Raw genomic sequence first — 72,089 nt, 5'->3', positions numbered from 1 at the left:
TTTCTCCAAGTTTTCTAGCTCTTTTTCTCATCTCGTTTCCTTCTTTCTCCTTGTCCACTACTTTTTTTATGGCATTCGTTACCTTTTTGTTACTCACTTGGACCTCATACTTCTCTTCCTCGCCCAAACGCACAAATCCAACACCCGCAGCAATCTTCAATACATGTACTAAGTACCTCTCATTTAGAAACTGCTCCACGTGATCATAGGCACACCAGCACTAATCCCTTCAATGGTTGAATTCCAACCACAATGTGTTAAGAATCCCCCAATAGCAGGGTGTGACAGAATTAGTACTTGTGGTGCCCAGCCACGGATTAAAAGCCCTCTTTCTTTTGTTCTTTCTTCAAATCCATTTTTGGATATCCAGTCCTCTATTGGTGCTTGTCCTTCTCCTGCTTTTATGACTAAAATGAATGGATAACCTGATGCTTCTAGGCCTAAAGCCAGAGCTCCACAAATTGTACAACCGGAGTACGACCAAGGCTCCCAAGACATGCGTACACAACAGACTCAGGCTGCCAAGAATCAAGCCATTTCATCAAATTACATTCTTCGGCCTTATTCCCTCTCTGAGATTTATCTATATTGTCATTGTTACAAAGAGACAAAGGCCCAATGCACCATACTCTACCATCTTTTAGTTTTCGGAATTTGTCAACGTACCTTTGTTCCAACTCCTCGAAAGTATTGATGACAACTCCATAGGCTCTTTCTTCAGCTGCTCTTATTTTGTCCCGAATATCTTGTATGGAAATGGCTCCTGGATTGAAATGCGCAGGCAGCTGAGATTTAGTTACTTCAATCCTATCTGGCAAATCAGGTATGACAAAAGGCCCTGATTCAGGAATTTGTTTTTGATCCCTCATGATGTACAAGCTATGCATGCATATTTGAGTGAAGCAACTCATTCCATCAAAAACGATTCTCGGAATTTGAAACTTATCAGCTGTCTCTGCTGTCCAAGCAACATATGCATCAGAAACAATGCAACTTGGCTTAGGCTTCATATGTTCAAGTAATTTTTCAGCTTGTTCTTGTAGCATATCGATTGCAGCAAATAACTGTCTTCGAAATTTTAGACCGGGCACAGCATTCTGGTTTTCGCACCCCTCTGGCAGTCCAGCTTCCTTAGCTCGAAACTGGAGCTCTACTACCCGAATGAGGAGTCCAGAACGAATGGCACGGCCAATTGCTGCAGTGAATCGGGCGGCATTAAGAGGTGAGTAACGTGACTGTCACGCCTTGTTGTGCTAACAATTTGGCCATGTCCGCCAGGGGTATGAGGTGACTTGTTGAAAGTAAAGGTATCACAACAAAGTTTAGCTCTGCTAATGGTGGCACTGTAGCCATCTTTAATTAGTATGAACTGAAAGCTATTGTATGTTGCAACTAGAGGCTATTAGGTATTTATATATTAGTAGAAGAGTGTGCGTATTCTGATGTAAGAGCTTAGAGAAAATGATAAAAAATGGCCCTTCATGTTTGGGGTGGCCGGTGGGTTTAATAGTCCCTGCAGTTTTGGTCTTTTATGTTTGTCAAACTGTGAGCACTTTATTATAATACATCGTTTCATTATTTATCGTATTGTATTGTATTATATTGTACTGTATCGTTTGGTGAATACAATGTTTGGATAGATTGTGTCGTTTGTTGTTGTTTATGATATCACGCACCAGCAATATGAAAATCAACTTGCAATATTATAAAGAAAAATTATGACACGGGGTAACTATATTATATAAAAAGGTAGGGTAAATGATAAAATAAAATTATTTAATAATAACGAAGGGTGAGATGAGAGGAAAAAGACAAGAAAACGACTCAACCATACAAAATCGGTCGTTACATAAAGTGGCACATTTCGTCGTTACGTAACGGCGGATTTAACAATAGGATACAATAAAAATTTAAGTAACTGTAACGACCCGACTGGTCATTTTGAGCATTTGCACTTCGCTCGGTTCCGTATGATGTATTATGACTTGTGTGAATCGTAGATTTTAGTTTTCAAGTTATTCGGAATTTATTTGGAAGAATGATTCTCAACTAGGAAGCTTTAAATTGGAAGAGTTGACTAAGTTTGACTTTTTAGTATTGGACCTCGGATTGGAGTTTTGACGGTTCCGTTAGCTCCGTTGGGTGATTTTGGACTTAGGAGTGTGTCCGGATTGTGATTTGGAGGTCCATAGTTGAATTTGGCTTGAAATAGCGAAAGTTGGATTTTTGGAAAGTTTGACCGGGAGTAGACTTTTTGATGTCGGATTCGGATTGTGGTCCCGGGAATTGGAATAGCTTCGTTATGTCATCTGGGATTGTGTGCAAAATTGGGTTTATTCCGGGTTGATTTGATATGTTTCGGCACAAGTATGGGAGTTGAAAAGTTCAAAGTTCAGTAAGTTCAATTTGGGGTGCGATTCGTTGTTTCGATGCTGTTATGCATGATTTGAGGCCTCGAGTAGGTCCGTGTTGTGTTATTGGACTTGTTGGCATGTTCATACGTGGTCCCGAGGGGTTCGGGCGTGTTTCAGATTGATTTCGGGCTATTTTTCTTCATGTTTTCATTGCTGGTGTGTTCTGGTGTCTGGTGTCACATTTCTTCATCACGATCGCGGGAAGAGGAATGCGATCGCGTAAGGGAAAAATCTGAGCATGAGCGTTTCTTCTTCACATTCGCGAATATTGGTCCGTGTTCGCATAGGTTACTGCAGATTGTGCATCGCGTTCGCACATGCATTCACGCGTTCGCGTAGGGTTGAGCTGGAAGCTGGAGCTGGAGCTGGAGGCCTTTCTTTATGGCATTCGCGTCGTTAGAAATGCGTTCGCATAGTTATGTCTCCTGTGTGTATCACGATCGCGATGCTTGTGCCGCGAACGCGTATAGTATTTTGGTGGCATTATGTTTTTTGGTCATCGCGAACGCGATGGTTTTCTCGCATTCGCGTAAGAGGATGCCTGGGTAAAAGTATAAAGTACTCTATTTCGAGGGTTTCGGCCATTTTTACATTTTTGGAGCTATGGAGCTCGGATTGAGGAGATTCTTGGAGCAATTTTTACCATATAGACTGGGGTACGTGTACTCTATTCTGTTTTTATTTTATATCACGAATCTATCTTCATTTTTCAGCATTTGATTGAGTTCCAAAAGAGAAATTGGGGTTTTTGTCTAAGGTTTCATAATGTGAATTTTCGAGTTAGAACATCGATTTAGAGTCGGATTTGAGTTAAACTAGTATGGTTGGACTCGTAATTGAATGGGTTGTCGGATTATGTGAGTTTTGTCGGGTTTCGAGGCGTGGACCCGGGTTGGACTTTTGGTCGATCTTTGGGCTTTGATTAAAGATTTGACTTTTATCGATTGGATTTAACTCCGTTGGCATTATTTGATGTATTTGAGTTGCTTCTGGCTAGTTTTGAGCCATTCAGAGCTCGGTACGCGTGAGATGGCATTTTTGAGCATCGCTTGGCTTGCTCGGTATTGGAATTGGCTAGTTCGAGGTAAGTAACACTTCTAAGCTTGGTGTTGAGGGTATGAAACCCCGAATTACGTGTTATGTGATTAGTGTTGAGGTGACGCACATGCTAGGTGACGGGCATGTGGGCGTGCACTATGTGAATTGTGACTCGGTTGTTTCTGTGGTACTGTATAGTTACCTGATCTTACCTGTAAACATGAAATTTCTACGTACTTGAGCTATTGAGTTGTGATCCATGTTAGAAACCATGACTAGGCAACGTGTTTATCCTGTTGGGACCCACTGAGGTCATTTTTGCCGGTGATCTATCTGCTTTCATTGCATTACATACTCAGTCATATACATATCGTATCTCAGTCTCTGTTACCATTTATTGATACATCACATCATTATTTTTGGGCTGATTTTTCATGATATTGAGAGCCCGAGAGAATGGAGAGATTGATGACTGAGCGAGGCCGAGGGCCTGATGGTGAGGATGTTTATGATGGGAGTGGGTTGCACGCTGCAGCATGTTTTATTGACTTATGCCATGATTGACTTGTTATAGTGCTTGGGCTGAAGGAGCCCTTCCGAAGTCTATACACACCCCTAGTGAGCACAGGTACCTACTGAGTGCCGATTGCCGAGTGATTGGTAGGATTGAGTGAATGTGAGGACTGAGTGACTGAGAGGACTAAGTGACTGTGAGGACTGAGTGGTTGTCAGGACTGAGTGACTATGAGGACTGAGTGAATTGATACTCTGAGGGTATGCACATCGCATTGGCATGCACAGTTGACATACATGCATAGAGACGCATTTTTCCTCATGTTGTACGGTATCATGTCATTCATGACTTCTCACACATATTGACATATGGGTATAGAGATGAATTTTATACTTGCTATCTGGAAAGAAAATGAGACATCTTATTTACTGTTGAAAGAATTTTTGGGAAAAATTATAGTTTTCAAACTTACTCACATTTTGGCAAATTTTCGGTAAAAGACTTGGGTTTTCACTGATATATTTGAAAAGTAGAGCTATTTTCAGAAACTATGAATAAGCTAAGCATTTTATCTCTAAGTTACTTCTCTTATTACTTGCTTTACGTTGTTATGAACTGTTGTTGGCTACTGGTGTTGGACCCGACCTTTGTTCCATCTCGTCGCTACTTTCAACCTAAGGTTAGGTTTGTTACTTATTGAGTACATGGGGTCGGTTGTACTCATACTACACTTCTGCACCTTGCGTGCAGATGTTGGCTGCTGAAGTTGCTATGATCGATTAGAGCTGGAATTGAAGACGTACCTGCATTCCGGTTGTAGCTGCCTCTTGTTCATGGTAGCTCTAGACTTATGAAAAATCTATTTGTGTACCTTTCGGACAGATGGTGTATTTATTTCATACCAGCTTTGTAAATTATAATCTTAGAAGCTCATGATTTATTTTACCAGTCCTTGGGAAATGTATAAGATTAAGATTTTTTTCTTTCCTTTATTGTTTCGTTAAATTCTATTGAAATTGGATATAGGTTAAGTGGCTTACCTAGTGGGTTGGGTTAGGCGCCATCATGACTAGTTGAATTTTGGGTTGTGACAGATTGGTATCAGAGATCTAGGTTCATAGGTTCTACAAGTCATAAGCAAGTGTCTAGTAGAGTCTTGCGGATTGGTATGATGACGCCCATACCTATCTTCGAGAGGCTACAGGACATTTAGGATATACTTCCCATCTTTCTTTCCTTATCTGCGTCTTTGATTTAGCTTGAAGAATAACTCTTTGAATTCCTTCCACGCATCCGTATGCGCATGTGAGCGCTCGGTATCAGCTCTACAGCGACGGCTTATTCTATAGATGAGGTGAGAGATGTGATTTCTGTGTACTGATGATTGGCCATCTAGAGGACTTGAGGCCGGATTGTGACCGTAGCTTGAGCACTAGGATTTCGGTGGTGTGAACACGCGCTTTTGGACTTATAAGTCCGATAGTGTCCCTATTAATGGAATTGGTGACTAGATGAGTGGTTGGATGGCTATATGATGAGTATGATGTGGCTGCGAGATGTGTTCAGATAGATTGAATGTGACGAGAAGAGTTTGCTTATGATGTACAAAGGATTATTGGGTGCTTGATTTCTGTCTTGATGTGACGTATAGTCTTGAGTTATGGGTGTGTTGGAGGATCTTTCATGTTGCTTAATGGTGGGACGAATTCGATTCTCATGTCTTATGGATGAGTTCAGACTCAGGAAGATTAAGTGGTTGCGTAGTAATTGTGGCTTTGGAAGGGTATAAGGAGATGTCAGTTTGAGGCTAAGCATGTGGGTTATAACCTACGAGGTAATCTACAGATGTGTGATTCTTTATGATGTTGTGTGAAGGCTTTCTTTCTACCAGTGAGTTATATTTGTGCACTTTAAGTTTGGTCGATTGAAATAGTGGACCTGACTGCTACAAGGGTGAATGCGAGATTTGCAGATAATTTGGGGTATTAGATGGTTTGTGTTATATGAGCTTATGAAGAATTTAGTTGAATCTCACTGCGGTATTATGGCAGTAATGGGTATGGTTATTGTAAGTTATCAGATGTTTTATTCCATGGCCTTGAACCAAGTGGGGGAGTCTGCTATCAACAGGTTATTTGCACAGTTATGTGTTGTATTGATTTCTGTTTAAGGTATACTTGTGAATCACTTATGACTTGCAGAGGTTGAGATCGAGGATGACTTGAGTAAAGAAATTTCTGGATACGGTTGTGTCACACCTTATGGGCATATGAAATCGTAGAATGATTGGGTGGTTATTCGTGAAGGATGTAGTGTGCATGGAGTAGGAATTTGTTTGGTTGCATTAAGGTGGGGTTACTTCCTTGGGTATTGGTGTGCTAATGGGGCACAGGTCGTTCGATCCGCCTGGTCGGTTTAATTGAGATTTGAGCAGAGTGGAAGGCTGTCGAGAATGGTTCTAATGGATGCAAGATTCAAATGTAGCAATTGGTAACTTTCAGGATTTGTATATGGCTAGAAACTGAGATTTTCATTAGAGGGTGTCGAGACTCACGGTATTTCTATATCATTATAGATTCTGCATTTCAATGTCAGGAAGGGGAATGAAGCGACTTTAGATTCGCGGAAGGTCTCCTCAGAGTGGGTATCTCGATTGTGGTACTTTTGGGGTGCTTAAGAGGGAATTCAGCGGCTTATGAGCCTTAGGGCGATGTGGTTCTATGCTAAAGTTAGTGAGGTGAGTTTTGGTTAAGAATTGTAGTGTTCTAGCAAGGGGAAGTATCAATTTGAAGGAAATTCGAGAGGAACTCAGAGAATTAGGACAGTTTGGTAGTATGGTGGATCAACACCGTAATGAATATGATAGGTTCTTTGGGTACTTACGATGTGGTGAGTTTCTACAGGTGTTTCATGGCAATACTCTTGGGTTTTGGCGACCTGCGTGGCTTGGTTAAGTTAGAGGGATTCGGTTCTGATAGCTTGGTCATGTGCAAATGGATTCCAAAGAGTTCTCGATGATTTCTATCACGGTTCGAGGTGTATATTTCCTGCTGGCATACAGAACATGTGGTGTATAGTGATTTTCTCCTAGATGAGATCAAATGGAAGGTTCTTGGCTAATTGAGTATGTAGTTGCTTGTGACTCGGAGTGGATTATGAGGTTCTCATATTTTTCATATGATAGCATGGTATATGCGGTGTATTGTGTGGGATTGAGATTTGAATGAGCAAGGTCACGGTTCAGTTTTGAAGGGAATGACATAAAATTCTTAGGCAGCATGGACGGTTTCAGATGACTAGGTGAATTATATTACTATTTGGTGTTTCTTGATGAGAGTGTACATTTCAGAAGGCGCACTGTGTTTTTATTTATGGATACTTCATTGGTATTGCGACACTCTCCGGGTTGATCAAGTGACGATTTTCAGATATCGCTATGCGGCACAGAAGAATTAGAGAAGTATTCTTCGTTGGATGATCGTAGTGAGATATGTGTTAGACATTCAGGCGGTGGAGTTGGATCAGATATGGTGATTCGTGTGTTCTTTGGAATTGGAGACTTGGAGTTCTCAGGAGCAGATTGTTTCGTGGTTGTGGATTGTGAAAATGTGGCCAAGGTTAGTCAGAGGATGCTATGTGTTATAGTTAGGTCATTGTGGACCTTCGGAGGGTTATTTATCTATCTGTGGATGACCAGAGTTGATTTAGGGCCCATTTGTAGGCCCAATTAGGATGTGTATTCTACACAGGGTCGGATTGGTGGACTCCGTACTGCTACTATTGAGGGATGTGCCATTCGGTTGGAATTGAGCTTATTTGTGTTATGATATGCTCTATGAGTTACCCTTCTATGCTGTGAGGAGTTTTGATTCGTTGGTTATATGCACACATGGAGCGGTTCTATTGGAGCCTTACGGCGGAATTTGAGCGAGATGGGCATTTGGATATTGCATGATTGATTGCGTATTGGTCATGTTATTTCGGGTTTGTGTGGCATTGTGTCATTTGTTTCTCCGTGGTTATGGTAATGCACTTTGGGTACTTGATGTTGAATTGTGCGTGATTATTGATTTTGAGAAGGGTGGCTTGAGGTATATAATATGGACCAATGAGTCGCATCGCATTGGCATGCACACTTGACATACAGGCATAGAGACGCATTTTTCCTCATGATGTACGGTATCATGCCATTCATGACTTCTCACACATATTGACATATGGGTATACAGATATATTTTACACTTGCTATCTGGAAAGAAAATGAGACATCTTATTTACTGTTGAAAGGATTTTTGGAAAAAATTAGAGTTTTCAAACTTACTCACATTTTGGCAAATTTTTGGTAAAAGACTTGAGTTTTCAATGATATATTTGAAAAGCGGAGCTATTTTCGGGAACTATGAATAAGCTGAACATTTTATCTCTGAGTTACTTCTCTTATTACTTGCTTTACGTTGTTATGAACTGTTGTTGGCTACTGGTGTGGGACCCGACCTTTGTTCCAGCTCGTCACTAGTTTCAACCTAAGGTTAGGTTTGTTACTTATTGAGTACATGGGGTCGGTTGTTCTCATACTACACTTCTCCACCTTGCGTGCAGATGTTGGTTGCTGATGTTGCTGTGATCGATTAGAGCTGGAATTGAAGACGTACCTGCGTTCCGGTTGTAGTTGCCTCTTGTTCATGGTAGCTCTAGACTTATGAAAAATCTATCTATGTACCTTTCGAACAGATGATGTATTTATTTCATACCGGCTTTGTAAATTCTAATCTTAGAAGCTCATAATTTGTACTACCAATCTTTGGGAAATGTATAAGATTAAGATATTTTCTTTCCTTTATTGTTTCACTAAATTCTATTGAAATTGGATGGAGGTTAATTGGCTTACCTAGCGTGTTGGGTTAGGTGCCATCACGACTAATCGGATTTTGGATCGTGTTAGTAACAATCAAAACAAATATTGTATTTAAAGTAACAATACAATACAATACAATAGGTAACAACCATCCAAACAAGTTAGATTTTCTTCAAATATTTAACAAATTCTATGGTTAATTTTAAGGGGAGTTTTTTATTTTTAAAAAAAAAAAAAAAAAGATTTCATCCAAAGACCAAGAAAGTTTCCTCTAATCCTAGAAACCACAAATGGTTAAACTGCAAAAGACACTTGAAGAATCAAATCTGGAAGTATTGCATTAGTAGGAATTTATAGACAAAGTTACGGAAAGATGGGTTGGGAAAAAGAAGAAAAAGATAGGACACGATAACTGCAAAAATAATAGACAAAATGGTGATACAAATCTCAAAATGGAAATTTGAGTGACATGCGTAGTGGAGTGGTTCATTATGGCAGAGAAGTGAGAAATCCAATAATTGTGACCATGACATTTCATCTTATAAGTTGGCTTGCTATATCAGAGTTTTTCTTTTCTTTTCATGTAGTATATGATAGCCACGTTTTAGTGTAGGGATGATATACAGTTGGAGTAGGTAAACAAAATGAAGCAATCAAAACAGGAACGATAGAAGTCTAATTGAATATTTTTGTCAATTACGAGAAAAAATGAGGAAACTGTTCAACATAACTCTTTACAATTTAAATGTACCAAAATGAATTTGCAAAGATTCCTTGTATTTTATTTTTAGATCTCATACGTGTAAAAATAAACATCTTTTGGGAATTTGACATAAAACTAAAAAAATTACGATGACCACAAAATCAACTGAACTGTTTTAAATATTTTTCCAACATGTTATCTGTCAACAATTTGGTGACTTTCCTGAAGGAGCGTCCTTTCACTAAGCAACAAAACTAGTATTAATAATTCTAGACAATTTTCTGAAGGAAGAAGCTGACAACCCCTAATTCTATTTGTCGCCAATAAAGGCTTTCAAGTGAATTAAACCTAACTTGTCTCTATTGAAAGTTGATAGTAGGCTATATAGTTAATATTTACACCTTAATTGCTCATGCTTTGTTGTTGTTTTATAAGGTAAATTGCCAACAAAAGGCTTTAAGTAGTGTTATTTGGTTTCGCAGGGAATATTATATGTAAGGAAGCAACATGAAGTGTTTGGAGGCAATAATGTGAAGAAAACACCCACTCAAGAAGTACGCGAACACAAAGGAGCAAAAGAAAATGACTGGACAAAAGTCCACCGCGACCGCGGTGGACCGCGGAGCAGAGCGCGGAAACCAAACACAAAAAAATAGACTGGGCAGTGTTCACCGCGGTCCACGCCGCGGCCGCGGTGAACTGTTCACGAACCTGAAAATTTGGGGACCAAAGTGTCAACTCGGAAAAACTTTTGTAAAACCCTTATAAGCTGTATAAGCTCGCCCAAGAGAAAAGAGGCTTGTTTGGAGATTACTTTTGGAGGAGGAACAAGTGTGAGAGATCACCCAAAAACATCATAGTTCTTTATCTCTTCTAGCTTTTCTTGCAATTCTTCCATTATGAATAATTTAGTTGTTTTCTCTTACTTTGTTATGAGTAGCTAAATCTTTTAATCTATGGTTTTGGTGAAACCCATTGGGGATGATTTGATTGTTATATTAATATAGTTTTGAATTGGTTGTTTATCTCTATTTGTTCAACTACGTTTTGATTTTGGTTAATTGAAAGGATCCTCAATTAGCCGTTCCTATTTATTATGTATCTGCTTGAGAGAGAGAGTGCATATTTAGGTAGTTGTTTGAACAACATCACTCCCGGAGTATAGGCGAGAGTCATAACCGAGGGTTCAGAGGTTGGATTAGAGATAACGATACCTCGGGTGCGATCTAAGTGAACTGTAATGCGAATCTAGCTAGCGTAGCTTGAGAGAGTGCGTCTAGTAAATTATCATAATTGCTTGAGAGAGATTTATGATAGCTGGAGAGTTCATGATTGATAGAGACAACTAAGTCAAAGCTATAAGAAACATACAACTAATGAAATCAACAACGGGGGAAACCATTACCTTAGACCTTTATTCCAATTGTTTACAATTCAAGCATAGTTAGTTTTCAGCTGTTTATTTATTTTCAGTTTTAGTCGCAATCTTTATAATTTAGAAAGTTGTTCAATCTTGTCTTCTTGGTGATATTAAACAGATACAACTAAGCCTTAGTTCTCTGTGGGACTCGACTCCGTACTTTTAGACCGGATTATATTTGCAGCGACCGCTTATCCTTTTTAGGACTAGAGTTGGGCGTGATCAAATTTTGACGCCGTTGCCGGGGAACTAACGGTGTAGTTGTAGCTGTATATATTGCTAGGTTACGAGTTTGAACTTTTATTTTGTTTTCTTTTGTTTTGTTATTTTTTTTGTATTTTTTTATATAACTATCGATTTAAGAAACATGGCATCTTGGAATTATGGGAATTTAGGTGTAGATAATTCTACTATTGATCTCCATACATATTGTGAAGGAAACCACCCGTGGCAAAATTTTCAAAACATTCCTAATAGCGAGTTATGTGCACCAACTCAATCTTATTTGTGGAATGTTCGTGATGTGTGTGGTGGTAAAAATGGTCACCTTCATGGTTGTGCTTATATTTCTTATTTTTCCCCAACCCCTTACTATGATGGTTCTACCTTTTCTTGTGAAGTTAATAGGAACAAAGAACCTGGGAATGCGGACTTGAAGGAGATCAAGGATATGCTAAAGTGCCTTATGGAACAAAACAATGAAAAAAAATTGCACATAGAAAGGCAAGAGGCAACTATTCGCAAGTTGGAGGCTCAATTGAGTCAAGTGGTTGGAGCTTTTAATGCTCAACAATCCAATATTGATGATAGTAGCCAAGAAGAGCATGAATTTGAGGTATTAATTGGGGAGGTCAAAGTAGAACATCAACAACCTAGCCAACTAGAATTTGAGGATGCCGATGTTCAAGAAGTAACACTAGAGTCAGCCAAGGACATTGAAGATACAAATTTAGTGGACTCTAGTGTGATTGGTGTTAAGGAGGTCAAAAATCATGACGTTCATGTATTTGAGCGCGTTGGACCTCATTCCAAACACTTCTCTACATTATGTTCGGATGGTGAAAAGGGAATGGATCCTTACGAGCATAAAAAGGAGTCCAAGGAAGAGGTAGATGAGCCTTATATTTTGAAATTCTCAAGGCCGTCTAGGCAAGGTGACACTCCTCGGTCGAGAGCCAAAAAGTGCATAAGACTTTATCTAATTTTTGGCTCGCAAGAATTTGTACCGCCCCAAGAGCATAATCATAAGCTTGAATCAAAACTTGGGGTTCAATTCATAAGCTCGAGGTGGAGGCAAAAAGTGATTTACGTCGTGCCGCGACGTTAAATCAAATGCTTGTTGGGAGGCAACCCAACTTTACTGCTTTATTTTATTTTTTTTATTATTCTTTTTTTCTTTTTTATTTATTGTATTATTTTTGTAGTGCATTTTTTTATTTTCTAGGAGCACGGAAAGCAAAGGTATTGGAAGGATGCAACAGCAAACCAAATGGTTGGAACTAAGTGTGAGGTACCCGCACGAAGGACCAAGCTTGGGAGAAGTCTGAGTGCCCCATGAGTTGTTAGTGCTTCGGCCTTTGGCCTACCAGGGAGTTTCTTTTACCCTCTTATTAGTTATGGTGTGCATTGGGACAATGCACAATTTTAAGTGTGGGGTGAGGAGATTGTCTAGGTGACTTTCTATGCTATTTTAGTTGTGTTAGTTTAATTAAACAATTTTTTTTTAGCAAAGATTGGACTTTTCCCGACGATGGATCTATTAGACAATTTTCTTGAGGGAAGTAAGTCTAAAGAAAATACCAAAAAGATTTTTTATTTTTAATTTTAGGTAGTGTAGTAACTCCCCCTTGGTTTTTCTTTGGGCCACGGTTCTTTTCCAAGGGTTTGACTTGAACCGGGTATAGGTAGCTTTTGTTTTTGTTCTTTTTATTTTTAGATTAGGATTAATGGGCTACGAGTTAAAATCGAAGGAAAAACCCTTAGCGTTTCTACACCTGAACGCTTAGCTTCAAGGGTTGAATCTTGTTTAAGTGCCTTAAAATTGTATGTTTGTATCTAACTTGAACACTCAAAAGAGAATGTCTTGATAAACTAACCCGGAGTGAGTCATGTGCCATGTGTGAGTGAGTTTTACTGTATTCCATGCTTCACATTTGATGCCTAGAACTTGCCCTGTGTGTTTGCAAAGCGAAATAGTAGTTTCACTCAGTTTTAGAAGTGATATAGGTGTTTCTTTGTTGAGCCAGACATATAAAGTAACCACCTGAATGCATTACATCTTAGTTAACCCCGTTGAGCCTATAAGCCTGTTTCTTTGGCAACCACATTGCGAACTTTACCCAATTGTTTGAATAGCCTGCTGTTTGAACCCTTTTACTTCCCACTAAGCACTAGAATGGTAGTGGAAATATGCGAAAGCAAAAGTGTGGGGTGGTGGTTTGGTTTTTTTTGAGTGGAACCATTGAAATAGAGAAAAGGTGCAGAATGTTGAAGCATAAAAGACGAAACACCACGGAAAAAAAAGTGTTATAAATAAAGATAGTGGTTGGTGAGCGATGGTTTGCTATAATTGCACCTACTGGATGGGGCTGTTGTGAATAAAAGAAGAAGTGGTGGAATGTTTGGTTGACAGAATATGGTCTTGAATGTTAAGGTAATTGTATTAAAAGTGCTTAGGGAGGTTAGTCACTATATCTAAATATATCCTACCCGTCCCTTAGCCTACATTACAACCAAGTAAAGTCCTATTGATCTTAGACTGAGTGGGGTTCGATTAGTAGAGTACTACACCACGGGCAAGCCTATGGTGCATCTTTGTGGCATGTGAATGTTCTTTCTGAGAGTGAGTGAAATTTTGTCTATCTAGTTCCTACTTGTTCTAATGATCATTATATGTGGAACTACTCTCTTGTGTGATGTGAGGGCATGTGATTCACAAAGGAAAGGTAAGTCTTGACTCTTGTATGGAGTAGTTTGAGTAAGTGCAAGTGCGGCATGGTACAAAAGGTTTGACTCTTGAGGTAAAGGTTGTTCATTACTAGGTGCAACTATTGTAAAATGTTCATGGTGTTAGTCGTTGAGGGAAAAGCTTAGGGAAGGAATTTTGATGCAGTGTGGTGAATTGCTCGAGGACTAGCAATAATTTAAGTGTGGGGTGTTGATAGTAGGCTATATAGTTGATATTTACACCTTAATTGCTCATGCTTTGTTGTTGTTTTATAAGGTAAATTGCCAACAAAATGCTTTAAATAGTGTTATTTGGTTTCGCAGGGAATATTATATGTGAGGAAGCAACATGAAGTGTTTGGAGGCAATAATGTGAAGAAAACACCCACTCAAGAAGTACCCGAACACAAAGGAGCAAAAGAAAATGACTGGACAAAAGTCCACCGCGACCGCGGTGGACCGCGGAGCAGAGCGCGGAGACAAAACACAAAAATATAGACTGGGTAGTGTTCACCGTGGTCGACCGCGGTCCACGCCGCGGCCGCGGTGAACTGTTCACGAACCTAAAAATTTGGGGACCAAAGTGTCAATTCGGGGAAATTTTTGTAAAACCCTTATAAGTTGTATAAGATCGCCCAAGAGAAAAGAGGCTTGTTTGGAGATTACTTTTGGAGAAGGAACAAGTGTGAGAGATCACCCAAAAATATCATAGTTCTTTATCTCTTCTAGTTTTTCTTGCAATTCTTCCATTATGAATAATTTAGTTGTTTTTTCTTACTTTGTTATGAGTAGCTAAATCTTTTAATCTATGGTTTTGGTGAAACCCGTTGAGGATGATTTGGTTGTTATATTAATATAGTTTTGAATTGGTTGTTTATCTCTATTTGTTCAACTACGTTTTGATTTTGGTTAATTGAAAGGATCCTCAATTAGCCGTTCCTATTTATTATGTATCTGCTTGAGAGAGAGTGCATATTTAGGTAGTTGTTTGAACAACATCACTCCCGGAGTATATGTGAGAGTCATAACCGAGGGTTTAGAGGTTGGATTAGAGATAACGATACCTCGGGTGCGATCTAAGTGAACTGTAATGCGAATCTAGCTAGCGTAGCTTGAGAGAGTGCGTCTAGTAAATTATCATAATTGCTTGAGAGAGATTTATGATAGCTGGAGAGTTCATGATTGATAGAGGCAACTAAGTCAAAGCTATAAGAAACATACAACTAATGAAATCAACAACGGGGGAAACCATTACCTTAGACCTTTATTCCAATTGTTTACAATTCAAGCATAGTTAGTTTTCAGCTGTTTATTTATTTTCAGTTTTAGTCGCAATCTTTATAATTTAGAAAATTGTTCAATCTTGTCTTCTTGGTGATATTAAACAGATACAACTAAGCCTTAGTTCTCTGTGGGATTCGACTCCGGACTTTTAGACCGGATTATATTTGCAGCGACCGCTTATCCTTTTTAGGACTAGAGTTGGGCGTGATCAAAAGTCCCATATATGTGCTCTGGTCCATGATTGCTGCTGTTCAACTAATCAGATCTACTTTACCATCCCAATTTATGTGACACTTTTGCTTTTCGACTAGATCCACTTAATATCTTAAAATTAAAATTTACATATTCAAAAGCTAAACGATATGTACTATAAGTTATAATTCTTCTTATGTCAATATGATAAAAAGGTAAATTTTAAAATGGTAGGGAAAGTTCAAATATCTAGTTTGAATCTCAAGAAGCGAAAAATATCACTTAAATTGAGAAGGAAGAAATGCATATCTTGCCCATGGGAGTTATGCCCATGATGAAACTACACTATCTTTTCCGTACTGCAGATTGGTCCTTCGTTACATGATCAACATGGCCTTTGACAATTAAGATGGCCTCTATCATTCTTATGTTGAACTTCTCTACACTTTTTATATTTTGAGGGTCTCCCTTACTACCAGTCTATATAGTAAACAGAATGTTTGGTAACAGCAAGGCGCGTGTGTAGTCATTACTTTTGTTTCGAACTATATATGAATGCATATACACACGCACATAGTTGAAATAGTTTTATAGAGCATATATTTAAGCTAAGTTCTCATTGTACACAAAGGAGTAGATAGTAGTAATAATGGTATTCTATACTTACTGACATAAAAACATGAGTCCGTGACACCTTTGGTGTAACGATCCGATTGGTCGTTTTGTAATTTCGCCCCGTTACCCCCTTTTATTGCTTCCCACTTGTGTGTTTATAATTTTATAACTTGCGGGATCGGTTAGTTTCATTCCGGGAAGCTTTCGGGTTGATTTGGACCCTTGATTCTTGATTTAGAAGTTTAAATTAAAAAATATTGACCAAACTTTGACTTTTGTGAGAACGACCCCGAACTGTATTGTATGGCTCCGATAGCTTCGTCTCATGATTTCGGACTTGGGCATATGCCTGGAATTAATTTTGAAAGTCCGTAGGTTGATTTGTCGAAATTTTACAATTTAAAGTTGAAAAGTTTGACTGTAGGTTGACTTTTAGCTATGGAGCTCGGAATTTAATTTTGGGACTTGGAATAGGCCCGTTATGGTATTTAGAACATGTCTGCAAAATTTGGTGTCGTTTGGAGTTGATTTGATATGATTCAGACGTTTAGTTGTAATTGTAGAAGTTCTTGAAAATTTCTTTGAGTTTCATGCATTTTAAAGTTCAATTCGTGGTTTTATGATTTTATTTTTGTGTTTTGACCGCGCGAGCGAGTTCGTATGATGTTTTTATACTTGTGTGGATGTTTGGTTTGGAGCCTCGAGGGCTCGAATGAGTTTCGGACATGTTCCAGAGAGTTTTGGAATAAAAATTGCAGAAAATCTGGGTCTGATGCTCTGGTGTTGCAATTGCAAACACCAGGCTCGCAAATGTGAAGGCGACAGTAGGGGGCTAATGTCGCAAATGCGACCTCCCCTTCGCATTTGCGAAGGAAGCAGAATCTGGGCAGAGTTCGCAATTGCGAACATTTTGTTCGCATCTGCGATAATTCCAGTTTCACAATTGCGATGAAGTAATAAGCTGTCAGGGTTCGCAAATGCGAGCCCTGGTCCGCAATTACGAAGAGTTCGCAAATGTGAACCTTGTGTCGCAAATACGACATCTGTAACTGGTTAAAGGGTTGAGGTAAGTGTCTTGCCTAACTTCGTGTAGGGGAACTACCCCTAAGGATTGGTATTGTTGATACAATTGTGCTAAGTGAAATTCGTGTACGCAAGGTGACGAGTGGGTACACGGGTTGTACGTGGTATTTGACCGATTTAGGCTACTTAGACTATTTTCATGCTTTAATTGAAATGCTATATCATGTTCTAAATTCTCGTAGTCAATTTATCCTTAATTGTATTAGACTATCCTTACATGCTTAAATGACATGTCTAATACTTGTTCTATATCCTACATGCTAAATTGCTCTCATGCTTTAGTTGAACTTGTTGCCTCTTTATTGTTACATGCTATCTCTTCATTGTTAATTATTTTTATTTGAAGTCATTGTTCGTGTAATCTCTTTCCTTATTGATCTTCGTTGCTTGAAGTAATTGTTCATGTTATCCTTTTACTTGTTAATTTTCACTATTTGAGACTCATTGTTAAATGTTATCTCTTTTATTATGAGTTAGTCTTAATATCGTGGTTATATATTATTTCTCCCATTGTTGAGTTATTTGGTGTTGAAGTTGTGAAAGTCGTTAATACGTTGACGCGATGTTGGTTATTGTTGAAGCATCTATCTATTGAGCATTTTTCATTCATTATTGTTGTTGATATTCTTGTATACGTTGTGGTGAAGCCATAGGCTATTGTTGTGAAAATATTGATATTGTTGTTGTAGGCAAGTTGCGATATATGGGCACTTGTGGTGCGAATTATTATTGTGATATGCTATTGACGCGCATGCGTCAGTACAAGGCTTTGGGTCAATGTGTATGCGGCTATATAAGGTGGGACTTATGTGCGTGTTGCTTGTAGGGGAACTACGTAAAGTCACGCGGCATCATAAGGTGGGCTAAGGTGCGTGTAGCTATTTCGGGAAAACTGTTTTCAAAACTTATTCGAAATGTAAGGTTCACGCGGCAGTTGAGGAAAGATTGTGATTGAAATTGAGAAATGTGAATACGATGTGGTACCTCGGTTGTGAATCTTGATTATACGAGGTGGTACCTCGTTTTTTTTTTTACTAAAAACTATCTCCATTGATCATTGATGTGCAAAAAGTTACAATTGAGTTTGGCAATCCAAACTGTGTACATGATCATTGAGCTGAGAGTAGTTATGTTTGTCATAACAATAGTTAATGAGCTGTGCTCGAGTAATTTAGGGGGGGGGGGGGGTCATATACAATATGCACAGCTTTTGGATGTCTAACTCTAAAGGTTGGAAAGCTCCACCTATCCATGTTTACTATGCCTCTCACTTGTCTAGGAAGCTCAAAGAAGGAGTTGAAGGTATAGATTCCATTAACACCATGGCACCTCGGTTTGATTTCTTTATATACGAGGCGGTACCTCGTTGTGATTCTTGCTGTTAATTTCATGTTGCAGAGTTTTTGGTGGAAATATTTCTTGTTGTTTCATTCTTACTTGTTCTAGCAGTTGTTGTCCATATATGACCACTTGGGTTTTCTTTAGTTGTTTCTTTTACGTGTTCCCATTTTAGATTCCGGTATCTGTTCAGGTTATTATCTTGTTCGTATCAGTTATTTCTTGCTTTCCATTATTTATCCTTATTGCATTTTCATACTGTTTATTTATATCCTAGTAGGTGTCTTGACCTGGCCTCGTCACTACTCTACTGAGGTTAGGCTTGATACTTACTAGGTATCGTTGTGATATACTCATACTACGCTTCTGTATATTTTTTGTGCAGATCTAGGTACGTCTGCTCATGCCGGTCATTAGAGATTATCTGTAGCTGCTGCTTGGGAGACTTCAAGGTATACCTGCTCCACGTCTGCAGGCCTCGGGATCATGACATTTGGTGATTTGGAACATATTAAAAAAAAATTATGGGGCGGGGAACCCTGTGGGGTTAGTTTGAGAATATGCAATATGGGGTTAAAGTGTTATAGAAGTGCTGAAGGTGCGTTCATAGACGCGAGTTTTAGTATGATATGAGTAGAAAAGATGGTGTTCTATGCAATAAGAGCTACTACATACGTACATGTAGCAACCTTAGCATTAATTAATTGTGGGATTGTCTATTCTAATGCTATAGATCAGAACATGAATTTGCTTTCTCATTTTGGAAAATGAATTTCATAAGATAAATCAACCTCCCTAAGTTGTTCATCTTCTTTGTTTTATCTTCCTTTCGTTTTGCTTTGTTTTGAAATAGCATGGAAGAGAATAACAAATGGATTGTATCAATTTAGACTTTCGTTAATCAACTGTCTGATAAATTAAGTGTCTGTTCTTCTTAATCGTCAAAGGTCATCTTGATCATGTAACAAAGGACCAATGTGCATAAATAGCTAGTACTACATTAGTCCTTTGATCAACATGGCCTTTGACGATTAAGCAGAATCCATGATTATTAAATCGAAGATTAACTACTGTTCACTTTTAAGTGGCTACCAGTCTAAAATGATCAGATGTTGACATTTGGTTTGGCAGAAGGGCATCCGTTTTTGGTTCGAATTATACACTATTAGCTTATAAAATAAGACTTCAAATTTATATATTTTACTCCTATTCTGCCATGTACCTTTATATTCTTCATACTGAGCTAGAAAAAAAAAGATGTAGATTTTATTCATCAATACAATACGATACAACGGGGAACAACCATTTAAACAAGCTGTAAGTCTACGACTACAATTGTTTCCTATTTTATTTGAGATAAAAAGCCAAACAGTAAAAAGGTAATGCTCCTGGCATTTTCAAAAGTACATTCCATACTTGTGCATTTTTCATTTTAAGATTTGTTGAGTTGGAAGTCTTGTATTTCTTTGATCAGAAGTAGGGGTGGCAAAATAGTTCAAAGAAAACAGTTAACCAACCATATTATCCACTAAAAATGGGTTGGATAATGAACTTTTTAAAAACGGGTCAAATATGAATAAGAACCATATTATCCATTTAGAAAATGGATAACCAATGAGTAACCAATGGGTCTAACTTTTACATTTGTAAAGCCTCATATTGGGGGTTCCTCAAGTTAGGGAGACTAAGAATTCTCCCAAAAGTGATCATATACAAGAAGTCATGGATAATATGGGTAACCCATATTATCCGCATGGGTAACCCATATTATCCGCCGGTTAACCTGTTTTTTATCCGTATTAAATATGGGTCGAGTCGGATAATTGATCCGTTTTTTCATTACCCGTTTTCGACCGAACCATATCCGACCCGATCCGCCCGTTTGCCGCTCCTAATCAGAAGTGTTAAAGTGAGATGAGAAGATCCATCAATTTCTACTGCTTTTTCTGCAATTTGACCAAGTTCTTTGGCTCTTTTTCTCCTATCATTTATTTCTTTCTCTTTGCCCATCATCACTTTTTTGATGGCTTTAGTCACTTCTTCTTTGTTTACTTGGACTTCAGGCTTCTTTTCCTCACCCAAATGCATAACTCCTTGAGATCCAACACTCACACCCATCTTCAAGACATGTACTAAGTATCTCTCATTCAGAAACTGCTCGGAAAATAAAGGCCAAGTGATCACTGGTACACCAGCAGCAATCCCCTCAAGGGTTGAATTCCAATCACAATGAGTCAAGAACCCGCCAATTGCAGGGTGTGATAGGATCAATACTTTTGGTGCCCAACCTCGGATCAAAAGCCCTCTTTCTTTTGTTCTTTTTTCAAATCCATTTTTGGATATCCAGTCCTCTATTGGTGCTTGTCCTTCTCCTGCTTTTATGACTAAAATGAATGGATAACCTGAGTCTTCCAGGCCTAAAGCTAGCTCTACAAATTGTACAACTGCAATACAACCAAGGCTTCCAAGACATGCATACACAACAGACTCAGGCTGCCAAGAATCAAGCCATTTTATCAAACTGTCCTCTTTGTGAAATGAGGCCTTGTTCCCTCTCTGAGATTTGTCTAGATTGTCATTATTACAAATAGACAAAGGTCCAATACACCAAACTCTACCATCTTTAAGCTTTCGGAATTTATCAACATACCTTTGTTCCAACTCCTCAAAAGTATTGATCACAATTCACAACCCCATAAGCTCTTTCCTCAGCTGCTCGTATCTTGTCACGAATATCTTGTATGCAAAGTGTTCCTGGATTGAATGCTCCAGGCAGCTGAGCTTTAGTTACTTCAATTCTATCTGGCAAATCAGGTATGACAAAAATCCCTGATTCAGGAATTTTGTTTTGATCCTTCATGATGTACAAATTATGCATACATAATTGAGTGAAGCAACTCATTCCATCAAAAATGATTCTTGGAATCTGAAACTTATCAGCTGTCTCAGCTATCCAAGCAATATGCGTATCGCAAATAATGCAACTTGGCTTAGGCTTCATTTCTTCAAGCAAATTTTCAGCTTGGTCTTGTAGCATATCAACTGCAGCAAAGAAATTTCTTCGAAAGGCTAGAGCAGGCAGAACATCCGCGCTTTCACATCCCTCTGGCAATCCCGCTTCCTTGGCTGGAAACTGGAGTTCAAGTACCCGAATAAGGAGTCCAGAACCAATGACACGATCAATCACTGCAGTGAATCGGATAGCATTAAGAGGTGTCATGACTAAAGTAACTGTCACGCCTCTCTGCGCTAACAATTTGGCCATGTCCACCATGGGTATGATGTGACTTGCAGCAAGTAAAGGTATCAAAACAAAGTTTAACTCTTCCGATACTGGCCCTGAAACCATCTTTAGTATGAACTGAAGGTTTTAGTGTTAAATGGCTCAGTTGCAACTGAAGAAAGAATAAAGGTGCTTTATATAAATATATATAAGTAGTGTTAGTATTTGTTAAGGTAATGATGTAAGGGCTTACATCTGCACTAAAGTAATCTGCACTAAATTAATATGCATAGTCTTCAACTACAATTTGAATGTTTTAGCAGTCCATTACGGCACTTTGAGCAACTATTAAAAAAAATGCAGCCCGGAGCGCTAAGTTCTCGCTATGCGCGAGGTCCGAGGAAGGGCCGGACCACAAAGGTCTGTCGTACGCAGCCTTACCCTGCATTTCTGCAAGAGGCTTCTTCCACTCCTCGAACTTGTGACCTCCTGGTCACGTGGCAGCAACTTTACCAGTTACTCCAAGGCTCCCCTTCAAAAATTCTGACCACATGCAACTCGACATTTCATGTGATAATAAGTCAGCTAGCTATGTCATAGTCTTTCTTTTATGTGTACATGATAGCTAATCGATTGTCTATATTATGCTCCAAAGTCCAAAACTAATAGGTCATTCAATCGCCCAATAAAGGCCTATTTATGTTTAAATCAAACCTAACATTGTCTCTACATTAAAGACCCATACTTTGATCTATGAGTACTACTAGTCAAATTCCCTGCGCTTCGCGTGGTCGTTAAAGAAAATAGTAAATAATATGATCGTGTTATAAATTTAAATCAAGATAGAAGATATACGATTTTCATGAATTATATACAAATATAATATTTTCTCTTGTTAAGTACAAAACTCACAATTTATCAAATAAATAAATAAAATTGTATATGAATAAAAAGTAAGTATATATATAGTCAAAACCGGTAAAATTCAAAAATGGTGTATATTAGTTATGAATATTGTAGCATTCTTGTGGTTATGGATTGATTCCATGTAAAATTTTAGAAAGAAATATTGTTTGCAAAAGAATATACGAACACTCGTACAATTTAAAGTGTAGAAAAAACAAAAAGAAGAGTTGCACTATATCCGGAAACAAATTTGTACCAGAAGAACATAGAGGACTCTATATGAAATGCAAAAGAACACTAGGAGTGAGATTTAAGAAGTTGGATGAAGAATTAAATACACGCCAACTACAGCTTATTCTCACAAGACAGACTTCGGTTTTCAAGGTGCACAAAGGGAAAAACAATACTCATTTTCCAGCAGCATAAATCTTTCCTATATTCCTCTTGGTTTGCTTCCATTTCATCCCTAAACCTTCTATATGATGTTAGCCATTGGTAATAGCTGTCACAAAGTGGGGTCAATATTTAACAGGTAGACATTTCATTGTAAAAACTAACCAGAAAGGCCTTAAAATTCCTACTTGAGCAAAAGTTGCACACAGGAGCACAATTGAAATAGGTGACTAAACTCATGCAGTATGACTTTGAAATTGAATACTATAAGAAAGGCAAGGAGAATAAAGCTGCAGATGTTCTGTCCAGGATTCCTGCAGTGGAAATTGCTGCTCTCTCAGTATCCACTGTGAGATCTGACCTACTATAAGCCATCATGAATAGCTGGAGTACAGATCCAGAGTTACAAAAGTTAATGCATCGACCGGATAATCTCAAAGAAGAACTTAAGGGGTATTCTTTCATTAATCAGCAATTGCGAAAGAATGGGAGACTAGTAGTAAGGTCTGATGCAATGCTTAGGAAGGATATACTTCAACTTTGGCATGACTCAGCTACTGATGGTCATTCTGGAATTGACCATACTTGCAGGAAGGTTGGTGCTCTATTTTACTGGAAGGGGATGAAGGAAGATGTGGAGAACTATGTTAAAAAATGCGATGTGTGCCAAAAAAGCAAGTATGACCACTCTGCATCTCCAGGCTTGTTGCAGCCACTACAAATCCTAGCACTGGCATGGAGTAGCATTAGCAGGGATGTCGTTCGAGGGGTTGCCTAAGTCTAATGGGAAAGAAGCCATTTGGGTGGTGGTGGACAGATTGACAAAGTATGCTCATTTTATAGCAGTTAAACATCCTTATTCTGCAATAGACATTGCCAAGCTATTCATGGAAAATATCTTTAAGCTTCATGGAATGCCTGAAGATATTGTGAGTGATAGGGACCCAATCTTCACGAGCAAATTGTGGCAGGAACTGTTTGCTACCCAAGGAGTGACCTTAAACACCTCTACTGCTTATCACCCACAGTCCGATGGTCAAACTGAGGTTATCAATAGGTGTTTGGAGACTTATTTGCGATACTATTGCTCTGACTCACCTGCAAATTGGGGACATTATTTGATCTTTGCAGAATGTTGGTATAACACCACCTTTCACACATCCACTCAGACCACACCATATGAAGCCGTGTATGGTCAGCCTCCACTTTTACACTTGCCTTATATGCAAGGAGATTCAGGAAGTGGATAGAAACTTGACAACAAGGGAGCTCAAGTTGCAGCTACTTAAGTTCCATCTGTCCAGGTCTCAACAGAGGCTGGTCGACCAAGCTAACAAGAAAATATCAGACAGACAGTTTAATTTTGGAGAGTGGGTATATCTTAAGATTGAACCCTAATGCAGATGACTTTATCTAGTAGACACTTCACCAACAAGTATTACGGCCCATACCAAATCCTTCAGAAGGTAGGCAATGTTGCCTACAAACTGTGATGTTGCACCCCACCTTCCATGTATCCTTACTTACGAGGTCCCTGAGAAAGTATCTCACCCTCTAGTTTTGGACTTGTCCAGCCCCTATTGTCATTGTCCTGCTAAAGTATTGGATAGAAGGACAAAGGGAATAAGGCAATAGTTCAGCTTCTAATTCGATGGGATCAACTTCCAGAAGATCATGCAACTTGGGAAGATGCTTGTATTTTGCGTGTCAGGTTGAGTAGTAGTACGAGAATAAGAATTAATTAAGTCAGTTATATAGTATAGTTTAGTCCCTAGAGTATTTTCACTTTGGCCCAGTTAGTTATATATATATTTTACTTTAGTCCCCGTCTCAGTCACCATATATGTACTGCACTATCTTCCTTGCAAGTTAACAGATAATATCATAATTGTAATTCTCCTGTTGTTGCCTTTGACGTTATCCATTGCAGTTCAATGGTGATGATGAATGTTTGTATGCCCTCAAATTTAAGCATTATTTTGTTGACCCGTAGGTTCATCACTAATTATGGATCTTTCCATGGAAGAGAGATTAATGTTTGGAATTGCCACCATTGATGAAGGAAGAAATGGTTTGACAGAAACTGATGGGCTACCATTATCAAAGAAAGAAGTAGAAACGGTTTGTCAAACATTAATCGGTAGCTTTTCTACAAGTCTTTTTGGTTAACTAATGACGTAAATGGAAAAAATATAGGAGAAACCCCCAAAAATTAGAGAAAAAAAAAAAAAATCCACTTCCTAGTCAGTGAGGCATGCGATGTCACCGGACTAATGTCCCTAGATTATATAATTATATAGATTGTTCAAAATACAAAAAAGTAAACACACACCAATAGCTTTTGAGTTGTGTCAAGCAGATTCAACATTTACTGTATTATATATGCATAAAAAATAATTTTGACTTTTTATATACATTTAATTTTTCAGCAAAGAGGATTCAGACGAATCACTGTGCCGTCCTATCTCTGCCCCTAAATTGGAATTTCATTGACTTTATTGTATTATTATTGCACACTATTTATCCCCATTGGTCCTTCAATTCGTTACATGATCAACAGGGCCTTTGGAAGTTAAGCTGGTCTTTGTAACTCTTTAATCAAACATCACTACACTTGTTTTCAAATAAGGGTTTGCATTTACTTTTAATTGAATGCCAATATAAAGTCTACAGGGGTATATTTGGCACTCGACAGGATGTGCAGGGCTAGTCATTGTTTCTGGATTTTTCAAGTAGTAATTTTCATATCTCACAATTAAAAAAAAACTCACAATATAGATGTTTCAATGCATCAAATGTCTATCAATTTGTTTGATTATTACTAAACATAGATTATAGCATATGGAGATGGAGAGTTCTCTCTCTATCTCTATAAATTTGAATTTAGTGTGACTAAATAAAAATCAAACCAAAAAATAAATTTTACTTATTTTTATATTTTTAGCAAACCAACCAGTTCTAAGTAAAAATTTAACCAATTCTAACCAAAAATTTAATCAATTCTAACTGTAAACACCCCTAACATTGGGATTTGCCTTGGAATTGGGACATTTGACCCTTTTCTTTGTCTTTACGGTGGATCTAGGCCCAAATAAATAGTTCACACTACTACCATCGTAAAAGTTGAAGGGATCTTTACACAAATAGCCGATCGATTTTAGTGTTAACTTTTCCTAACCGATATACATAGATTATACATTATTTATACATGGTTATACACATATTATAAATACATTATACATATATTATACATTCTCCGACTAGTTTTAATTTAAGTAATTGAGTGAACTGCTATTTAGGCTAATTGTTCAAAGCTTAATGGGGCAGCCTATTTGGATGCTCCTATTTAACCTATCGCGAGTATTTCCAAAAAATGTAATTGGAAGCCAGTATATGTAACTTCAGACATAACTGCTTGAATTTTAAATTTTTTATATTTTTTGAATTTTTATAAAATAAGTGATTCTTGAATTTTGAATATGAAAATAAATCAAGTGAGTGTTGTCGAAAAAATGGTAGTTTAAACTTAAGAAAACCCGATAATGAAGGCCAATATTCGGGTGTGATTATCAGACGTTTGGCCGTGGCATACAAACTTCATGTGCATATGTTTGAAGTTGGGTTAAAATTTATGCGCATATGCCAGAAATTTACTTGCACAAGTAATATGTCAAACATCATGTAAAACTCCGAATGCACATGTCAGAAGTTTTTTTCGAAGTGACTAAACTTGTAAAGATTAATAAATCTCGGCTAAATAGCCCTAAAAATGGATGGTCTTAAATTATTGTATACGCTAGCCTCATGGGTAGAATTTTAAGTTCAACAAGTATTACCCCTCGCTTGCCTCGTAGAAAACACTTTTAACTTTTTACATTGAGATTCTGCCTATGGAGTAAGCGGGGGTAAAAATTTGAAGGACACCCTAAAAAGTGTCATATTTATGTAATTTTTTGTTAAATGATAAATCGGATATTTATGCACTTATCCTAGTAGCATCCAACATTTAAACTAGAAGAATTAACCTAAATAGCCTTCGACCCAACTGATTAAACTAAAAATAGTAGGAGGATGTATAATATATGTATAATATGTCTATAATCCTGTATAATCAATGTACAATTTATATATACTGTTAGAAAAGTAAATTGTGAATCCAGCCGGCTATTTGTGTAAAGATCCTTTTTGAACTGACCACTATCCAGTAGTAATTGGGCCCAGAGATGTCAATTCCAGTTTCAGCCCAATGAAACACAACCCGTCCAAAACACTAGGGTTTTTTGAAGGTTTCGCCCTTTGTATAAAGTGCCGGAGTATCACTATCTTCAAAGCTAGCAGCTGGTAGCGAAGCTCCACTCGATCTGCTCGGTGTCCTTGTCGTCGTTGTCGCGGTAAGTCTCAAGCCCTATGTTTAGACCTAAACCCTAAAACCTGTATCGGTATCAATCATTTGCTAACTTAGGTTCTGCGATATTATGCTTTTGCATATGCAATTTTTGAATGATCTCTAATTTTCTCTTTAAGATATACATTTTGATGTAAATGGTTGACTGATTTTTCGTATTCTCTCTAAGATTTTTCTGTGCTTTTAAATACGCACGTTTATATACCTTGTGTTGGGCAATGTAGTTTAAATCATGAAGCATAACAATGTTATTCCGAATGGACACTTCAAGAAGCACTGGCAGAACTATGTGAAGACCTGGTTCAATCAGCCAGCACGCAAGACCAGGAGAAGAATTGGTACATATTTGATTAATTATACTCTACTACTATTGTTGTAACTCAAATAGTTTGCTGACCATCATCCAATTGCAGCAAGGCAAAAGAAGGCTGTGAAGATTTTCCCCAGACCAACTGCTGGAACTCTTCGCCCTATTGTCCATGGTCAGACACTCAAATACAACATGAAAGTTAGGTCTGGTAGAGGATTCTCCCTTGAGGAGCTCAAGGTTTGTTAATCGACTTATTATGGCTTCGTCTTCCTTAAAATTAACTGTGAGATGAGCCTATTATTGTGCACGTTCTGAGTACTGATTACTCATTACTATCTGACTGCAGCATCTTAAAGCGAAACATCTACAATTGATGCAAATCCAATTGCATCAGTGTCAGTTGTTCCATTAATAGCTTTAATCATGTTCTAATAAGAAAGCAATTTGCCTGGGATGGAATCTATATATTTTGGGTTTGGAGGGGGGATCAATTTATGTCCAGCCACTATTAAATTAGAATTTTTATTTACACTTAAGTTTAAGAGGGGTATGTCAATCACTTCCTATTAATTAGAATTTTAGCAGTCGATACACCCCTTTGGTGGTGTCAGGATTGTAGGATTTTCATACTTTCTTCTTTGTGAGCTCACTTACAGTGTGTTTTAAAAAGCAAATGAAAACTTAATTGTTGGTGATGCAGCTGGCAAGTTTTTTCAGTGCTGGTTATTATTGTCATTCTAATGTTATATGGGGGGTTACACTGACAATTGAGAACGTAATGCAGAATGATTTAACTTTGATGAGTAATTCAATCCATGTTTGTCTGATTGTTATATGAATTGCTTCCAGGCTGCAGGTATCCCCAAGAAACTGGCTCCAACAATTGGTATTGCGGTTGATCATCGTCGCAGGAATCGGTCACTTGAGGGGCTTCAAACTAATGTTCAAAGGTTGAAGACCTACAAGGCCAAATTAGTTGTCTTCCCAAGACGTGCTCGCAAGGTCAAGGTAAGATCTGTAGTTTCTGCTGAGTGGAAACATAAATGTGTGTATGGCTTCTTCTGAGAGGTGCTTTTTCTCTGTTTGTTTCCTAATTGCTGCAACTCCCTTCAGGCTGGTGATTCTGCCCCCGAGGAATTGGCTACTGCAACTCAAGTCCATGGTGATTACATGCCTATTGCACGTGAGAAGCCATCAGTTGATCTAGTCAAGGTTACTGAAGAGATGAAGTCGTTCAATGCCTATGGCAAGCTACGTGTGGAGCGGACGAACGAGCGTCACATTGGTGCTAGGATGAAGAGGGCTGCAGAGGCTGAGAAGGAGGAAAAGAAGTAGTGAGGTTTATCTTGGTTGATTTACTTGTCCCGTCTTTTTGAGTCCTATTTAGTTAATTACAGAATTTGCTTTGAACTTTTTAGCTATAGCATTCAATGTCAGCTGAGTGTATGAATTTCAACACTTGTTACTTTGTTGATGAGATTTTAAGAATGTTTAAAATTATTTTCTTGGTGCTGACAATTTGGAGTGCAAGGAAGAGTTACCCCTGCCCCCACTGGGTTTATTTAATGGTGAGTGGGAGGAGTGGCGGTAGGTGGTTTGTGTTGATGGCTATATTCTGCTGAATAATGTACTCGGGCTTGAAAGTGAGGTTATCATTTGTAATTTGACGTGATTAATTCGTGAAAGATATGTGATTATTCTGTTAATGTGTAAAGACCGATTACTAGTAGAATGAAGAAAGACGGTAAGGTACAAGAGACGATGTTCAAGAGTCGAGACCATTACACTAACTTTTAAAAGTGCCAAGCTAGTAATAAAAATGGTAAAATCTTGATTGATGGTCACTTGTGGAATTTAGAAAGGCGATAGTTGTGGTGCGATGTTTAGCTAGCGTCCATCTATGTTTGGTTAAAACTTAAAACAAATGAATTTTTGAAGTTCTGAAAAATAATTTTTGGAAGTTGAAGTTGTCTTTGGACATGTATTTTACTTGGAAAAAAATTTGAAGTTTTGTGAGTGAAGGAAAAGATTTTCACCCAAAGGTTGGTCCAAATCAGTTTTAGAAACTTGAAAATTTCTTGGGAAAATAATACTGTATGACACTCGCTCTCGAAATAATAGTCGAAAAATATATATATTTTGTATGTTTTTTATTTGTGTATATATATATATATATATATATATATATATATATATATATATATATATATATATATATATATATGTTATTATAAAACCACGAATAATTTATGTTAAATGTTGCACGACTAAAATATTCCCGAAATATTGATCGACTTTTATAGCCTTAATTATTAATATAATTTAAGGATATAATTGTAAATCACCTAAGGTTGGAATTCTTTTCCGATTTAAACTACACGTACGCTAAGCCTACAAAATTGCTTTTGGATCAAATTCTTTAAGACTTTATAGATGCTACGTATAGTAGCCTTCTTCTTTTTGGATAACAATATGTTCCTACCTAATCTTGAACTCCTATAGTCATAAAAATTTTACACGGACAAAGAAGAATACCTACATAAAGGAACATTGGACACGTTACATTGTTGCCTCATTGCTTTGCTGCTCGCACGAAATATCATTCTTTCATACGTTAATATTATTTTATTTATTACAAGAATTGTCTCTCTAAGATTAATTCAATATATCTATCTCAAAGGAGAGTAAGTTATGCCAGCATGCCGTCTTGCTTTTGTTGTATACTTTCCTTCTTGCTATTTTTAGTTTTTTATTGCTATGCGCATAATAATTAATAATGGTTGTATTTGGGTTATGAGGGCTAGGGCTTTGTTGGGGTTTTGGGTGTTTTTCCTTATTTCATAGAATTGAAACATATATATTCCCTGGATCAGAAAAATATATATTATTCTCATCGGTCTAACCTATATTATTATTATTATTATTATTATTATTATTATTATTACTACTACTACTACTACTTTACGAATTGCTTGTTGTGCTTTGTACATATTCCTCAATAATAATCATTTTATGAAACTGGATGTTACGTGTTTTATAGTTTGTAACGCAAGACATATTCGTGCAAAGCACGAACATAGAGACTAGTATATATATATATATATATATATATATTTGTATGTTATAAACAAAAGATATATAAATTTTATACGCGTTTGCGGCTACTGAATATAAATAGTTCAAAGTGATCTCTCAAAAACGTGTTCTAACTTTTTTTAAAGCAAAAAAAATTTATATCCAAACGGAAACTTAATTTGCTGTTATTTCGTTCTGCCAGGACATAAATTGTTTTTAGAGCCGTAGATTTTGATCCAATATGAACCCGACAATATGGACTTGGTTACAGAGTTAGCCATAATGCATTTGTACACTTGCAGTCGGTGGCGTTTGTAGAGATAAACCTAGGGTTCATCCGAACCAATATTTAAATTCAAATCTTGTATGTGTTCACTAAACAAGTGAAAAAAAAAAAAAAAATTAAGTCATTTTCTGATGTATTGTAAAACACTTGCGTTCTTAGAGAAAACCAACCAAACAGGAAATTTTAGAAAACTTCCTCCATACTGAACACAGAACACACACTCTCAGTGTGAAGAGTTTCATTCATGATAATATGCTATTCAATCAAGCAATTCTTATTCTCCTGTTAATACTGTTTTAATAAGAAAAGAATAATATTTGGAATTGTTTAGTCCTATTATCTCTAATTACCCAAAATAAGAAAAAGTTCTATTTTGTCTCTAAATATATGAGTATTAGCTTATTTGGCGTGTATACAGTTCTTTTCCTTTTTCTTATATGGCGTGTAAAAAATTCAATTCTGTGGAACACGTATCTTTTCGCTCTTTATCAAGTATCTCAAGTGCAAGTTGATTTTGGGCATCGAAATTGCAATTTCTTTTTGTTGTTCGAAAAAATCCTTAAAGCACAATGGGAAAAAGCGTATACTATTATATATTTGTGTTATAATTAATACTCCCTCCGTTCACTTTTACACGACACGTTTTGACTTTTCACGCTCTTTAATAAATAATAAATGAAGTATATAATTTATCATGATATCTATATTAATTGATGTATATTTTAGACAAAATTACACAATAATGTACTTCATAAGTAGACCTTGCACTATTTTAGCCCAGTTACAAGTTTGCAAATGTGTAGCCAAATATCAATAAGACCTTTTCTTTTACCATTCCCTATAACTATAACAACCTCATCTTTTTTTTCCATCACCTACCTACCGTATTGTAGCTCTCTCCTCACTTTTCACTCATAAATATTTAATTTAATTAATTAAAAAGTATCATATGCAAACAAAAAATGAAAACGAAAATCAGTTCCCTATTTTTAGTGTAACCATTGATCGAGACACTCAGTCAACACTCATTCATGCCTTCTCCCATAATCAATATTTTTCCGAATTATTCTTTTTCATTTTCTTATTTTGTGTATCTTTAGGCGTGAAATATCCGTGAGTTTTTATTCTCTTTTTTCCTCAATTTTATACATACCTATCACAACTACAAAACGCAAAATCAGACGTGAGAAACCTAAAATCTCATCTCGTTCAATGCTGATCTTCTTAAATTTCGATTATGATTTTGTGAGAAATTTGGAGTGGGTATTGTTTGAACTTATTAGAAATAGTCTAAGTAGGTTGTATACAAAGTTTGAAGTTATTTGCTGGAGATTTGGACTAGTTTTATACTAGAATTGCAAGTGAAAATCATAGAAAAAGTTCATCATAGATGCTTATACACTTTTATACAGTGTTATACACTTTTATACAAATAGCTACATTATGTATATAGTTGTATAAAAGTGTATAAAGATGTATAATCACAGTAGTAAAAATATTCGTGATACACTATGTATATAGGTGTATAAGAAGAAGAAGAAGAAAATGTGAGAAATTCACCAAATACCTGTAAATAATGTATCAACCTTGTATAAAATAGTGTATAAGAGGTGTTTATACACTTTATATACTATTTATACAATATTATACATTATTATACAAATGAATCCTATCAATGGAGCTTCACAGGTTCTTCTTCTTCCTTGGGCATCCTCTGGAATTTAACTCAAATCCAGAATCTACTCTAAATCACTTGAAATTTAAGTTTTGAACTCCTGTTGATAATTCCAATCATTTGGGACAACACCCATTCCAAACAATTAACAAATCGAAAAACTCAATTTTCTGAAATCGAATCTTTGAACCATAAGTGATAAAATTATAGAATAATGCACTTCATAAGAGATTACCATCTTTGAATCTGGAAGAAGAATTGAAGGAGAATAACAATGGGAGAAAAATTTTCAGGTTATGTACAACCTTGGCTACACTGGGTAAGGGCTCCAAACGTGATTTTCTGATGGGTTGTTGAGCCAAATGACAAGGGGTGTAATTCTCCCTATATTTTATTGGATTTGACAAAATAATTTGAAATGAGTAATAAATACAGTGAATATAATATAAAAAAAAAATTTATCTTCTTATGATCAAGTGATAAGTAAAAATGAAAAATCTAGTAAAAGCGAAAGAGGGAGTAGAAATAAATAACATGTTGACGCAGCTCTTTGTGAAAGCAAACAACCTTCTTATGATTGAATTATTCTGCCTGACGGTTCTTTTTTTTCTATTTTTTGATTTTTGGTTCGCAACTGACGGTTGGTCTTGTTTTTTTTTTTTTTTTTTCTTTTTCTCCAACTGAGGGATTTATAAGAATGTTTCACTATTATCATGACCAACGGTTGCTCTTCTTTTTATAACTTTTAAGAGTTTCAATCTCATACAAGATCATTCTCTCTTCTATCTATCTATATACTTCAGAAAAAAGAATCATGCGAATTTTCCATCAAATTTTGCTGCTTTTATGAAAATTGATCCGAAATTCAGCAATTATACGGGTGAAAATGGCGGGGGCCAATGTGGATCAAAACTTTAATGAAACGAGCAAAGCGAGATTGCTGCACAATGGTTCAGAGTATGGATTGGATGCTTCATTTTACATTGAAAATGAAGGATTTTGGCGTCGATTACGCAATCGAATTAATGAATTTTGCAGTAATGTTAAACAAGGTTCATTCAAGGCAATTGAGATGGGTCGTAAGGATCCAAGGAAAGTCATTTTCGCTGCTAAGATGGGTTCAGCACTTTCCCTCGTTTCGGTTCTCATTTTCTTTAAAGAACCTCTATCCTATATTGGTACATACTCCATTTGGGCCATCCTCACCGTTGTCGTTGTATTCGAGTTCAGCATAGGTATGTTAAAATTTTGTGAATATTCAAACTATTTGAATGTTCATTGTTCTTTTACATTTATCCATTTTGACAAGTAACAGTTATCCATTTCTTTTGGTGGATATTCCTGCTTGATATCCACAATCTAATTGATATATACAAATGCTAGGTGCGACACTTAACAAAGGATTCAACAGGGCTTTGGGGACATTGTCTGCTGCAGGGCTAGCTTTGGGCATTGCCGAATTATCTGTTATGGCTGGAAAATGGCAGGAGGTTGTGATTGTCATCAGCATTTTTATTGCAGGTCTGGTTTGAATTCTAGTATTTTACATCAAGAATATCCTTCAATTCATGATGTACACATTGGGTACAGTTTCATTTGTGAATGAGCATGAACTTCTTTCATCCCATTTTATCTGCTTCCCCTTACTAGCAAGACTAGTTTAAGGAATAACTTAGCAGTTGAAATGTCAAACTATTCAATAGCAATTTAAGAGAATAGGTCACGGGTTAGAGCCGTAGAAACAACGTCTTGCAGAAATGCATGGTAAGGTTGCATACAATAGACCCTTCTGGTCCGACCCTTCCCCGGACCCCGCGCATAGCGTGCACCGGGCTGCCCTTTTTAGATGTCAAAATTTACTGATAGCTATCTTGTATTTGGGTTAGACGAAAAGATGAGCTCCGACTCCTTTTTCCTTTGTAACCCCCATGGCTTTGATCAATTCTGTAGTTCCGAGTAAATGATTACTTAATTCACACTCTCTCTTAATAGTGGTTTTGACTTCAATAAAGCCCCTCAACATCCAATGATTAGGCTGGTAGATGGAGTCACCAAGGGGGCAAAAATTGGGGAAAACCATTTTTCCCCTGGGAGGAGGGAGGGGTTGAGGGATAGGGTATAGAAAAATTAACGAATCCCCTAAAATGGAAAAAAGAGGAAGAAGAAAGGGAAACAGCGGCTTTTTGTGAAACTCTTCCTTTAAAATTTAGTATTGTACAAATTTGAAAAGGCTTTGTTTAGATTCTTATTACAGGGCTTTTCTCCTGAAAGTGTAAAATAGTACTTAGGCTAGAAGGATTGTGGAAATGTTGGTTATTAGGAGGAAAAAACAGCACGAGTAGAAGTCAATAGCGGGACTTCTTGCTGCTGAGAGTCGAAACGTTGAGAGTAGACTAGAAAGGAAAAGGAAGTAGAGAAGTCTAAGATTCAGATACAATCTTCTATAACCTCTTTTATTAAGACTACATAACGTACCAGAAGCACCAACAAGAATTACCATCTATATCTTTTCTAATGCATAAGCATTATATGGACAATACTAATCAAAGCAGAAAAGAAGCAGCAGCATAAAATGTAAAATTGAAGGAAGGGTTTTACCTGGTTGCTACATGGACAAAATCAAGTAAGAGAATTACTGCATAAGTCTGAGACTAATGCCTATCTGATATTATATTCTTTTACCTTTCACTTCCTCTGTAAAGTAACATCTCTTTTCTCCTGTTATCCTTGGTGAAATATGCATGGCTGTGCATCTGACTTGTGTGCAGCTCTAATCTTATTACTTTTATCTTTTGATTCAGGATTTTGTGCAACTTATTTGAAATTGTATCCTGCAATGAAGCAATATGAATATGGATTTCGAGTGTTCTTGTTGACATATTGTATTGTGCTGGTATCGGGAACTTCACATTTTTTTCAAGCAGCTGTTTCCCGATTGTTGCTAATTGGGGTTGGTGCTGGCGTCTGTTTACTTATAAACGTTGGCCTCTTCCCCATTTGGGCTGGTGAAGATTTGCACAAATTGGTGGTAAAGAATTTTAAGGGTGTTGCTACTTCTTTGGAAGGTGAGGATTTCCTCTATTCTTATCTTCAATTTGTCTTGGAACATGCTCTTTCCAGGCTATGCTGAACTAACACCAGCGACACGTCTTGTTAGGTTGTGTCAATGGCTATCTGCAATGTCTTGAATATGATAGGATACCGTCAAAAATTCTTCTTTACCAGGCCTCTGATGATCCTGTGTATAGTGGATACAGGGCCGCTATGGAGTCCACAAGCCAAGAGGATTCTCTGGTACACTATTCTTCATAGATACTTTATGGTGAATACAGAACTCAGAATGGTTCTTTTGAATTATTTTAGGATGGTTTTGGGGGTTGAAGTGGATTTTCATTTGGGACATAGGGATATTGCGCAATTTTCTCTTATTACTAACTTTTAAATTCCTGGTGCAGCTAGGTTTTGCTGTATGGGAACCCCCTCATGGCCGTTACAGGATGTTCAATTATCCGTGGGCTGAATATGTTAAAGTCAGTGGTGCATTGAGGCATTGCGCTTTCATGGTCATGGCTATGCATAGCTGTATTCTTTCGGAAATACAGGTAAAGCTTCAATGTTCAAACTCCTGCATCAAACTCTCTTCCTATTATATTGCAGATGCTTTTAAAATCATAGACTTGTTGGATTTGGTGATTCCTTATAACTGTTGTCTTACCTTCTCCAAAAAATGAAGTAAAGATCTTATTGAAGTAATTGGATATGATTTACCGAATTGGATATAAACTACAACCTGCATTTTGATATGCATCCCTTCAGCTATGAAGCAGCTTAGGAATTATGAATAGAGAATTTTAGATACTGTGCCAAGTACTCTCCATATCGGGCTTTTGCAACTCATCTTTGGGCCAAAAATGAAATGGGCAGAGAGAAATGTTTATAGATCTTCTGCAGATTATGAAATTCTCATATGTTAACTAACTTATTTTGGGGTGAGAAGTCACCCTTGGAACCTGAATTTGGTTGTGCATTTCTAAAGTATCCAGTGTTTTCAGATTTAAATTTTTATAGAGTCATAGATCGACCGTACATTTTTGTGCTATAGTGTTGTCCTTTTTACTGCCAATTGGATCTGCACTGTCCAGTTTTTACTTGACTTACCTGTGTTTGGTGGAGGTAGTTAGTTAGTATAAATCATTCATATATGTAAATAACTTATTATTAGTTCAACCAACCAATTTCAAAAATTGTCCATCAAAATCTTTGCATGTGGGCAATAACTGTGCCATTTTCCAATGTTTATTTGATTCTTCTTTTTGGAAACAAGTTATCCTAAAGATGTTGAGATGATTTAATCTGTTGCATTTTTAGACTGCATTTGTTTTTGTGGGGGTTTCTAAAGAAGTATTATAAACAAAAACTCCATATGACGGCTTCAGTACAAGTACTTTTGGTACTTAAAAAATGCTACTGTCATGATATGTCATAAGGAAGCTTCCAAGTTTTGCATTGTTAGACAACCACAAATGATTTATTGGCCAAAGATATGAAAGCAAGTATACATTGAGATTGGATTCATGTATTTTCAACTGGATAGAGCATATGTCTTATATTTTTATCTATTTCAATATATATTATTCTGAATAAAGTAAATGGAAAAAAAGGCCAGCTTTCTTATGTTCATCAAAGTAGCTGGATATCAAATATGATGGTACAGCTGATTTTTAGTTGTTTGCACTTCCTCTGTTCCTACTCTTTGAGGCCCATGATTAAGACTTTAAGCTTCATGGTTCCATATTAATTTCCGCAAATTGTCCTTATTGCAGGCAGCGTCTGAATTGAGGCAGGTCTTTTGCAAGGAGATCCAGAGAGTTGGGATTGAAGGAGCTAAAGTGATACGACATCTCGGAGACAAAGTAGAAAAGATGGAGAAACTTAGCCCCGGGGACCTTCTTGAAGAAGTTCATGAGGCTGCTGAGGATCTACAACTGTTGATTGACCAAAAATCTTATCTTTTGGTTCATGTGGAGAACTGGGAAAATGCAAATCGACCTAAGCAGTTTGAAGATCCTGAACATCTTCAGGAACTGAAGGACAACGAACCTAAACGCTTGGCGGTTAACTCCCTTAGTGAAGCAACTCTCAATTTAAGGTCTGCTCATACATTGAAATACCTGGATACTCAGAATCCAAATGCAAGTATGAATATTTCTGCTTCACAATTATGTTCCTCCGGGAATGTGTTCAATCAGATGGTGTGGCCTTCACGGCTTTCAATTCTTGGAGATGTGATTATAAATGAACGTGAAGTACGTACATATGAAAGTGCAAGTGCATTGTCGTTGTCGACTTTTACTTCCTTGTTAATTGAGTTTGTTGCAAGGCTTCAAAATCTTGTAAATGCATTTCAACAACTTAGTGAGAAGGCAAAATTTAAGGAACCTGTAGATGCAGAGGAGGCAACTAATTTCTAGAGCTGGCTGCTCAATTTCTCATGCTTCAAGGATTAAGTCAATTTTTTTCCTAACGCTAGTCATGAAGATGCTATCAGGCAACAACTCACTTAGGTAAATATATACTCGGAATGAAAATTTCCTACGAAGCTGAAGGTACGTTTTACCTAAGAGATGATAACAAAGTAGTAAGATATATATCTATGAGATGTCAAGAAAATGGATTTTAGTTGTGCAGCAAGGTGAGGAATTGCAGCGTTTGAGATTACAGAAAGCTGACTTGCTCAGCTGAAAAAAGTGAATTTGGGTTGATATGATTATAGTTGTAATTCTGTATTTGTAACCTCTTTTTCCAGATGGCAAGGGGAAGAGTTGTTTCACAAATATTTTATGTCCAGTTGGGATAATTTTTTGTATCTGGTTAAAGCTGATGGATTTTGGCGAACATTATCTGGAAAATGAAGCGTTGTTATACATGAAATGTAGATATAGTTATTTGTCTTGTAATGGTTTCACATTGAATTGATTATCTGATATTCACCAAATGATTAGCGTCCTATTTGGAATTGGAACATCTTAGAGATCCTCAGAGTAACATAAGCAAAAATAATATGTTTTGCTTTCCAGAATTCCCAGACTCAACTGTTGCCTTATTGACCATAGGAGGAACCTATTTGCTGGATATCTCAGCACATACTTGGAATTTGGAAATCTGCTGCTGGTGGTCAGGCTGGAGTCCAGCATTCTGGTTGCTTTTTTTTTTTTTTTTTTTTTTTTTTGTGGGGGTTGGGGAGCCCAAATCTGCATGAAGGCACATAAACAAGCCCTCAAACTTGGCCTCAGCGGGTAAGTATGCCCTCCAACTTTGGGTTTGCACTTTGCACAAGTAAACAACTCAACTTGTATAAAGTTGAACACGTAAACACAAATGCTGACATGACACATAAATTTTGGAGGTATCTAGATGATCATTTTGTAAATTGGAGTGTTCAACTGACAAAGTAGAGACAAGCTGAGGTGCCTACTTGTGCACACTTAAAGTTGGAGGGCGTACTTGCCGGCTGAGGCCAAGTTTGGGGGCTTGTTTATGTATTATGCCCTGCATAAAATTAGCTCGACGAGCTAAACTACAAGGACAAATTACCAATCGAGCGTAGGGAAAGCGAAAGGATGGTAACAAAAGTAATTTAAACAGCAACTTGCGAAGTATAGTGTTGCAAAAATGTTCTTTTCCTGAAAAAGAATGGTGGGTTTTAAGTAAAAGACTAACTGAGTTTATACCAAACTAGTAAAGTAAATACAAGAAACATGTTTTTCTTACACTCATTTATTATTTACTAATAGTTAAGTATTACGCATTCACTATAAATTTTAAATATTAAGATTTAATTATTTAATAAATATCGGATACAAAAAAAAATATTTTTTGTGATTCTAATACTATAGAACAAAAAGAAAGAAGTCACCAAAAATAAATACTCCACATTATTCTTTTTGGACTTTGGACTATCTATGTGATGACCCGATAGGTCACTTTGAGTTTTAGCCTTCATTTCGTGTCTTTTTCCGAAAAAATTTTATGTGAAAAATTGGAGAAAATGTTAAATTTAGCCTTAAAAATGATTTGAATTGACTACGGTCAATATTTTGTGTAAACGGATCCGGATCAGTATTTTGACGGTCCTTGTGGGTCCGTACCGTGATTTGGGACTTGGGCATATTCGCGGAATCGAATTTGAAAGTCCCTAACTTGATTTAACGTGATTTGTTGAAAAATTAGAAATTTGAAAGTTTAAAGAATTCCTAAGTTTGATCGTAGGTTGACTTTGTAGCTACTGGGTTCGAAGTTCGGTTTCGGAACTTGGAATAGGTTCATTTCGCTATTTATGACTTGTCTTTAAAATTTGATGCAAAACGGAGTTGATTTGACGTGATTCGGATGTCCTGTTGTAAGTTTGGAGGTTCTTAAGTTTCTTTGAAAATTTCATTCATTTTGATGTCCGACTCATGGTTCTAGGTGTTATTTTGGTGTTTTGATCTCGCGAGCAAGTTCGTGTGATGTTCTTATACTTGTATGCATATTTGGTTTGGAGCCCGAGGGGCTCGGGTGAGTTTCGAATAGGCTACAGACCACTTTGGACTTGAAGGATTGCTGGTTTTCACTGCTGCTGATATCTGGTGTATCCTTCTTCGCGATCGCGAAGGGTAACTGGAGATTGGGGAGGATTTCTTCTTCGCGAACGCGGAGCATTCGGGGAGGGGAGGGGGGGAGGAGGGGTAACCCTCCGCGAACGCGGCTCTTCACCCGCGAATGCAATGAGTAAGGGGCCCGGGAGGGGAGCAGCTAGGTGTTCTACGCAAACGCGATCAAAGGGTCGCGAACGTGATGGCCAGGGAGGAAGAGGCATCGCGAACGCGAGGAGCATCTAGCAAACGTGAAGGCCACTTAGGCCGCAGTGCTTCGCGATCACGTCAGGTCCTTTGCGAACGCGATGAAAACCTGATGCCAGTGATTTAAAATATCCCAAAGACGGGATTTTTTTCACTTTTCACCATCTTCACATTAGAGCTCGGCCTAGAGGCGATTTTGAAGAGAAATTTCATCCCCACTTCATAGGTTAGTATATTTTAACTCATTTTCTTCTATTTCCATCAACACCCATTGATTTCTGGCTTTTAGTCTATGCTCTTTTATGGTAGAAATTAGGGATTTGGGTAGAATTGGAAATTTTTGTAAAATTGAGATTTAGACCTCAAATTGAGGTCGAATTTCGGAACTAATCACATAATCGGGCTCGAGGGAAAAGGGGTAATTGGATTTTGGTCCGAATCTCGGATTTTGACCAAGCGAACCCAGGGTTGACTTTTGTTTACTTTTTGGGAAAAGTGTAAAGATCTTTGCTTTATCTATTGTAATTGATTTCCCTAGCATTGTTTGATGATATTAAGTCAATTTTGGTTAGATTCGATTGGTTTGGAGGTGAATTTTAGAGGAAAGGCCCTGGTTGAGCTTTGATTTGGTTGCAAAGCGAGGTAAGTGTTGGGTCTAACCTGATTTGAGGGAATTAGGAACCCTTGAACTATATGTTATGTGAATTACATGTGAAATGACGTATATGCGAGGTGACATTGTATATACGCCGTCAAATTAATTGTTTCCATGTCTTTCTCGTATTTTATGAATGATCTCACTCCATGCTTAACTGTTACATGCTTTAATTGCTTTCCCATGCGGTAATTTATTACTTGTCATTAATTATTCTTGTATTGAAATGTTTGTCCCTTCCATGACTCCGTTATTAATTTCTACTTGCCTTAATTGTCTTACTTGTACTCCTTAATTGTCACGTACTTGAATTGTCTTGTTGCTATTATATTATTTGTAGCATTCCTTTGATTAGTAATGGTTCCTTTATTGCATTGCTTTCATATTCTTTAATCATAGATATTCTTGTGAATTGAGCTATTTGATTGATTACATTTATTGAAATTGTTTATGGATCAGATTGCACACCGCAACGGTTGTAATATGGTGGAATAAGGGAGGATTTTGATATTGATATGGTGGGTCAGGTTACGCGCCGCAACGGTTGAGTACGTAATACTTGATATTGATAAATTGTGACATGGTAAAATAAGGGAGGATTATGACATTGATTATGATGATATGGCGGGATCGGGTTGCGCGCCGCAACGGATTTTATATGTGATTCTTGATATTGATAAATGATGCTATGGTGGAATAAGGGAGGATTGTGTGTGTACAGTGGGATCAGGTTGCGAGCCGTAACAGATTGTGTATGTTGTTTTCGTTGATGTTATTGTGTTGCTTTCCAGCATTTTTACATGAAATTATGAGATTGGTCATTCTGGGTTATCCGACTGTGAGGATTGAGTTCTTTTTCATAAATTAACTGCCTTACTTTCAATTTCTGTTTTCCTTCCTTGTTATTATTATATACTGCATAGTTATTGTAAGTGTCCGCCTTAGCCTCGTTACTACTTCGTCGAGGTTAGGCTCGGCACTTGTGAGCACGTGATTTTTGCCCTATATGAATTATTCCCAAAAATTCAAACAAAATGATTTCTTTCATTATTTTACAATTTTGTGAATTTTGTGTTAGTTTCTGTTAATTGTTTGCATTTTATTTGTGCATTTTAAAAATACTTGGCATTTGCGTTTAGGATCTAATTTCATATTTTAGGATTAATTAGTGGTTAAGTTATTTTTAGAACAAAATATGAAGAAAATAACAAAAAATAGTCCATTTTTGCATTTTTAATTGTTAATTGTGAATTTTTCACGAAATAGATTTTTTATTTAAACAATTTTAGGAATTAATTAGTTTAACTTTGAAAATATATTAGGTCTTTACTTTAATGTTTTGCATTTTTAATAAAATCATAAAACATACAAAATGAAAATGAAAATAAATAAAAGCAATAAAAGAAGAAAAACAAAAGAAATAAGGAAAAACAATTAAAAAGGTGGACCGGTCTTAATAAACACCCAACTTGGCCAAAATGGCCCAAATTCACCCCCACCCGGTCCAAATGACCATGCCCACTGAGACCAACAAAACGACGTAGTATAAGACAAACACTACATCGTTTTGAATTAGTTAAGTGCTCAATCAATCCCAGCCATCCATCTCCATAATCTAGCGGCCCAGGTTCAATCTCCACATTAAATAAAACTGTTCGAAAATATTAGAAACCCTAGAGACAGATTTCGTCTTCCTCGTACCCTTCTGTGCCTCCACCATCCGCCGCCTGCCGGAAGTCGTCTCCGCCGGCGGCCGGTCTCCAATCTCATCCAAAATTACACCATGGTACCCCCTCGTCCTCCCCATTCCGAATCTAAGCTTAGTTTCTTCCAAAACTTAGCCAAATTGGTCGAATATCCCAATCCGTGAACACCGCCTCCGCCGCCCGCGGCGGCGCCACCTCCGTTCCCGTCCAAATTAACACCCTTAAATCCTCTCCTCCTCCTATTTCCATATCTAGCCTTAGCTTCCCTCAAATCCTCACCAAAAGCTTCGAATTTTAAATCGAAAATTTCGGCCAAAACGTAAAGTTGTCCAAACGACTCCAAATTCACACCCCATACTCCCCTGACCTCCCTCATCCCTAATCCCTAACTGAAATGCTTCGAACATCACCGGAGCTTTTCGAATTTAAATCGAAAATTGGCCAAAAAACCCTAAAACCCTAATGTTGAGGATTTTTCGATTTTGGGCTATAATAGCCCTTAATCATGTGTTTTCTCATAAAAAACACATGATTAAGGACAATTGTGACCCAAAAATGCTATGGAAACTCATCAAATTCAAAGGCAGTCCGGTGAGTTCTGTTTCCTGTTTAACCTTTTTCTTTTTGTTTCTGTTCTCATAATTGCTAATTTCTAGTTTAATTTTCGTTTTAGTTTTGGTCAGTTTGTTCTGATTTTGTGTTCTAATTTTGTGCTTGATTTTCCTTTTGATTGTCTGTTTGATTTTTGCTTGATTGAATCAATAGTTCATAGTTTAATTAGTCTAGTTAATCTGTTTCAATTTCATCAATAATTGTTCTTTAATTCAGTATTTTTAAAGTAATTAGGCCTAGATGATTGGATATAACTGAATAGCTTAGTCTTTAATTAACTATAGTTGAATCTTAACTAGAACAAAAGGGGTTTGGGTTATTTAGTAATTTCAGGGGCAATCAAGGGTAGTTTAGGCATCCAAAACGGGCTGGTTTGTTAAGACATGGTAATTTTAGAATTCAAGTAAGGGTAGTATAGGCATTCCATAGGTAGGAAAACAAAGCTAGAACACCCTAGAACCTTCTAGAAGGGGGCCTTAGTGTAAGTTTCTGCATTTTTAATGCAGTAACTTGGGCAACAAGCCATAAAATTAGGGATTAAAGTATAATTTCTGAAAATAAAAAGGGGAAAAAATTAGTAAAAATTTCCAGAACCTTCTGCCCCTTTTTTATGCCTATAAAAGGCATGTCTAGTGCCTTAGATTACAATTTTGGACATCTGAAAAATCCCTCAAAGTTTCTAGAAGTTTGGAAGCTCTGAAAATTTCCTCCATTTTCACAAGTATTCATCAGCTCAAATTTCGAATTTCAAATTCAAAAACTTCTCTTAGATCTTATTTTCCTCCAAAAACAAAAAAAAAACAACAAAAACAACAGAAAATCCAAAAATCTACTGTTACATTGAGATTTTAGATTGATTGCAAGTCTATGTTTGGTCCTAGATTCAATTTCAAGTCGTTTAGGGGTTATTTCAAAGCTTTTTGATTTGTTTCTGATGGCTGAAGCTTCAGAGATCTGCTAGGATTGATTTCGAGTGGGTTTTTGGTTTCAATCGAGTTATTTTGGGTTCATTTTGGTGTTGTACTTCTGTTACACATTCCTGGGTTAAAATTGCTGCTGTGACTTGTTACTTGCTCTGCTAACTGCTTGATCTGCTGCTGATCCTCATCTCTTCTTGTTGAAATTCAGTTTCCAGGTACACACCTTGGATTTGATTCGATGTAGCCTTTCAAGTTGGAAATGAAATGGAAATACTCGCCTATTTGCTCCTTAGACTGTGCTTGTTAGACTGTTACATGTTAATAGTTAACAGATTTTAGACATAATTTAACTTTCGATTTGTATGTATATAAACCTGGACTGTATAATTGGATTCTCAGTGTAGTAGCAATAGTTAGATTCTCAGTGTGTTTTGATTTTGGTCCTTAGCTGAAGCTTTTATCTAGTGCTAGCCATAATATAGCTTGACCCCTCATATGAGTTCATTTTTGTGTTGAAAACCTGTTACCAGCCTGAAATTGGTGCCGAAACCATAAACACGCATGTGTTAGATAATAAAGTGTTAAGGTGTTATGAAAAGCATTAAGTACGTTTAAGTCAGGTGTAATTGTTATGTCCATGCACAGTTAAATTCAAAAGGAGTTATCAATTCAAAACTGAGTTCAGAATGGATATTCGTTCATATTAGTGTTAAATCAAATCTGTTGTGTATTCAAATACAGAAATAGCTTAACAGTTCATTTACAGGTTCAAATCATACAAAACAGTCCAGGGAATGTATTAATCTAGTTTACATTGGGCGAAATTTAGGAGTTATATGTCTCTTTGATAATTAGGTTTGAGGTTGCCAGATAAGAATCAATATTTGAAAGTTAAGTCAATCCTCCATTAAAGAATAGCTGTGAACTTAATTGATAGATGGGAGTTTATATATTTGGTTGTGGCAGCCTCATGCTACAGGCCTGGGCCACCTTTTCGAAGCCCAAACGTTACCGTTTCAGCTTGAATCAGACCTGGGCCTGAATCTGTTTAAGGCCCAGTGTCAAACAGTTTTCCCCTCTCATTTAGGCCTGATCGCAGGCCTATTACCAAACAGTTTCTTACCAAGCTGGTTGAAAATTCCTTTTATGGGGCTAAGTTTGAAGCCCAAAAATGCTGAAGGTTGGGACTTATGTTAAGATCACGGGATTAAATTTACAACATAGGTTTTGGGCCTCCTAGTTAAGTAGCATGCTTGAGTTAAGAGGTTTGCCTCTTGTTCAAGTGTGGACTTGAACTTGAGGTCCAAATTCCTTGATCACTTTAAATAATGGCAATTGATAAAATTGATTAATTAGGATTATTTAGAGACAAAATTAAATAGAAAATCATAGCTTGCTCTAGGATGGCCTTTAAATAATAAGATGAGACGCGCCTCGCCAAACAAAATGTATAAATTGCGGGGCCCTCATTAAATGCTTATATTAAAATACTTAGAATTCGGGGCGTGCCGTTTAGTGAATTTCACGGCCTCCCGCAAAGATAATAACACGCTAGCCACTTTAGGCGCGCTTTTAATAATTTTACCTTCTTAAATACGGGTGTGCATTTCATGCGAAGTCGACAATTTTCCACGATTTGGGATTCAAGCTAAACCGGTGACTTGGGACACCAAAAGCCAATCCTTTCCCAAGTGGCGACTCTAAAAATCAAATAAATAATCCCATTTCGAATAATGTCACTTTAAATGGAAAAACTCCCTTATACATTATCCTTCGGGGTAAGTATGAAAAAAAGGAGGTGTGACAGCACTTACAAAGTATATGGGGTCAGTTGTACTCATACTACACTCTGCACTTCTTGTGCAGATTTCGGAACGGGATCCAGCGGCGTCCAGTAGATTCACTCGGATCCAATTCTTGACGGAGACTTGAGGTACAGCTGCATAGCGTTCGCAACCCTGAAGTCTCCTTCTAAATTGCCTTAGCTGTTTATTTCAATTCAGAGAGTCATGCTTTCATTCAAACTATTATTTGTAGTACTCTAGACGCTCGTGTATTCGTGACACCAGTTCTGGGGTTTGTAGTTGGATATCGCCGTTTATCAGTTTAATTACTCTATTTCAGCTTATTAGTTTTCATTTGATTTGAATTGCTAAAAATGGTTAATAACTACTGTTTACCTCGAAAATACGAGTAACAATTAAATTTGATTTGTGGTTTTAAAGATACGTAATTTAGTTCAATACCAATTAATAATTAGGAAGTATGAAGTAGAAGTGAAAGAGAAAAGTGAATCAAACCAATGTTACTCAGCAACAGTGACCTCGAGCTTGGGGACCTCGAGGTAAGCTTGGTAAAATAAGAACAATAATAAAAGCAAAGTAAGAACAATAGAACTAAAGGACAATGCTGATGAAAAGTAGGCGAAAAAGGTAGAGTACATTCTTTTCTCAGTGACCAGATGGCCTTACAAATGATTGGGATCCCCTTTATATAACAGGGGAACCTTATATAAGGAATATTTCTATTTACAGTAGGGAATATTCTTGTTACAGCTGTCTAACTGACTAGTACGGAATCGTACAATCTTATTCCGAGATTCGCGCCATGACCTTGGGGACGTGGCAGGAATCTTGCTCTGGTACAAATCCATAACGGTACTATTTCGGAGTCGGGCATACTCGGGCCTGGTATTACTCGTACTCCTATCTCCGGGCATTGCGCTTTGTCTTCGAGCTTGATTTTTGGTCCGCTGGTCTCGAATCTCAACCTTACCCGAGCTTTGGTCCATGACGGACCCTCGAGCCTAAAAATCGGAGGCATACAATTTTGACCATATACAGATAGTCCCCGCATTTCTTAGAATGAGATGATAAGAAACAATTTGATCCTTGCTTTCCCGAAGTCTTTAATGATGACGTCCTTCGCGTGACACAGGCATTCGAAGTGACTGAAACATCCCGTCGGTCCACTTACCCAAAATATTGAATGCACGCTAGTATTGGTCGGCCACTAGCACCGCCGAATCGTCGTTGCCCTTCTATAAATATGTAGCTATTCTTTTGAGTTGAGAACTTTGCTCTTTCTTTACATCTTTCTCTTCCTCGTCTCTTTCTCTCTATCACCTGTTTCCACCGCCTCTTTGGGCGTAGGAAAACGCCAAGTTCTTGCGAAAAACACCACATTTTGATACAACCTGTATTCTTTGGCTTAAAATCATGGCTAAAACGTCCAAAACGGTCCCCAAAAAGGATAAAGCGTCATCTTCTTCTACCTCCCGTCCGGCCAAACCGGTGGTGCTGCCAACTCTTGAGGAGATCACCCCCGGCCCTTGTGTGATTAAGAAGGACTTCAGTATTGAAAATCCCCTCGATGTCCCAGGATGATGCGAGCATGCATCTCGATATATTAGTTTGATATCGGAGAAGCATCTTGAAGATGTGAGGAAGGACTGCGGCTGGGGAGATGAGGTCGTTGTTCAGATCCCAACCCCCGGGGAAAGCACTACTACCCATGTGGAAGGTTTTTTAAGTGTTTACACTTACCCCTTCACACTGGGTCCCCTTGACCCGGTGGTGATCGATTTCTGCAAAACGTATGAAGTCACCCTCATCCAGATTCACTCCTCTTTTTGGCGCATCGTGATCATGCTGCGCATCTTTTTCGAAAAGGTTGAGGGGTTGGAATTCACCCTCAGCCACCTGATTCGATTATATCGGCCCCAGCTATTTCGAGGGCTTATCAAGTTGCAACATCGAACAATGAAAGCCTTCTTTGCCAGTACTGATGAGACCAAAGATCGAGGTTGGATGAGCCGGTTCGTCAGAGTAAGAACTTCGGATATCATCCAACGGGGATAAAATGCCATTCCCGGAGAGGTGGAACTTCAATCGTAAGTGGAGTTCTTTTCCTCGGTATCTATTCATGTTCTGCTTCCACATTTCATAATGCCTTTACCCTTCTTTTGGAAGCCACTACCTGGGCGCCCCTCGCGGTGCCGGACCTCGAGGATTGGGTCCGAAAGTTAGCTGCCACCTCTTCCTACGACGAGCGCAAGTGGTGTGAATTATCGAAGGGCCAGTGGGAGGCCAAGAACCATGGTAAGTGTTTTTCCCAAGTTTCAAACACTTTTCATATATTGGTGGCGTCAACTTACTCACGTTTACTTGTGCAGGCTTGGAGACGCATCCGAGATGAGGCTGGCTCCGCCCGGGGAAAAGACCAAGCCTTCGATTCCAAAATCGGAGAAGGACAATAAAAGGAAGAGGGTTTCGAAGCCTGAAGACCCTCAAGATAAGAAAACCCCTGCTCGGAGGCTGCGGAAGAGGTTTGCTCAAGCGGGCGCATATTCGGCCCACTGTTCCCCGGACAACGAAGAAGACGATGGTGAAGAGTCGGCGCTGGTGCCTCGAGCCAGGAAACCCATCGAGGCCGCCAAGCCCTCCGAACTAGAGACCTTATCTTGTGGTGAGGGAACCCCGAAAAAAGGTCGGGCAAGGCCCCCGTGTCCCCGGAGGTTAAGATCGTCCCTCCGCCTTCATCAAATATGCCGGAAGGGGCAAATGCTGAGACCCCCGAAGTTAATGAGAACGCCCTGAGCTCGGAGCCATGACAACAGGTCACTCCCTTTCTTTGCCAACTTATTCTGAGGGGGCAATAGAGGAAGCTAATACTCTGCGTATGCCCGACCCAAGCAAGGCCCTTGGAGAGGATCCCTTTCAGAGTTGCTTTGTTGGGATCGATGATACCGCCGACCTCAACGATGCTTCCGCCCTCTTCGAAGAGGCTCAGCATCTCCTCTCTCAGGTAAAACACTTACTTTTCATATTCGTACTTTTCTCTTTCTTTCTTTTCCCTTGACTGATACATCTTTACTTTATATATAGGCCATCGTAAAGCGTAGACTGAGCTGAGCCAATGCGAGGCCGAGCTCAAGAAGTTTCGGGCGAAGAGAAGGCCCTGAGGCTCCTGTGTAGCCAAAAGGAGGAGGAGCTTAAGGCTCTTCGGGCTGAGTTGGCCAAAGCCCAGAAAAACGAGGACGAGATAGATGAACAGGTAACCGCGATATTAACAGGGTACGGTCTTCTTGGACCTACTTCGGAGGCTAACACTTCGGTATCTCAGCTGCAGCAAAAATTGGCGATGATTGGGCAGCTCCGGAGCGAGGTTGATCAAGTTAAAGCTGATTTCCATAGGTGGAAGAAGAACATGGATCAACTCGCTGCCGATAAGGAAGCTGTCACAGCCCAACTGGCCTCGGCTGAAACTCAGCTCCAAGAAGATTGAGGAGTTAGAGGTAGAGCTCGCTAGAGCCCGGGCCGAAGCTTTGCAGGCTAAGGCTGTAGCTGAGAAGACAAAGGCTGCGGCCGATAAATCCATTGCCATGTACTTAAGGGATGCCGCGACTGTAAGGCCCCGTGAAATTTTTACTCAAAACCCGAAATCTCGTAGTGCCAAGTTAGGAATATGTGTTAGAAATTTACAAAGTTCGAACCTTTTGGATTGATCTGTGCATTAAAAATTTAAGGAAAAATGTTTTTCAGAAAAACACGTTTCTGCGGTCCATTATGCGGTTGCATAATAGCTATGCGGACCACATAGTTGCCGCAGAGTGAGGCATGATGTTGGTTAGTTTTGAGGTCAACTATGCGTCCAATTATGCGATCGCATAATCAATATGCGGGCCGCATAGTCATCGCATAACCTCCTTGGAATTTTGCGAGGGGCAGTTCTGCGGTGCATTATGCGACCTCACAACAGGTATGCGGACTACATTTTTGTCGCATACCCGGGCAGAATGTTCAAGTTTTGAGGGCCATTTTGCGGTTCCTTTTGCGGGCCGCATATCAGTTATGCGACTGCAGATTGAGTCGGGGCTCCTATTTTCTAACTTTTAAAACCCGACCCCATCTCATTAAAAATACCCCATTAGACCCTTTTATGCTATTTTCTACTGCATTTAGAGTGAGATAAGGAGTTCTAGAGGGAGAAACTAATTCTCACCAAGTCACTACAATCCTTGCCCAAATCTTTGAAGATTTTCAAGTAAAATTGCTAGGCCTTCATCCTAAGAGGTAAGAACTTGTGCCCTAACCTTGATTTCAAAATTCCTATTAAAATAAGTGATTAACAAGTGGGTTCATGGGTATAAGGATTGATTATCTTGCATGCATGAATGATAATAGGGTAATGGGGAGATTGTGAGCTAAAAATGTAACAAATGGGGTGTAGGATGATAAAAAATCTCTCACAAAAAGGTCCTAAAGTTACAATGCACACTTAGTGCTTGATAATATACTCAAATGAGCTAGAATCTTAATCATCTCTCTAGTTTTTCGTTCAACTTGTAATTTTCACAAAATAGATCGAAGTTGCTAAGAGTTCCGAAATTTTGTAAGAATTTAAGGAAAGCTCTATTGAGGTATGTATGGCTAAAACCCCCTCTTCTTAGAAATTGAGCTCCTTTGGTGTCCATGCAAATGTTGTAAAACCGAAATTTGATTGATGTGTTGATTGTTGTTTCACAGAATTGGTGTTGCAAAGATATATGCGAAAGGTGTGTCTCAATGTGTTCAATATACTATTCTTGGTAATTTAAGGGTGTGTGAAGAATGTGAACCATGTGTTGAAATACCTAGACTTCAAGTCAAGTTTAAACTGAGATTGTTATGCCAAACTATGTGAAATCTTCTCTATGCTTACAACTTGAATTGCTCTTGTATGTGCCTATCATCCTAAATTGCAAGGTTAACGTTGAAAGTGGAAATGATGTGAAATATGGGGAAAAAGAGCTTGAGTTATGAAATATGGCCTAGTGCCAAGTATGATGTGATAATTGTGGCCCCAAGTGCCTATGAATTGATATATGTGAAATAAAGATTGAAATTAGATGACTAATGAAAAAGGAACAATGTCTTGGTAAGACGGCCTAGCCGATCGGGCCGTGATCGGATGCCATGCCGTAAACATGGTGGTATTGTGCTGATATTGAATCCGGAAAGTGAGAATGAGATTATGATTGAGATACATGTCTCAAATGAGGCAACCTAGCCGACTGGGTCGTGATCGGACTCCGCGCAAGAAAGCGATGGTATTGTGAATGATGATGAACAGTATTAATTGCCCCAACCTAAAGCTATGGAAATTATGTGAAAGTTATATGATCCTTTTATTTGATGATGTGGTGATCGTTTAAAGCTTTTGATTGATCCTTATGGTTTCTTTGTTCTTGTATGATAGTTCTTTCTAATGAGATGGTGTTTAGTTATACATACTAGTACTATTCCATGGTACTAACGTCCCTTTTGCCGGGGGCGCTACATCTTTGAATGGATGTAGGTGGCTCCATAGCAAACAGTGCCGATCGTAGGTAGCGGAGCATCCTCCACTCAGCAACCTTGGTGATCCCCTTTTCTTCCAGGGGTTATGCAGTATATCTTTTGTTATAAATTTCCACTTTTTGAGGTGTAGCCGGGGCCTTGTTGCCGGCATTATCATAACTGTCTTTTGCATCTTTAGAGGCTCCGTAGACGTTTGTGTGGGTTATGTACGGGTGATGGATGGGTCAATGAACCGTGTTGTTATTCTAAACTGTAACTGTATGAAATCTTGGAAACTTAACTATGGTTTAAATGTTGTAATATGAAATGAACTAGCAATGATATATGTACGATCTTTCCTACTGTATAAATAAATGAAAGCATGGTTTTCTTGGTCATAGTGAGTTGGGTAGAAAGTGTTCAAAAGTCTTGCTCAGTTGGGTTCACTCGATTGAGCACCGGTCGCGCCTCCCGAGGTTGGGGCGTGACATCGACCGTTCAAGATGAGTTGAGGGAGGCCTCCGACCGGGAAAAATAGAGCAATGAGCTGGCCAAGTGTCAGGCCCGGAGGGAGACTCTCGAAGAAATCCATGCCCGAGGGTTCAACCTTGCCGAGGAGATAGCTGAGGCAAAGGCACGGGAAACCGATGCCCGGTTTCTTGCCTCTTCCGATGATGAGGATGTAGCGAGTAGCTCCGGGGACGGGGAAGGTGAAGAAGATGTTCCCGAGGGAGAGGAGGCTCCTGAAGATAGAGCTGCCGAAGGTGGCGCTCCCGGGGATATGACCCCGAAAATAGATTAGGTTCTCTTTTTCTTTTCTGTGCAAGGGCCCCATGCGGGCGTTGTAAGTATGTTTTGTAAAACATCCCTTATGAATATAAAGTATCTTTTCACTCTATCCTCAGTTTGTGTTGAATTTTGTTTTTATTTGCGAAAGATTTTGATATTTCAAACAATCAGTCCGAGTATTGATTCGGATTTGGAAAATAATAAACCATTAGGTCTTTATCGAAAGGTATAATAATCTTCGGGCTAAATTTAAATCGATCCGATGTGAGCTCGGGATATCGTGACTCTTGAGTCCGGGTCGAGTGAGAACGGAGTCTCGAGCTATATGTTTTTGGCCTTAAGCTTTTCGAAGTTGGCTCTTAGGCTCTCATATATCGGCCCTTAGGCTCTTTAAGTTGGGCCGATTCGGCCTCTAGAATGGCTATATAATTTTTCCCTCATTTAGGCTAAAAGACTTAAGTGAAAATTTAGTTATGCCTTAGCATGTGTTTTTTGTACCCGTTGGGTTTTTCGAAGGTTCGACGTATCGAGACCTCATTTGTGTACTGATAATCGAATACCTCTTGAGGTTTTATCGAGGGCTGATATTATTGAAACCTTTAAATTGTTCGAGGGCTGATATTATCGAAGCCTTTAAATTGTTCAAAGGCTGAATTTATCGAAGCCCATTAAATTATTCGGGGGCTGAATTTATCGAAGCCCATTATATTTTGCTTTTGCCGAGGGTAGACTGATTTAACCGGTTTTTACAAAGTGTTTGAAGTCCTTTTATTTATAGCGAAAGTCGTACGTCTCTAAGCCGCATATTTAGGCCGTAGCCTTTTTACATGACCGTAGTCTTTAATATGTCTGTAGCCTTTGGGAATGCCGCTTGGACTTGTTACCCGATAACTTTACAGACTTGTTCGAAAAGTTAGTCCCCGAGTATATTGGCCTTGGCCTTTGTTTCGAGGGGATGCCTCTTTGAGGTCTTATGAGTCCGAGTTTTTGGTGACTCGGGTGTATTGGCTGTCAATGGCAGTCCCCGCGTATTCGGGGGTGTTTCTATGCTTTGGCTCTTAAGCCGTTTCCCGTAGGATTATAAGTGTAGAGCTCGTATAATAGTAGACTTCTTTGAGACGCAAAGTGTGTTTGATATAAACACAATGCTTCTTCAAGTAATTTGATACATGCGTACATGTTTTGCCGTCAAGGCTCGACTATTCTATATGGACACGGTTCATCTGATCGTTTGGCCTATTACAAAGTTTTCCTATCGAGGCCCTCTTAGGCGTGAAGTATTTTTCTTGAAAATATAATCTCCGAGGGCAATGCCCCCCCCTAGTATTCGAGGTTGATTGAAAAGAAGCCTTGGATACTGTTGAGTTCTTCTTAGGTAGCACATAATTGTTGCCTCGTTAAAAACCTTGCCGGTAAAACCCATTTGGGACAAAATCCGAGCTAAGGGAAAAAGAGCGCAACGTATGCTTTAAAACCTAAGGCCTTCGTGCAAAAAGAGTGTCTTTGAGATCGCGCGCCTTCGAGAGCTTCCACTATGCCGAGTTTGTAAAACCCTTTACCAACAACTCTGAGGACTCGGTACGGTCTTTTCCTGCTATCCACGATCGTGATATCTTCGATAGCCTTGATCCTGTCGGGGATGATTTCGATACCCCGATTTGACACCATGAAGCCGAGAAACTTACCCGAGCCAACTTCAAAGGCACATTTCCCTGGGTTAAGCTTCGTGTCGCATTGCCTGGAAACTTTGAATGTTTCCTGCAAATGAATTAAAATGGTCCTCTGCGTGCAGGAACTTAACCAGTCATATCATCAATAGGCTTTCATTGTTTTACCTGTTTGTTCTTCGGACATCCTGTTAACTGGACGTTGGTACGTCTGGTTTGAACTTGGGATCGGTGCTCAACCGATGTCTGGCGGTTTCCGGTGGGATCCTTATTATATCTAAATGGGACCAAGCAAAGCAATTCACATTATCAATAAGAAACTAAATGAGTTTTTTCCTGAGTTCGGGGGTTAATCCCGTTCCCAGGTGTACCTTTCTCTCGGGCGGTTGATTTGGTAGCACCAGACTCTTTTGGAACGACGGAGGTTTGAGGTATAAGGAAGTCCTCTTCTTCGCCTTCGATTACCTGTTGTTCCGATTCCATCGAGGTCGTGAGCTGTGGTCGCTATTTAGCCGCCTGCTTATCTTTGAAGCTTGATTTCTCTGAGGCCAAGGGTTCTGGTATCGGCACCACTTCCTCGATTGCAAAAATCTCTTTTGCAGCATGCTGTTCTCTGTGGACTGTTTTCACTCCTTCCTCTGTTGGGAATTTCATCATCTGGTGAAGAGTTGAAGGCACTGCCCTCATATTGTGTATCCATGGTCTCCCGATGAGTGCGTTATACCTCATGTCACCTTCGATGACATGGAACCTGGTATCTTGTACGGTCCCGACTACGTTTACTGGCAAGATAACCTCTCCCTTCGTTGTTTCGCTTTCCATGTTGAAGCTATTCAGCACCCGGGATGCAGGTACAATCTGATCTTGCAGCCCGAGTTGTTCTACGACCCTCGATCTGATTATGTTCGCTGAGCTACCTAGACCCACTAAAACACGTTTAACTTGAATTTTATTTATAAGGATTGATATTACCAGGGCGTCATTGTGAGGTTGAGATATGTCTTCTTTTTCCTCGTCACAGAACGATAGGACGTCCTCGGGCACATAGCTCCATGTCCGTTTCTCTCTTGTGATTGATACATTGGTGCACTTGAATATAGGTCGTTGAGGGACATCGACTCCACCAATGATCATGTGGATTACATGTTGTGGTTCTTCTTGCTCATTTTTCCTTGCGTCTCTCTCCCTGAAGTGATTCTTAGCCCGATCACTTAGAAATTCTCGAAGGTGGCCCTCATTGAACAGTCGAGCCACCTCTTCCCTTAGCTGCCGGCAATCTTCTGTTCTATGGCCATGTGTACCGTGATACTTGCACATCAAGTTCGGGTTTCTTTGAGAAGGATTGGTTTGTATAGGCACGGGCCACTTGGTGCCTTTGATTTTTCCAATACCCGACACAATTCTTGATGCATCTATGCTAAAGTACTCCGATAACCGAGGAGCCTCCGCGGGATCGGTATGCTTATCGACTCCATTTTTATTTACGAGTCCCCGAGAACTTTGACCCCGATCGTTCCGAGGAGCGTTTCGACCTGAACCGTGGTTCCTTCGATCGATATACGGTTGATACCTTTCCCTGTTCGATCTTGATTCCCTGTTTGTATCCCTCGGGGGCTTGGCCACAAACCTGTTAGGATGAGCTGAACCCGAGGGGGATCCTAATTGGTCGTCCTCAACCCTGATTTTTGACTGGTAGCGGTTGTGCACATCTGACCACGTCACAGCTGGATACTCGATCAAGTTCTGCTTTAGTTGTCGAGAAGAAATCGAGCTTCGCTCGTTCAAACCCTGCATGAAGGCCTGTACTGCCCAGTCGTCGGAGACCGGCGGTAGTTCCATTCTTTCCATCTGAAACCTGCACACGAACTCCCTTAACATCTCGTTGTTCCTTTATTTTATTTTGAAGACATCCGACTTTCTTGTGGACCTTTATGGCCCCGACGTGGGCTTTAACGAAAGCGTCTGCTAACATAGCAAATGAATCAATAGAGTTAGGAGCTAAGTTGTGATACCAAATCATAGCTCCTTTTGAGAGTGTTTCCCCAAACTTTTTCAACAACACTGACTCGATTTCATAATCATTCAAGTCATTTCCTTTGATCCCACAAGTGTATGAAGTAATATGTTCGTTAGGGTCGGTTGTCCCGTTATATTTGGGTATATCGGGCATGCGAAATTTCTTAGGAATGGGCATCGGGGCTGTGCTCTGAGGGAATGGTTTTTGTATGAACTTCTTGGCATCTAGACCTTTCAAAACTGGAGGTGCCCCCAGTATCTGGTCTACACGGGAGTTATAAGTCTCCACCTTCTTATCGTTATCCTAAATTTTCTTTTCTCCGGATTCGATCCTCTTAGTGAGCTCTTCGAGCATTTTCATAATCATGGGGTCAGTCCCCGAGCCGTTTTCATTAGATCTTCCTGGTGCTGCCCTGCACATCGATTATTTTCATGTTCAGCCATGCTCGGAGTTTTATTTTGACTTTGGAGTTGAGCGATGGCGATTTGCTGAGCCTGCAGCATCTCGAATATCATTTGGAGACTGACTCTCCCATCTCCTACTCCTGGTGTTCCTTTGTCCCCTGGTCGGGCTTCCCTGCGTGCATTCCCTACGGGGTCCGTGCCTGAATCCGTGTTTAGAGCATTATGTGAACTGATATCAACTGGCTCCATATTTGGCACTCCATCAGGGTTTATGGGTGGTACGACGACCCCTATACCGCTATTTTCTCCAAGACCCTCATTGTCATGAATATGTGCGTTTTGTGTGTTAGACATGTTTAAGCCTGAGAATCAAAAAATCTTGACAAGAAAAAGTGTAAAGATAACGTATGTAACGAGAATTAGTAAAGAAATAATCACTATTATCTTTAGCCCCACGGTGGGCGCCAAACTGTTTACCTCAAAAATACAAGTAACAATTAAATTTGATTTGTGGTTTTAAAGATACGTGATTTAGTTCAATACCAATTAATAATTAGGAAGTATGAAGTAGAAGTGAAAGAGAAAAGTGAATCAAACCAATGTTACTCAGCAACAGTGACCTCGAGCTTGGGGACCTCGAGGTAAGCTTGGTATAATAAGAACAATAATAAAAGCAAAGTAAGAATAATAGAGCTAAAGGACAATGCTCATGAAAAACATGCGAAAAAGGTAGAGTATATTCTTTTCTCAGTGACCAGATGGTCTTACAAATGATTGGGATCCCCTTTATATAACAGGGGAACCCTAAATAAGGAATATTTTTATTTACAGTAGGGAATATTCTTGTTACAGCTGTCTAACCGACTAGTACGGAACCGTACAATCTTATTCCGGGATTTGCGCCATGACCTTGGGGACGTGGCAGGAATCTAGCTTGCTCTGGACAAAACCATAATCGGGCCTAGTATTCCTCGTACTCCTATCTCCGGCCATTGCGCTTTGTCTTCGAGCTTGATTTTGGTCCGCTGGTTTCGAATCTCGACCTCACCCGAGCTCGGGTCCATGACGGACCCTCGAGCCTATAAATCGGAGGCATACGATTTTGACCGTATACAGCTACATCTAATATTGGCGTGCCTAGCAAGTGAAATGTTAGACGCCATCACGGTCCCGAAGGTGAGAAATTCCTGATCCTGACAATGTAAAGTGTTTTTGGGAAATATGGTGGCTTATGGCGGAGAAAATTTATTAACAAATGTTTGCTTAATTTTTTTAAATTTTTTTATCACATTTCATAATTAAGCCATATAAATTAATGTAAACATGGGTGGGTGCTAAAAAAAAGGGTACAGAGCATGGGATTAAGCAAAGTGTGGTCGAAGAGATGTGGTCTTGTGTCTTTCCAGGAATGGCAAGTGCTCCTCCATTCCCAATTAGCTTCTTGCTTTCTCCTCGCAGCACTGCACATTTCACTTATTTCCTCCCATCACTTCAACAACTTGAAGGAAAAAGGAGCAATTTCAAGACTTGCCCTTTTTCGCATTTCTCAATCAAATGTTCATCCCCGACTCAGGGATCTACTGCAGACGATAGCTTTTTCCAAGAAAACAAAGAATTAAATGTAAGTTTCTCTCTCTCTCTCACACACACACATACACACACACGCATAGACATCCCATGTTCCTGATCTATATTCTGCTTATTTATATTTTTCTTTTTGTGGGATAAGAATCAAGAGAGCAAAGGGTTTTGGAAGAAATGGAAGGTAAAGAACACCCATCTCCTATTTTGGTGAAAATCAGTTTGGCATTTGGTTAATTGACTGGGTGTTTGTTTATCAGGAAAACTCAGCGGAGATGAGCGCAAAGTTAGCGAAGCTGGGGCTTGCAGCTGTTCTGGCTTATGGTCTGTTTGATGGTGTCACATACACTAGCTTCTTTGTGCTTGCATTCTTGGGCTATGAGAAAAGTACTGGGAATAATCCTGCTGCAAATCTCCAAGCCCTCTTGGGGGTAAGTAATGCTTAGCTACTCATGTTAATATACTACTCCTCTTAGTAGTCTAGTTAAATCGGGAAATCTTGTCGCTGAACCCATAACTCGTTTTAGTTACAATTAAGTATTTATACATATTTAATGGATTTCCTAATAATAGATTCATCCAAACCGATTCCACCCTTGGTTGGCTACCTTAACTTTCACCTTTTTGGTGAGGGTTCTAGGTGTAGAATGTACCATTGTATATCTTTCTGGCAAAGATTTTGAGCTTGGCATATATACACACACACAAAAAAAATTGAAAATTGTAAATGTATATATAAGTCGAGCTAAAAGTAGTGGATGCATCAGCAGCCGATACATTGTCCACTAGGTTTGAGACACTGCTTTTCATATATGTTAAAGAATGTGGTGAATGACCTTTGGAAAAGGTAGCTTTAGTTTTGGCCCGAAGAAACGGAATGGCCAGTTAATAAAAGGAAGAGATTGCCTTAGTTTTGGCTTAAAGGAATGGAGAACTGATTTTCTAACCTTTTTGGTGCAAAGGTTAAAGGGGGTGACCTTATTTTTGACCTAAAGAAAAGGAAGATTCATGACAGCATCATGAAATGCAGTAGCAAATTTGTGTTGTTCACATTTCGGATACGGAATGCATGCTTATAAATTAGCATCCTCATTTGTAATAGAGTATCCACTTCAAGTTAAGGATGTAGCATACCAAATTGTCTTTCCATTGAGCAGCTACTATTGATCTACCATTTACGAAAACTCGAAAGTTTCATAGTGTCAATTTGCAGCTTACTTCCCAACTTGATGTGTGCTATTTCAATTCCCCACTTGTGTATTTTCATTATTTCTTTGCTCAAAACACACTCTTCATAACGGCAGATTATAATCGCAATGTGGGCGGGAAATAATGTGACAAGGCCATTTAGGGTAGCAGGAGCAGCTGCTTTGGCACCTGCCATTGACAAAGGACTAAGAAGAATCCAAAAATACTTCAACTTTCCAAGTCTTGTATATGCTTTTGCTTTAGTAGTTGGTATTGTTGCTGGGACATGTTTCACCACTATTGGTTTACTCATCCTCTCAAGATGGGGAAAGTGAAATTTACCTGTATATTTCGTTGTTATCTGTCAATGATTACTTGTATCATTGAGATAGTTTTGACTTTATCTTTTTTCGTTTATACTGTCTTGTTTCCTCAGCATACGAAAGTAGTATACTCATTCTACTTTTAGCTCTTTATACTTTTCTTTTCATTTTCCCTCGTCGGGAATGGCAAGTACTTTCAAATAGCTTTTCTTATTTGTTTATATTTTGCGGTGCCTGCTCGTGAAAAGCTGGAAACATATCTTCAAGATATTAGCTAAATGCCCGTTGATGGCGTTAGATTTTAGTTTCTGAAACATACCTTCAAAATCTGTTTCAAATAGCTTTTCTTATTTGTTTCTGAAGTTAACCTTGTAAATAAATTCTACCTTGAAGTACAATTTTGCTGATTGGGTTGAAGTTCAAACCTAATCTTTCTCTCAGAGTTCCTTCTGTACTGAATTTACATTAGTAGAATTTACTGACAGTATTCAGAACACATAAATAAGTGCACTCATTCAAAGGGGTTTTCTGAACATATTAACAGGATTTAAGCCCCGTTTGGCCATGAGTTTTGCCAAAATAAATTTGAGATTTATTTTCAAAACTCATGTTTGGCGATAAATTTTGCCCATATTTTGGCCAAATTCCAAATCCCAAATTTCAAATCCCAAAATCAGCTATTGAGCTGATTTTGGGCCAAAATCACAAAACTTGGGAATTATATACATGTTTTTCCAAAATAAAGTTAGAAAATATGTTTTGAAAACATATGTGCAAACACATTTTCATCTTCAAATCAAACTTCACCCAAATCAAATTTTTCAAAATAAATTTGGGATTTATGGCCAAATGCTAGCTAAGTCTTTATATCTAGTTGAAGTTTTGCAGAGGAGTTATAGATCCCATGGCAGACAAAGCCTATATCATCTGATGTCAACACTGCTATACAGAGACAAACAGAGTGCCTATATCCTAACCATGCTTGCTTTCGATCCATGACCAAGTCTTTTTCTTGGTTAAGGCATAGTGATCTGTACCTCAAAATACACCTTAGAAAAGAAAATTTTAGTTTCATTACAACAACAATAACATACCTAGTGTAATCCCACATAGTGAGGTCTGAGGAGGTTAGTGTGTACGCAGACCTTATCCCTACCTTGTGTAGTTTCATTGAATGAAAGAAAATAAATAATCTGAGTAGGAGAACAATACTAGACGACAAAATGTATAGTCCTCCCACCATACATAAAATGCTTTTTTTTCTTCTCCTTAGTCCATTGTCAATTTGACAATAGTCGTGGATAATATTTAAGGTACTAAATGAAAGGGTAAGATTTTTTAATCTATTTATGTTATTACCCGCATTTTGTAATACAATTTCATTCTTACCCTAACTTACTGCATTCATCCTACTTATCCATTAAGGTCTAAAAACATTCATATAAATGAGTTCACTGTACCAAATGGTACTGAGCATAATAACTCTCGATATTTGCGTTGATTAGGCTCATTAGGGCTCTGTAAAGCCTATTGAATGATTTCTTCTATTCCTAGTGCACTCTTAAGATAGTGCTTACTAGAATGGGATAGTGTGAAGAGGTTTAACTTGAGATTTTGGTTCAGTTTGCTTGCTGAATAATCAATTAAGTTGTTAAAAGTCAATAAAATATACAAATCGAAAACCATTACTATGATTTTTGTGTTTACCCTAAAAATTGAGTAACAATTAAACTTATAATATGGTTTTAAGGATACGTGATTTCACCTAATATCAATTGATAAACGTAAAGATAAGTGATGCAAATTGACAATAATACAAAGCAAACCAGCGTTTGGTCAATGCCCTCGAGCTCATGAACCCTCGAGCTTGGTAGACCAAAAACAGTTAAAGAGCAGCAAGTTGATAAACAAAAGAAAATTAAAGAGAGAATATTATATTGCTTTGATCTGTATGAATGTAAGGTCCTTTACAGATGATGGGGACTCCCCTTTATATATTAGAGGGATCCTAATTACGGTACAATTCTATTTACGGAAGTAAATCCCATGATTGGTACAAATAACCGCCATTGATTCGATCTGTTCCGGGATTTTCGCCGTGATCTTCAACCGGTTACGATATCTCGCCTTTCTGTTATTGCACTCCACTCGAAGTCGGTCATACTTAGTCTCGATTGCTACTGGCCTTAGTCTCGACGGACATCTCGATTCCTGAACTCAACACCTCGTCTTCGTGCTATAGCCTGATCCACTGCGAGGCTGACCCTCGACGTGATCTCCTAGTCTCGATTAAATAACAAGATCGGGCAAGCCCGATTTTAACCGTATACAGATAGTCCATTCGTTTCTTGGAGTGTAATGAGAAGAAACGAACTGAGTCTTCGATTTTATACTTCGACCAATATTCCCCTCGTTTCTTGGAGTGTTATGACGTCATTCTTATGACGTAAGCGATAGAAACGACCGAAGTGTCGTGTCGGTGCGGTTCCCAAGATCATTAATTAGCGCCAGTTGATGGTCGGCTACTAGTGCCTTTGAACCATCATAGCAAATATTATAAATAGATTATCTTCATAATTTTCTCAAACTTTACTTCCAAAATCTCTTCTAATCTTCAAAGCACTTCTTCTCCCTTCAAGTTTTTCAATTCTTCAAATCTCGTTTGCCAACCTTCTCATCAAACAACAAGTTTTATCTTCTTCTTTCCCTGAACTCATAAAAAATGGCAAAGACATTGAAAAAAATGTTCCTCAAAAAGAAAAAGCCTCTTCATCGCGGCCGGCCGGCGATAAAACGCCGATGGAGCCACTCATCGAAGAGTGTGTTCCTGGGTCATGCAATCTTACTTGCGACTTTAAAGTCGAGAAAAGCTCGTCGGTACTTGGCCGATGTGAGCCAATGTCGAGATACATATGCTCGATAACTGAGAGCGATCTTGAGCAGGTGAAAAAAGATTGCCATTGGGAAAATAACGAGGTGGTGATTCCGACCCCCGAAGAGGACATCACCACCCACGTGAAAGGGTTCTTGAGTGTTTACACTTACCATTTTACGCCGGGTCCCGTTGACCCCGTTATCCTCGATTTCTGCCGCTAATACCAAATAACCCTGGGCTAGATCCATCCTTCCTTCTAGCGCATAGCTATTTTGCTTCGATTTTTGTGAGCAAAGTCGAGGGGATGCCTTTTACCCTCGACCATCTCATTAGAATGTACAGCCACCGTCTTTATCGAGGCGGACTAATGAGGCTTCAGCGTCGGGCCACCAAGGTGCTGTTCTCGAGCATAGATGAGGACAATGACCGAGGATGGATGGGCCGGTTTGTTCGAGTGTGGACTTCCGACATAATTCCGGCCGAGAAGATGCCATTCCCTGAAGAGTGGAACATGAAGCGTAAGTACAAACCCACATATAGCTTCCGTTTACCATTTTGTTTCTTTTGCCTTTTCGTATTGACATCCTTTCCTATGATGTAGCGGTTTCTTGGGTTCCCAGTGCAATCCCGAACCTTGAAGGCTGGGTTCGGAAACTGGCCTCGACCTCTTCGTACGCTGAGCGCTCGTGGCTTGATTCGGCAAAGGACCGATGGGAGGCCAAAAATCACGGTAAGCTTCTCTATCCGTGTTTGATGCCCTTCTGTGAAATGTTTCTCTTTTAATTTTACTTGATTTCCTCCCATACAGGTCTCGGAGACAATGCTGTCATGAGGCCGCCCCCACCTGGGGAAGAGGAGGCCCCGAAACTGGCTAAGGATAAGAATAGGAAAAGGGTTTCGCCTTCCGATACTCCAAAGCCTAAAAAGAGCAAGGCTCGTAAGTCGAAGAATGACACTGCCGCTCTGCCCGCCGACGTAGCCCAGAAACTACGAGATGAAAAGAGGAGAAAGACGATGCGGACTATGAGCTGGTGGCTCGAAAGAAGGGAAGCGCTGAAGCATCAAAGGTAGCTGAGCCGGTGATGGTCGAGGAGGCTCATCTTCGGACCGAGGAGATCTCGGAAGATGGTCCGAGCAAAGTCCCCGAGTCATCGGAGGCTGAAGATGTCTCTCGCCGTGACGAACAATCGGCGAGTGTGCATGTCCGCCGTGACGAACAATCGGCGAGTGTGCATGAAGGGTCCGGTTTTGAGGCCCTCCGAAAAGGAGAGAGCGCCCCAAGTGTCTTGCTTGGGGCAATCAACATCGATAATTCACCGCCCCTCCCCACATTTTTTGAGGGGCAATTTCAGGAGGCCCAGGCTATGGAGACCCCCAATGTGGGAACGACCCACGAAGGGGATGACTTATTCCGTGGCTGCTTCATGAGGGTCGATGATGTTTCCGATCTGGATGCATCGATCATTTTCGTGAGGCTCAGCGACTCCTGAACTAGGTAGGCTTCAACCCCCGCAATTAGTTTTATGTTTGCCTTTATTTCCTTTTGCCTGATTTTCTTCCTTTCTCCATAGGCCGTGACGCTTCATCGGGAAGTTCCAAATCCGAGCTGAGCTGAACCGATGTGAGGCCGATCTCAAAAGGCTCACGGAGGAGAGAGATGCCCTCAAACTCTTCAGTGGGCAAAAAGAAGAGGAGATCAAGGACCTCCGAGCTGAACTGGCGAAAGATCACAAAGAGCAGACTGACTTGATCGAACAGGTAATGAAGAATTTTCTTAGAAGTTTGGTGTGTCGATTCAGGGATGGCGACTAATACTTTGATCCTGAAGGTTCAGCAGAAGGCCAAAAAGATCGAGCATCTTCACGAGGAGGCTAAGACGAAAGAAGCAGAGACTTTGGGGTGGAAGCAGAACATGGACCGCCTCACCTCGAAGAAAGATACTGCTCGAGCCCAGCTATCTTCGACTGAGCGTCAACTCCAAAGCATGAAGGAAGAGAGCTTGGCCCGAGCCAAGAAAATTGAGGAGCCCGAGACTCGGTTGGCCGCTGAGCTTACAAAGGCCATATCTGAGGCAGAAAGAGTAAAGGCCGACGCGGAGGCGGTCGTGGCCGTCTACCGAGCTGATGCTGAAGCCGCTCGCTCGAGCAAAGGAAATTTCCGATGCAGCTCAGGTCCGATCATTCTGCGTTGCCGAGCATGCCAAATGCCAGCCTCGGAGAGAGACTCTCGAAGAGATTCATGCTCGTGGTTTTGACCTTACTGCCGATATCGAGAACGCGAAAGTGCTAGAGGCCAAAGCCAAAGATTTACTCTCTGATGATGATAGTTCCGGGAGCTCGAGTGGATCGGAGAGTGGAGGGGATGAAGATGAGGCTCTCGGGGAAGATTAGGCACTTAGAATTTTTTCTTCTTTTTTGGATTTTTTGTGTAAGACCCTGAGTGGTCTTTGTAAATATTTTTGCATATATGAAAGATCCGATTTGTTTCTGATTTCTGTTTTGTGAATTGTGAAAACTCTATTTTCCTTTGCCTTATGATAATTCTTATACACTTTAGATCTTGTGAGAATTTTGACTCACTTCGTTGTCTTGCGAAAATTTTGTCGAAATCAGATTGGTATAGTCTCTATAATCGAGTGACTACTTGCTCGAACTCGGAGTAGAAAAACCCTTAGGTTTCGGCTGAGCGAGGGTGGATCCTCGAACTCAATAATATAATGGCCCTTAGGTTTTAGTTGAGTGAGGCCGATACGGCCTTAAAAGATTGGCTTTTTCCCTTCTTCGGCTTAAAAAGTTTAATCATATAAAAATTTGTTATGACTTAGCATGAGATAAATCTGTACCCATTAGGATTCAGTGTTATTGAAAAACTTTGTTATGCCTTAGCATAAGTTTGTTCGAGAGTTTGAACAATTTGGTACCTCTTAAGGTTTTCGAGGGTAGATGTTATCGAAATATGTAAATTTGCCGAGGGTAGCCCTTTGTTAATCGGTTTTATGAAAATATTTGAAGGCCTGTTTGATTACGGAATTCGGACGTCTCCGAACCGTGTTAGTTTGGCTGTAGCCTTTAACTTGTTATTTGCCCATTGGGCTTGTTTCTCAATTATACTTCAAACTTGTTCGAAGTATCAGTCCCCGAGTGGAGTGGTCGTGGCCTATAAAATTGAGGAATGCCTTTTTAAGGTCTCAAGATTTCGAAGTTTAATAATTCGAGCATGTCAATTTTCGAAAGGCAGACCCCGAGTACGGGTTTAATTGCTCGAGCTTTAGTTGCGATTGGCTCTTGAGTCGGTTTCCGTAATATATCGTAAGTACAAAATTGCAAAGCAGAAATCTCACTAAGGCATGGAACATCTGATAAGGAAAGTACTTCTTTCAATAGATCATTCATCCGTACATGTTTTGTCATTAGTGCTCGGGCAATCTACATGGGCACTATTCACGTGACCGTTTGGCCCTTTACAAAACTTTCCTATCGAGACCTTGTTGACACGAAGCATCTTCCTTGAAAACATAACATCCGAGGATGATGCCCCCCAGTATTCGATGTTGATTGTAAAGAAGCCTCAGATAATTGTTGCCTCGTTAAAAACCTCGTCGGAAAAACCCATTTGGGACAAAAACCGATCTAAGGAAAAAAGAGTGCAACGCGTGCTTTAGAACCTGAGGTCTTTGTGTTGAAGAATTTCCTGATGTCTTTGATCGAACACCTGTACTAAGTTAGTATCGAATATAAACGGAAAAAGGGAGAGAGCCATACCTTAGCAATAGTATCGTTTGAGGAGTGATATGTTCCAATTGTTTGGCAGTTGTTCGCCGTTCATCGTGCCAAGCTTGTAAGATCCCTTTCCGATGACACCGAGGACCTGATATGGTCCTCCAATTTTGGGCCGAGTTTCCCCTCGTATGGATCTCGAGTGTTGAGGGTAACTTTTCTCAGAACTAAGTCCCCTATTTTGAAGTGTCGAAGATTGGCTCTTCGATTATAATATCTTTCGATTCGCTGTTTCTGGGTGGCCATTCAAACGAGGGCGGCTTCCTATTTTTCGTCTAGAAATTCGAGGCTTGTGTTCATAGCCTCGTGATTAGATTCTTCCGTTATGTATCGAAACTTGACGCTTGGTTCCCCGACTTCAACCAGAATCAGAGCTTCGACGCCATATACTAAGGAGAACAGCGTTGCCCCCGTACTGGATTTTGTCGTTGTCCGATATGCCCAAAGGACTTCGGGCGAAATTTCTCTCCATTACCCTTAGCGTCGTTCAATCTTTTCTTTAGGTTTTGAATGATGGTCTTGTTTGTTGATTTGGCATGTCTGTTCCCACTAGGATGATACGGCATCGATAATATCCTTTTTATTTTGTGATCTTCGAGGAACTTCGTTATTTTGCTACCGATAAATTATTTTCCATTGTCGCACACTATCTCGGCGGGTGTCCTAAATCGGCATACGATGTGATCCCAGATGAAGTCTATAACTTCTTTCTCTCTGACTTTCTCGAAAGCATGTGCTTCAACCTACTTAGAGAAATAGTCAGTCATAAGTAGAATGAACTTAGGTTTACCTAGGGCCGATGGCAGAGGGCCGGCAATATCCATTCCCCATTTCATGAACGGCCATGGGGATAAGACTGAATGAAGCTGCTCCCTGGGCTGATGAATCATCGGTGCATGTCTTTGGCATTTGTCGCATTTTCGAACGAACTCCTTATTATCTTTTTCCATACTGCCCCAAGAATACCCTGCTCTGATGACTTTGTGAACCACTGATTCGGCAACGGAATGGTTCTCGCAAGTGCCCTCGTGAATTTCTCGTAGGACATAGTCGGTGTCTCTCGGACCCAAGCATATTGCCAATGGCCCATCGAACACCCTTCTATACAATATTCCATCTTCGGCCAATGTGAATCGTGCAGCTTTCATTCGCATAGTCCTCGATTCCTTAGGGTCCGACGGAAGTTTCCCATTCTTGAGATAATCGATATATTTGTTCCTCCAATCCCAAGTTAGGCTTGTGGAGTTTATTTTGGCGTGGTCTTCTTCGACTACCGACTTTGAAAGCTGTACGACAGTCCCCGAGCTAATTTCATCATCTTCTACTGATGACCCCAAATTTTCAAGGGCATCGGCCTCACCGTTCTGCTCTCGAGGAACATGTTGTAGGGTCCATTCTTTGAACCGGTGTAAGGTTACCTGTAATTTGTCCAAGTACCTCTGCATTCGATCTTCCCGAACCTCGAAGGTTTTGTTGACTTGGTTAACCACAAGTTGGGAATCACACTTGGCCTCGTTGACGTCTGCTCCCAAACTTTTAGCCAGCTCGAGACCTGCAATCATGGCCTCATATTCGGCCTCATTGTCAGTCAACTTAGGGGTTTTGATAGATTGTCTAATCGTATTGCCTCTGGGTGGCTTCAAAATGATGCCTAGCCCGGACCCCTTCACATTCGAAGCACTGTCTTTGAAAAGGGTCCACACCCCCGAGGATGTACCCGATTTTAGCAATAGTTCCTTTTTGACCTCGGGCACGAGGGTTGGTGTAAAGTCGGCCACGAAGTCTACTAAGATTTGAGACTTGATGGCCGTTCGGGGTTGATACTCGATATCGTACCTACTGATTTTGACGGCCCATTTGGACAGTCGGCTCGAGAGCTCGGGCTTGTGCAAAATGTTGCGAAGGGGATAAGTGGTTACAACACAAATTGGGTGACACTGAAAATACGGTTTTAATTTCCTAGAGGCGCTTATTAGAGCAAGCGCTAATTTTTCTAAGTGTGGGTACCGGGTCTCTGCTTCACCTAAAGTTCGGCTAATGTAGTAAACAGGAAATTGCGTACCTTGCTCTTCTCGAACTAGGACACCACTTACCGTGACCTCCGAGACTGCCAAATATAAGTAGAGTTGCTCGTCCGCTTTCGGAGTATGAAGCAACGGTCGGCTCGAAAGATACCGCTTTAATTCTTCCGATGTCGGTTGGCATTCTGGGGTCCAAATGAAATTATTCTTCTTTTTGAGCAGTGAGAAGAACCTGTGACTTCGATCCGAAGACGTCGAGATGAATCAGGCCTAAAGCAGCTATCTGTCCTGTTAACCTTTGTACGGCCTTAACGCTGTCCACGACTGTGATGTCTTCGATTGCTTTAATTTTATCAAGGTTGATCTCGATTCCTCGATTTGATACCATAAAATCGAGGAACTTGCTTGAACCGACCCCGAATGCACATTTCTCAGGGTTGAGCTTCTTGTTGTATCTTCTCAATATGTCGAAGGTTTCCAGCAAATGTGTAAAATGGTCCTCTGCGCGCAGGGATTTAACCGACATGTCATCAATATAAACTTCCATTGATTTACCTATTTCTTCTTTGAACATTCGGTTTACAAGGCGTTGATAAGTAGCACCAGCATTTTTTAGTCCAAACGGTATTACATTATGGCAATAAGTACCATACTTAGTGATAAACGAAGTCTTTTCTTGATCCTCCGAGTTCATTTGTATTTGGTTGTACCCGGAGTAGGCATCGAGAAAATTGAGTATCTCGTGGTCGGCCGTGGCATCGATCATGCGATCGATATTCGGCAGAGGAAAGGAGTCCTTAGTGCATGCTTTGTTCAAGTCTTTGTAGTTTACGCACATTCTAAGTTTATTCCCCTTCTTGAGGACTACAACTATGTTTGCTAACCATTCGGGATATTTACTTCCCGGATCCTATTTTGAGAAGTTTGGTTACCTCGTCTTTGATGAATGCATGCTTTACCTCGGACTGTGGCCTTCTCTTTTGCTTTACCGGTCTGAACTTTGGGCCCAAACTCAATCGATGAGTGGTGATCTCCGGTGGGACCCCTGTCATGTCAAGGTGGGACAAGCAAAACAATCCATATTTTTAATAAGGAATCTAATGAGTTTTTCCTTGAGCTCGGGAGTTAACCCCGTGCCAAGGTATACCTTTCGATCGGGCAGATGCTTGATCAGTATGATTTGCTCCAGCACTTCGACTGTCGACTTTGTGGCGTCGGAATCATCGGGAATTATGAAGGTTCGAGGTATCATACAATCATGATCCTCGATAATTTCCTGCTGTTCCGATCTGGTCGAGGCCGACGACTGTGGTTGCTATTTGACTTCCTGCTTTTCCTTTGGTTCTGGTCCCTTTGTTGATGTTAGTGCCGATACTGGTATTACTTCATCAATTGCAAACATCTCTTTGGCTGCTGGTTGTTCGCTGTACAGCGTTTTGACTCCTTTCGGTGTTGGGAATTTCAAGACTTGATGAAGCGTGGAAAGTACTGCCCTCATATTATGGATTCAAGGTCTTCCGAGCAGCGTATTGTACCTCATATCACCTTCGATCACGTGGAACTTCGTTTCCTGGATAGTTCCAGCCACGTTTACTTGCAACATGATTTCTCCTTTGGTGGTTCACTCGACATGTTGAAACCGTTGAGCACTCGAGCTGCAGGCACGATTTGATCCTGAAGGTCGAGCTGCTCCACGACCCTCGATTGAATAATATTCGCCAAGCTACCTGGATCAACCAACACACGTTTAACTTGAATTTTATTCATAAGGATAGATATTACCAGTGCGTCGTTGTGAGGCTGTTCGATCCCTTCTGCATCCTCACCGTTGAAAGATAAGGTATCTTCTGGTAAGTAGTCCCGGGTACGCTTCTCCCTTGTGATTGTAACTTTGGTGCGTTTAAATGTCGGACCCTGAGGAATATCGACCCCACCAACGGTCATATGAATCACGTGATGCAGTTCCTCCTGTTCGTTTTTCCTGTTTGCATCCCTGTCTCTGAAGTGATTTTTTGCTCGGTCACTCAAGAACTCTCGAAGATGACCTTCGTTGAATAAACGGGCTACCTCCTCCCTTAACTGTCTGCAGTCTTCGTTTCTGTGACCACGGGTTCCATGGTACTTGCACATTTGATTTGGATTCCTTTGAGCTGGATCGGTCTGTAGGGGTCTGGGGCACCTAGTATCCTTGATTCGTCCAATGGCTTACACAATATCTGAAGCATCGGCGCTGAAGTTGTATTCCGATAACCGTGTTGCTTCCTTAGGCTCGACATGTTTATCGAAGCCACTCTTACTCATGAGCCCTCGAGAATTTTGACCTCGATCATTCCTTCGATCATTTCGAATGGGATTACGTCCCGGTCCGTTATTTCTACGATATGCGCTATATGGTTGGTACTGATCTCTGTTCGATCGGGGCTCTCTGTCGATGTCTCTTTGAATCCTGCCTTCGGATCTATTTGGGTAAACGGAACCGGACGATGCTCTCAACTGATCATCCTCGACTCTGATCTTCGATTGGTATCGATCATGCACATCGGCCCAGGTCACCGCTGGATATTCAATCAAATTCTGCTTTAGTTGACGTGACGCTACCGAACTTCGCTCGTTCAAACCTTGAATAAAGGTTTGGACAGCCCAATCATCGGTAACCGGGGGTAGGTCCATGCGCTCCATCTGAAATCGAGATACGAATTCCCTTAGCATTTCATTATCCTTTTGTCTCACTTTGAAGAGGTCCCACTTCCTAGTTGCGACCTTTATTACTCCGGCGTGTGCCTTTACGAACGAATCGGCGAGCATGGCGAAAGAATCGATGGAATTGGGCGGCAAATTGTGGTACCATATCGTTTCCCCCTTCGATAATGTTTCTCCAAATTTTTTCAGTAGAACATATTCAAGTTCATCATCTTCTAAGTCATTTCCTTTTATTGCGCATGTATAAGAAGTGACATGCTTGTTAGGAACAGTGGTTCCATTGTACTTGGGAATTTCTGGCATGCGGAATTTCTCCGGAATGGGCTTTGGAGCCGCACTTGGTGGGAAAGGCTTCTATACGAACTTTCTCGAATCCAAACCTTTCAAAATCGGGGGTGCCCCCGATATTTTATCAACCCGGGAGTGTACGTTTCCACCTTTTTATCATTATCCTTGATCTTCTTTTCTCCTGATTCAATCCGTTTAGTGAGCTCCTCGAGCATCTTCATGATGGCGGGATCAGTTCCCGATCCGTAATCGTTCAATTTCTCCTGTACGGGTTCGATCCAATGAGCAACTTCCTGTGATGTATCGAGTTCGATTCTGCTTGGGGCTCGATTATGATTTTGGAGTTGCACTATCGCGGCCTGCTGAGTTTGTAGCATGTCAAATATCATTCGAAGGCTAATTCTGCCTTCTTCACCATTTTGTGCGTTCTGATCGGCTGCCCGGGCGTCTCTGTGGACGCTATTTTTAGGGTCGGCGCCTAAATCTCCACGAATAGTGATATGAGAACTGACATCAACCAGATCTACGGCCGGTGCGTCGGGATTGATTGGAGGCACTTCGTTTCCCGAGGCGACTATGTGTTCGTTTTCGCCATAAAGACCAAGGCCGGTATCAGTGTGAGTGGGTACTGCTTGTGAGTTTGACATATTGATTCCTCAAATCAAAAATACTCACGAGAACAAGCTTAAAAGCAGTGTGTGTTATGAAGGTTAAAATATTAAGCAATCACTA

General features: G+C 39.4%; 3 protein-coding genes across 4 annotated transcripts; all 3 read left to right on the top strand.

Moving 5' to 3' along the window:
* Positions 27,175-29,339, top strand: LOC109226879 (60S ribosomal protein L13-1). Its single transcript, XM_019391772.1, has 5 exons — positions 27,175-27,315; positions 27,554-27,667; positions 27,743-27,876; positions 28,489-28,647; positions 28,753-29,339. Exons 2-5 carry the CDS (start codon positions 27,562-27,564, stop codon positions 28,972-28,974), a joined length of 621 nt encoding a protein of 206 aa, XP_019247317.1. The 5' UTR covers positions 27,175-27,315; positions 27,554-27,561; the 3' UTR covers positions 28,975-29,339.
* LOC109226878 (aluminum-activated malate transporter 4-like) lies at positions 33,372-38,625 on the top strand. Its single transcript, XM_019391770.1, has 6 exons — positions 33,372-33,910; positions 34,059-34,196; positions 35,477-35,740; positions 35,833-35,969; positions 36,131-36,277; positions 37,499-38,625. The coding sequence occupies exons 1-6, from the start codon at positions 33,562-33,564 to the stop codon at positions 38,144-38,146; spliced, it is 1,683 nt and encodes a 560-aa protein (XP_019247315.1). The 5' UTR covers positions 33,372-33,561; the 3' UTR covers positions 38,147-38,625.
* Positions 57,941-59,850, top strand: LOC109226877. 2 transcript variants are annotated; one of them, XM_019391768.1, is made up of 4 exons: positions 57,941-58,226; positions 58,335-58,370; positions 58,447-58,617; positions 59,491-59,850. In XM_019391768.1, the coding sequence occupies exons 1-4, from the start codon at positions 57,990-57,992 to the stop codon at positions 59,707-59,709; spliced, it is 663 nt and encodes a 220-aa protein (XP_019247313.1). In that variant the 5' UTR covers positions 57,941-57,989; the 3' UTR covers positions 59,710-59,850. The 2 variants fall into 2 exon arrangements, with proteins under 2 accessions (XP_019247313.1, XP_019247314.1); XM_019391769.1 differs by lacking the exon at positions 58,335-58,370.

Source organism: Nicotiana attenuata, chromosome 6 (genome assembly GCF_001879085.1).
Source record: "Nicotiana attenuata strain UT chromosome 6, NIATTr2, whole genome shotgun sequence".
NCBI classification, from domain to species: domain Eukaryota; kingdom Viridiplantae; phylum Streptophyta; class Magnoliopsida; order Solanales; family Solanaceae; genus Nicotiana; species Nicotiana attenuata.
Note: the sequence above shows the minus strand (reverse complement) of the source record. Positions and strands in the feature narration are given on the sequence as shown.

Excerpts from the sequence above, each read along its gene's own strand:
- LOC109226879 (XM_019391772.1), top strand. The coding sequence starts at position 27,562 with ATGAAGCATAACAATGTTATTCCGAATGGACACTTCAAGAAGCACTGG. Across the intron at positions 27,668-27,742 it reads CAAGACCAGGAGAAGAATTG|CAAGGCAAAAGAAGGCTGTG; the intron begins GTACATATTTGA and ends ATCCAATTGCAG. Across the intron at positions 28,648-28,752 it reads GACGTGCTCGCAAGGTCAAG|GCTGGTGATTCTGCCCCCGA; the intron begins GTAAGATCTGTA and ends AACTCCCTTCAG.
- LOC109226878 (XM_019391770.1), top strand. The coding sequence starts at position 33,562 with ATGGCGGGGGCCAATGTGGATCAAAACTTTAATGAAACGAGCAAAGCG. Across the intron at positions 34,197-35,476 it reads CATCAGCATTTTTATTGCAG|GATTTTGTGCAACTTATTTG; the intron begins GTCTGGTTTGAA and ends CTTTTGATTCAG. Across the intron at positions 35,741-35,832 it reads TGTTGCTACTTCTTTGGAAG|GTTGTGTCAATGGCTATCTG; the intron begins GTGAGGATTTCC and ends ACGTCTTGTTAG.
- LOC109226877 (XM_019391768.1), top strand. The coding sequence starts at position 57,990 with ATGTGGTCTTGTGTCTTTCCAGGAATGGCAAGTGCTCCTCCATTCCCA. Across the intron at positions 58,227-58,334 it reads AAGAAAACAAAGAATTAAAT|AATCAAGAGAGCAAAGGGTT; the intron begins GTAAGTTTCTCT and ends TTGTGGGATAAG. Across the intron at positions 58,371-58,446 it reads GGTTTTGGAAGAAATGGAAG|GAAAACTCAGCGGAGATGAG; the intron begins GTAAAGAACACC and ends TTTGTTTATCAG.